This window comes from Acipenser ruthenus, chromosome 5 (genome assembly GCF_902713425.1).
Source record: "Acipenser ruthenus chromosome 5, fAciRut3.2 maternal haplotype, whole genome shotgun sequence".
Taxonomy (NCBI): Eukaryota; Metazoa; Chordata; class Actinopteri; order Acipenseriformes; family Acipenseridae; genus Acipenser; species Acipenser ruthenus.
This window is the reverse complement of record NC_081193.1, coordinates 45356612-45417559: the sequence shown is the minus strand read 5'-3', so window position 1 is coordinate 45417559 and position 60948 is coordinate 45356612. Positions and strand designations below refer to the sequence as shown.

The following is a 60948-nucleotide window of genomic DNA, read 5'->3' as shown; positions in this document are numbered from 1 at the left end:
TCTGGTGTGAGAGTAAGAGTTTTTAGCTTTTAATCTAGTGAACAAATATGGATTGTTGGCTCAATACTAGTACATTACTAGCAAAGGGCGATCAAGACGAAATACAGTCAGAGATTAAAAATGCCAAAAATGTCTTGCGTCTGAAGCTCTCTCCAATTTCCCTGCCATCATCAGTGATTTGTGTGGTAACAAGCAGGGACATCCACCACACTGATACTAGGCAAGCGTTTTATTGTTATTTTTTAATTAGCATCAGTACTGTACATTTTAGTCACCAAGGATTTAAAAATGCCAATAATATTTTTTCGTAATGAGGTCAGCTGTAGAGATGCATGGATAATGAAGCTTTCTTTGCCTTCTTTTCTGTAATTTTATTATCAATAAAAATACATGATTGCCATTTGCTATCACAGAATAGTCCTTTGTCATTTCTGAGTGATTGAGGCTAGCATGGAGGCTTTGTTGATTTGAATTAATTAATATTTACAATAAAATGATGTTGATATTTCCAACAATTAGAAACCTGTTTGAGGGACTATTTTTATCCAAAAGTAAATATAATATATATTTTTCTGTTAATACTCATAATAATATGTTATTGTACAGACCTTTTTTCTGTTTTCTATCTCAGATGGAGGTACGCGGTGGTCTACATTTTTTGGAAAGGGGTATGCAGCTTAAAAAGATTGAAAACCCCTGTTCTAATGTGATCTGGTACAATGAATATCCTCTACTCAGTGATACACCAGCATCACTGTGACACATTTCCCAATATTTCCCCCAAAAGTGACAGTGAGTATTACAGAGACACCTTGGTTGTATCTACAGCTTTACAGTTTTATTTTTTGTTCTTCAGAAACAAAAAGGTCTGTAAACTCTGTTGGCATATTTAAAACAAACAAAAATAAGAAATGGTGGTTGGTTCTGAATCAAACATATTGACCCCCTCACTGAAGAAAATGGCCCCCTAAAATTTTGTGAGGGGGCCACATTGACTCTCAGTCTAAGTCCTGGAGCAAACACTGATTGATAGTTTCTATCTCTGTACTATATGTATGGTTGAATGACTCATAATAGGGTCTTGCAAAACCCTATGGGTGGGCAATAAGACTGAAGCAATGCTGATAAAAAGATACTTGTACCATAAGAGACTGCGTCAACTGTGTTAGTGAACGTATTATAAATCAGAATGAAATTGCATTTTACTGTTACTCTGTAAAAAAAAATGACTTGTGGCAAGATGTACCAGTTTCTTTGGGAAGGGCTGATGAGTTTACAACAAGTTGTATAGCTGTATAATTCACTGGAAGATGGTTTAACTGTGCTGTTATTTACATATCAATTTTTTCTGTTAAGAAACTGTTACCTACAATCAAAGCTCAGAAATGTCAAGTGGAATTTCTATGAATTTATATTCTGACCAATAAAATAGTCTTGCATGATAGCTTGATCTAGTAGAAGAAAATACCCCTCTCTCCAAACTGAAAGAAACTGCTATAGTGGGTTCTAAATGGTGATCTGATCTCAAATGAGAGTTTGAGGTAATACCAGAGTACTGTATCTAGCAGAACACTTCACATTGCGGCTGTCTTGTCAAATATAAATTTGATTGCATAATGTTAAGTTACCTTAGGATGGAATAGGCTTCATGTAAAATACAGCATTACTGTTGTGACATGCCCATGTTATTTGTGTGCCTATTTTGAAGGCAGGCAGATAAAGAACATTATTAAACATCTACCAACATTAATATACTTTTTCTAACTAAATTTAGAACTTTAGATTTACAGTAACAGAAAGCCCATCCCTTTCAATGTAGTTTATAACTATTCTTCCATTAGACTGATGCATCATAAAAGTCATGGTTTATTAAGGTATAGTTTGTTTTTAATTGTTCTGAAGTTTTCAAAGAAAATGATCAAGTACAAGCAACCAGGACATGTTAACAGAAATCCAGCAGGCGTTGCTAAATCCAAGAAAGCTTAACTTCAGCCTTTGTACAGCCTACACATCATTATTTTTGTCATGTTCAAAACATGTAATGCAATGCTTCATATTTAATTATAACAATACCAAATATATATTTTCATGCTGTTAGGATATAGTTAGAGTTTTAAAGAACCCCCTTCAGTGTTTACAAGGAACACATTACATTTGCTTTATCCTGTGTTGTCCATATCGCAGCAATATATTTTTCAACATAATCATGATTATTTTGTTACTGTTATTTTGATATCATAAGTAAATCAACTAGGGCCTTATTTTCCTTTTAGCTTTTGGGAATGATTGCTAGAAGAATATATTTTTTTCTTCTAAACATCGCAGTATATCTACTATTGTTGCAGGAGGGAGCATAATCTGGACACATTGCAATCCTTATAAGATAAATTCTCTTTCTCCTGGCGACCACTACTGAGTAAATGTTAAGAAACATTCCCCAGCTAATTTATGACCCATATGTGATAAAAAAATGTCAAAGTTGGCGGTAGGTTTAAAAAATATAATACTGTGATGCGGAAAACACGGGACACTGCAGGTACAAAAGAATGACCGGAATTGAAGAATTTATATAAACTCATTTCCAACTTGGAAAATCATTGGAAAAGACACTAGGGAACATTGAAAATGTTTTTATCTGTTCAAAGAAAGTCCTTTGTATGTTGGGGCCTATTCAATTGATCCAAATGGGAGCAGATCTAAATACTGTCCTCCTTTAAATCACAAAAAAATATGTCAATATTTGAACAGACCCTGTTATTATTCCATATGTCCACAATGTTTTAGCAAGCCAAATACTCCCTTAGTCAATTTCATCTAGAGTTTGTTTTGTTATAGAAAACATGGAGTTAGTTTGGCCAGTGTTTTAAAGTAGTACTATTATACATCTGCTTTTAAATGTTGCTTTGCAAAGAAATGTCATCATCTAGGTCTTTCCAGCTCCAAATTGGTTCTTCAAAAACGAGTGTGGTCTCATAGCAGGTTAGCATCCTCCGTTGGATTCACTGTGCCCATACATTTGGAATAAGCTAAGTAACACATTCTTAGTCCTGTCCTCCTGTAAGCTTATGGAAAAGTTCTTCATCTAAAGTTTCATTTTGATCCTTGGATCGGGTTGACAGGAAAATGTACCCTCCAATGTACTCATGGACGATCTTACAGTCGCAACTCAGGCAGGCAAATGCGACTGACACATTCTGATCAAACTCAATTGCAACCTGAAAAATATCCCCACATCCCCCCAAAAATATACATTCAATAGCATGTCTTATTGTTAAGTGTTTTTGTATATTCTGCCTGGAATTAGTGATTCACGTGGATTGTCTTTTATGAATTTTATTTCTATGTTTAAATTATAATTTACTTTGGTTTACGTATACAAAGTAGTCTGTTTTTTGCAGTACAATACAGCAATAATAAACACTACAAATCCTCTTTATCATTAATCAATAATCTTACTGTACCTGACGAATCTCCCAGTTTACATTCCATTGCTTCATGTTCGAGAACCGCCAGGTTATTATTGGAAGACAAGTACTCATATCTATCCTTATTAATCTGTTGTAGGAAATCCCCAACAGTTCATCTTTCTTGCATCCTCGAAACCTGTGAAGTATGCATGACATAAAACATATATATATATATATTTGTTCATTGGTAATGGTGAAATAAATTACTGACTACTCTCTGCTGTGGGATATAATGGAGAACAGTTATGTAAGTAGGCTCTGATGTCCATATGTATGTTAAACTTTTGAGTTTTGCATATATCTACAGAACCCCTTGTCCAATTGTGATTAAACTTGCTGAGGCAATTCTTACAGTGCATTGATAGTATTAGAAAATGGGGGTAAATATACAAATGTGTGTCTCTGTTAGTGTAAGTCACACATTTATTTAATTTATATAAGGAACTAGTTGTCAAATTGTGATTAAACTGGCTACAATAAGGACATTTTCTTTCACAAGCTATTGAGTGTATCATAATTAACCGATTACAAGGTTTCAAGATGTAAATGTAACATACAGCCAGACACATGAAATGTTTGGAAAAGCAAGGTAATGCTTTGATCTGCAAAGGATTCTTCAGCTACAATATTCTAATATTGTCCCAGGAGGCTGTGTGGTCCAGTGGTTAAAGAAAAGGGCTTGTAACCAGGAGGTCCCCGGTTCAACGTAGTTGTAAGTGACTCCGCAGCTGATGCATAGTTCACACACCCTAGTCTCTAAGTCGCCTTGGATAAAGGCGTCTGCTAAATAAACAAATTATATTAAATAAACAAATTATATTATATTTAAAAAAAAATTCTATAAGGGTTCTGAAAAAAATAAATCTGAAATCATGTTCAATAAGCATACAAAAAGAAGAAACTGAGAAGTGTGTTTTGTGATTCAGTGTTTAAAGTTACGGATGAACCACAGAAAGTAGAATTACTGTACCTTACAATATAGTATTTGATGCCAAACTCAGGTAGTGACTGCCATGCTTGTATAAAGCGCATCTTGGCTTCCACAAGAGACATTTGTGAGACATTCTGATGTGCTTCCAGGATACGTGCTGTTAGCTGGTTGAAACACAAAGAATGTTGTGTTGATTTATAGGTATGAAAACACTCATAACACAGCATGTTTTTAATTCAGAGAAAGATGGAAAAAATTGTATTTTAATGTACAGAATACATTTAAACTACTACTATTACATTATCTGAATGATCTTCTACAATGGTGGTTGTAAACTATAGATATTATCAAATGTACATCTGGGAACATTTATTGAAATTCCATCACTTGTTCTCCAATAATATATCTACTATATCTGCGATCAGCTGGGATTCAACACTTTGGGCCCTATTTTGAAGCAAGTACTATATAAAGGCTGCAAAAATTGACCATATGAATGATCCTGCTCAGAAAACTTTGATCAAACACTTTTTGTTAAATTTATAGTTATCTATTTATGAAGTAATACAATCTAGCTAGAACTTTTCAGCATCAGCCAAATTACATCAGATCCCTTCTTCAGCATTACCAACTCCACGTCTTTCATATCAATTAAATGGGGCCAAATGTTTTTAAAGCTGTAACAAGCCTGAAGACTGATTAGACAGAGCAGAATTGCATTCTTACCCATCAAGTGTCTAGAATAGAGTTGATTCATAGAATTAAAAGGAAGATCAGAGGGTGATGTCATCAAAAAATGCACAATTCATAAGTAAAATACCTAACGTATAGTTCTACCTGTTTATTTTTGTACTTTTTCACATATCTGGGAGACACAAAGCAATCGGAGTTCATTTCCATGGCTTCTAGATTGGGAGCAGCTTGTGCTTGAGTTGAGTTTAGGTCCTTCATTTTCAGGAAAGACTGAATGTTGCGGACTTCAGTTCGGTAGGAGCTGTAGGCCATGGTTTTCCCTTTGGAAGCCAGCATGCATGCAGCCATCCATTTGGCGTACTGATTCTCCTTCAGAAACAAACCACAATTTGTTTAAATGCAATATCATTGTAATGTTATTATTTATTATTATTATTTATTTCTTAGCAGTCGCCCTTATCCAGGGCGACATACAATTGTTATAAGACATCACATTATTTTTTACATACAATTACCCATTTATACAGTTGGGTTTTTACTGGAGCAATCTAGGTAAAGTACCTTGCTCAATGTTACAGCAGCAGTGTCCCCCACCTGGGATTGAACCCACAACCCTCAGGTCAAGAGTCCAGAGCCCTAACCACTACTCCACACTGCTGCCATTATCCAATTCAATCATGTTGTGCTGACTGAATAAAAAGGTGGAATTCAGTTATAGCTATAACTAGGCAAAATAGCATGTTTTTGTATTACAATAGCATGTAATGATAATACTTGTGATTTGCAGAAAGCAACAACAGTTTCTGAATATAATGACTTTCTGACATTATTTTTGCCTACAATACTGTTAGCTATAACATTAAACACAACATTATTAAGATACTTTAATCTACAGCCATAGTATTCATGCTTGAAAATAATTTACTAAAAATGTCAAAGATTTCAGAATATACACATGTATTCCTTAAACAATTGGTGATAGTTTGTGCATTTTCCTATTTTCACCAACCCACTAAAATGGACGATAAAAATGGATAGCTCTGATTGTTTGCTATGTATTCTATAAGCGAGTCTTCAATAAGATTAAGCGTTAGAATATTTATTTAAGGAAACAACAGGTGGTGCTTCTGACATATAAAAAGAAGATATAGCTGCAAAAGGAGGCAGAGGGGAAGGAGGAGGAGAAAAAGAAACTGCAGGACAGTAAGATAGAGGTAAGTCCCAGCTTTTAAATGATTGGGGAAACCAATGAGGGTATAGGGTATGTTGTCTTCCCTCTAGAAAAGCATGTTAGTTTATCGTTAAACTAAATCCATAACGCATACTGAAAAAGAAGACTATTGATATATATATATTTTTTTAATGGTCTTACATTTTCACATCGCAGGTAGACTTCATTCATGCCATCAGCTACAGGAATTAAGAGTTTGATTCCAAATTTTTTACTTGAGACATTAACATCAGGTACAACTTCACAACCTGTAGGATATTCAAGAAAAACACTGGTCAGCAAAATGACATCCCTCTGTTTCATGTATTCATTATATCCTGTTCATAAAATGTGTTAAAAAACCCATTGATGGTAGCATACACATACCAAGGATGTAAAAACACAAAAGGAATCAGTACCATAAGACATCCACAGCATGCAGAATAGAATTGCTTTACAAACTTCCATGTTTTATGAAATCCACACAAGTGGTTCTCAACATAGTTTCAATAACTCAGCCAATCAGTTGCCAGTCATGACAAGTAAGTTATCATGATGACATACATTTGATTCCTAAAGACCTCTCTCACGTAAACAATACCAAGGTGCTGTGCTTGAAACATTCAGTGGGAAGTTGACAGTCAATCGAAATACATTAAACACCAGCAAGAACCCATGACAGCAGGTCCAGGTGCTCAATATTGCCCTCAGGACAGTTACAGTACTCATTCCTTCCTCATACATACAGAATCAACAGCACTTTTTGTTAACACATACCAATGTTTCCTTGCTTAATATTTAAAACACTATTTTTTAAATGCAGACTGTACAAAACTTTTCCATGCTATTACTAGCAGAAAAAAACAACATTCACAATAACATATTTGAAGCACATTCTGTCAAAAGGCAAGCTAGGACAAGTTACAGTACACCTTTATTAAAGAAATAAAATTGAAATAACTAAATTTGTTTTGCTTTGCAGGGCTGTGCAAGTAGATTCTACATATGGCTTTATCATTAATTTACATCTGCAATAATGTTTAACATAAAACAAAAAAAGCAAATCCTACTTAGAGCCCAATTTTAATACACCTTTTACATATTCTAGGTATCAACAGGTCCCATGTCAATTTTATTATTTTTCATTTCTTTTGTAATGGACAGTTTTATGTGATGCACTGCCATTGAGAATTATGCCCCTTGTCTCAGTTGGGGCGTGTCGGAGTTCCAGGAACAAAATCAAACATTCTTTATTGGTGCAATCGATTTTGCTTGAAAATAACCACTAGTTGCTTAAACAGTTGATGTGTTTCATAAATCTGGCCCAGTATTTTCCAGTGGGATGAAATGACAAATACAATTATATGAAATAAGGCACTATGTAACTACAGACATACCTCTTAGGTGCATCTGTTCAATGGGCTCTGCTCGAGCACATTCCATATTCTTGTAGTAAGATATGGAGGTGTCTTTAAAAACAAACCAGTACTCTTTATATGCTCGCAGGGTCAGCTTTTTGGGCCTAAAATTAACAAAACAATTTACAATATACTCAAAGAGAAAGTGTTATGCTCAACACAAAGATAAGGAGGAAATTAAGAAATAAAATACAAAATCCAATATAGCTATATTCACATTTTATACGTATTTCCAAGATTACATTTTGCTTTAAAAGCATGGATTAAAACCACAGGGGCAAAAATATAAAACAAAACACTGATTGCTGAAAGCAACCATGTATTGGTTAATTTAATAAACCCTTATGTAACAATTTCATTTTCTTTGTTGCCTCTTCAGTGCAGATGTTAAGAAAACAAAAGATATGTATATTGGTGTGTGCCTATTCATTTTTGTTTAAATCATCTAAGGACAATTACAGAAAAAAGTTTCTAAATAGAATATCCAATAAGTGTTTTTTTTTCTCTCTTTCATCTGTACTGCCTAAAGAAATAACAAAAAGATAAATAATGAGAAGTCATTATTGAACAACTATTTCCCTGCACATGGCTTGCACCTTTAATAGGTATCATTTCATTTTCTATAAACTTTGAATTTCAGACTGAAGAGTTGTGGATTAGGAGAACAAAATAATTCTGATTGTCTGTTATTGGATACTTAAATGGGGAATATAGTAGTGTATGCTTCTGTATACCAGTGAGAGGTGAAAAAGTATGTTTTAAAATATTGCTATTCTTTCATTGGTATATGATTTTTTTTATCAGCCTAAATATACATACACATTAATAATGGTATTATTAGACATTTATTGTGAGTTATACAGTAGCTATTTCCTTTTGCCTATGATCTTACAAGAACAGGTATACAATTATAGAAATTATAAATCATTTAGGTTTTAAATTGTAAAATAAACTCACTAGGACATCCTAAACTCACCTGAAAAGCTTCAAATAATCAGCAAGCTTTGGTATATCAGTGATGTCCTCCTAAAGTGAACAAGAAAAAACGTACCTTTAGAAATTACATTTAGAAAGCAGTCGGTTGTCATTTCAATGGACTATAGTATACAAATATTGACTGGAACTTATAATGAATATTGCTCAGAGTTTCAGACGTAAGAGAATCATAGAACAGAACTGTGTACTAACTGTAAAGATCTTATGTCAAAACATGTGGTCTGATATGGTCACAGGTTAATGTAATGTAGCAGTTAAAATAAATGTCAGGAACTTTACCAAGGGAATTAAACTCCTACAAGCCCCCTTCATGCGGATGATTAATTAATTACTTTGGGAGTATAACAATTAAGAAAACTCATCCTGAAATAGTGTGTGTGAAGAGAAGAACAGCACAATAAAAACATTCCAACGCAGTAACTGCACTGCACATGTTTCTTTACCTCCTACATAAACACCTGGTCCATGCCATTTGGTTTCTGTTATTTGTACTTGTGTGCAGATACAATGTCATATAATGCACTAACTAATTTTTACTAGGCTGCAAGTTCTGGTCTAGTTCCCTGCGGTGAAGCTAACGGGTATCTATTGATTATGAATTATTCAGAAGTGAAAGCCAATGACATACCAAAATTCTGTCTGAATGTGTTCCATCAAGTGTCACTTCTAGATTAGCTAGGGCAGCTTCTACTTCATCTATGTCAGGCTCATTTGAAGAACTTTGTGGTTCAGAAGACTTGGACATCTTGCTTATATGGTACTGAAAAAGAAAAGAAATGTCTTGTTGTTCCTTACGTCAACTGCATATTACAGAATTTCTTCACATAAAAACAATACACTAACATTTGTCTTTAAAAACAGAAAATTGTCTGTGACATGCCTAATGGGCAGCTTTCTACAGCCGTCTTGTCATTCTCTACAATGTCAACTGGGTGTCCTATCATTACCATTAAAATAATAGCAAGGTAAACAGGCACAGTAAATTATAGCTGCAACCACATAAGCAGCAAATATATGTTTTTCTTTTCCCAAACAAGAAGAAAAGGGTTGTATTTGCACACTGAAAACATTTCTCAAAAGACTTGAAATCTGATAGCTGCCTATAGCTGGGATAATAAGGCCCTGACTACTCTATTATGTTCTTGTCAAGGCTTGTTCTGCCCCTACATAAAAACAAAACAAAACAAAAAAAATCTAGTTTTACAACTGAAGGTCAGGTACATACCTGCAGTGAGGCAAACATAAACATTTCTTCTTCTGTGCATTCGATTTCTTCCAAAAGTATTGCCCACCGTGCCTGTTCATAGAGTTGGTTTATTCTCACAGCATCGTACTGTTGAGCAAAGCAGGAATAAATGCATCAGAATATCAATAAAGTTTAATTATGCCTTAAAAATGAATTGATTCTCAAGGGTTTCAACAACTATTAGTGAAACTTTAAATATCAATAACCAAAAATATTCTTATATGATTATTAGCAATTAACTACTTCTAATAGTGTTCCAGTAAACAAAGTAAGACTACTGACAAGCCCTTTAATTAAATGTTTGCCTTGAGTAACAATGTCCAAAGGCAAAAATCATTGGTACTGTAAGACTATTTGTCAAATATACATTTTATTACCCAAGCCTAGAAAAATGTTATCTGTGATAAACATTTTTTTTAAATGCCAGATAGGGTAGCATTTTAAACTAAGATACACTCAATGTACTCACACAGTGTAGGGATACCATAAGCAGTGATATTTTGTGCCTCCTCACACTACCTTGAGCATGCATCAACCTTGCCCTGAGGAAATAGGTCAGTGTCCATGCCAGTTCAAACATGGCCTTCTTGAGACTGCTTGTAAAGGTAACCAGAGCCATTGCTTCAAACTATGTGGTGGTGTTGTGATATGGACAACAATCCCTCTCAGAGTTATGTGGAAACAACCACAAGTGATTATTTCACTTAACTTAAGGCCTTTTCCCAAGCTAGATTAAAACCCTGACTTCCAGTTGTAATGTAATCTGCATTATCCCACTGGGTCACTTTGCTCCTCTAAATATATTTGAACAGCATATTTATTCTTCCTACCTGGCTATGTGTGCTGCACCTGGTAAACAGTCTGTCAAGCACCTATTTTGTGAATTCAGATATGCAAGTCCTTGACATATTTCTAGCCACGAGGCTGTAAACAAACCCCACCCCACCCACCCTCCGACTACACATATCTTTTCAGCCACACAATGTGCATTCTCAAACTATTTTGTAATTTAGTCACACCAATGAAATGTGTCTTAGAGAGGTTAGAGGGTCATGTTTTCAATCTCTGGCCTGAGGTGAAAAACCATTGACCCCTTATACAGACTGGTTCCTGGTTTCCTGCCTTGACGGTATATAAAGCCTTTGAAAATGATGTGGGTGATGCCGAATTTGCACAAATCTGTCACCCTAAGCAATACAAAACAGTGTTTGCCACCAATTAGTGTAAATATACTAATAAACCTGAAATAAATAATTTAAAGAAAGGAATTCTTCTTTGCTAAAAAGTTTAAAAGAACACTCTGGGCCACTTACTTGTTCTGTTTGTACCAGGTGAAAAAACTTTGGGTTTAGGTAGAAGCAGTCAATTAACATTCCCCTTACTTACTAGTGTTATAATTAAGGCTTCTGATTTTCGGTTTTAACCGATAAAACACCCCCGATACAAAAAAAAATGAAATCGGTGGATAGCCAATAAACACCGGAAAAACTGTGGAAATGGATAATCAATTTACGGTGACTTTACCCTTTTCCCATTAAAAAAAATAAAACCTACTACAAAAATAATAATAAATACATTTCCCAGTGCTGCTGGGCAATGTCCTGCCTTCCTGACTTGTATCTATCATTGGCGGTGTTTACATGCAAGTTTTAATCGCGCTACTATAGTGCATTCATGACGTGTCACGCGCAAATGACGCATGATTGTGCTCGTTCCAAAAGTGCACGGCAAAAAAAGTGTGCGACTTAAGTGTCATTACACTTTGGCAAAGCACGGTAAAGTGCATGCTAATTGGCCTACTTAGTCCCATAGCAACAAACTCCACAGTCGTGCAAAATACTGAACGATAGACTTTCATGAAATAACATGATACATCCTCCACTTCCCCTATGTAAAAGAACGCTCTTCTCTGGGATACGGTCTTTCTGTCCTCCTCTGTAGCGTAAGATTTTCCTTATCCCAGTCTTACTAATACAAATCAGTTAAATATCCATCCATTATTATCAATCCGCTTCTCCTGATGAGGGTCGCGGCTAAATTATATATAAATTGCATATAGAGATGTTGATTTATACCATTATTTATTCATTTCAGTGTATTATGAACGATGCATGAGAACTACTAGATCGTTATGACCAGCATTATTATCATAATAATAATACTACGAATAATGTAGCTTTTTTCCTGCAGGATGTTTCAAGCTTCCACCCCTTCTGACAGCACGCAACACCAGGTCCGCTGGACGGATGAGGAAACTCGTTCCTCCTCCAAATTATTGAGGACCTGGGGGTTATGGATGAACTGGATCGACCTCACCAAAAGAAATGCCACCATTTTCACCAGTATTACCGGTGCTCTGGCTGAACTTGGTATAAATAGAACGCTCCTGCAGGTACGAGATAAATTCAAGAAACTGAAATATCTGTACCTGCAGGAAATGCACCGGTTAATGGGTGACCGGCCAGTGGCAGTGGCATCGGACCATTTGCTGGACTCCTCATCCTCCCAGACGTCCTGTGAAATACCAGCCCCATCAATACAATATGGTAACTGCGCCAGCCATCATTTACTTTTCTAAACTAAAATATGCTGCCGTGGTAAAGTTAGCTTGACATTTGATATTCGTTTGATATTCGACTCAAGCTAACCCGACATGAATGAAAATGGCTGTATCTCGCCAACCACAGAAGCTACAGTGCTCAAACCAACTTTAATTTAAAGGAGACCAGTTGTGAATTGTTTCACAGTCTCTGTTTTACATGTGAATCCTAAGAATAATTTCTGGAAAATAATAACATACCGTATATACGCACACTTAACTTCAGACGAGTGTAAAAAGGGCTTTATCTCCCTAACCACAGAAGCTACAGCGTTCAAACCAACTTTAATGTAAAGAAGACTAATTGTGGATTGTTCCACAAGCTCTCCTTTACATCTCAATCAAACAAATTGTGAAAAACAATAACATACCGCATATACGCACACAGCCTACCTGACGCGTAAAATGGCTTTATCTCCTCAACCACAGCAGCTACCGTGCTCAAACCAACTTTAATTTAAAGGAGGCCAAATGTGAATTGTTTCACAGTCTCTGTTTTTACCTGTGAAACCTAAGAATAATTTGTGAAATACAATAATATAATCGCATATACACACCACCGTCCCAGCGTCAATTAAAAGTGCTTGAAATCCCCAACCACAGCAGCTAGCGTTTTCAAAACAACTTTAAGGAGTACCAATTGTGAATTGTTTCACAGTTTCTGTTTTACATGTGAATCCTAATAATAATTTGTGAAAAAACAAATGGTTGGAGATATCAAGCCATTTTACACATGTCAGGCTAAGTGTGTGCGCATATGCGATATGTTTTGTTTTTCACATATTATTCTTATGATTCACATGTAAAACAAAAGCTGTGAAGCAATTCACAACTGTTTAAATTAAAGTTGGTTTGAATGCTGTAGCTGCTGATCCTGGAGCATCGTCTGATGCGCCTGGAGTACAGAAGGATGTACCTGATTGCACGTACCGCTGCCAGGCAGGATCGGCAATACAGCCACCTCTTGGAAAGGCTGGACCACGCTGATAAACAGCACCAAGAGATGGTTGTGTTGCACGCCAAATTTCTGCGCACAATAACAAGAGAACTGCAGGTGCCTACCCCAGCTCCTGCTGAAAGCCTAAAGCCTCATGTAAACCCCTATGCATTATTTGAACGATATCCTTTATCGCGCAGCATCGCTTTTCAGCGCGTTTGGTGATATTTAAATAAACCCTTTCATTATTTTATTGTTAATGAAGTCGTTTGCATTTGGACGACTAAATTCTCTCTCTAAATTAAACTCTCATGTAAACGTGGAAGCAGAACTGTCATGACCATAAAAGCGCAAGAGATCTGTTGTCACGCTTTTTAGTTTTTGCTTGTAAACTGCCCCAACTACTGAGTGAAAGCACATTCCTACATTTCTATTGGAGACTCCGCTTGTGAGATTTAAAACGAGACTACAATCAGGATGGAGGCTTGTTAGCGGGATTTAAAGCTGTATTACAGTTAAGATATGGAGGATTTAAAATGGAATTGTGTCGAAATGTAAAGAAATGCCTACACACAAAAACCCCAGAAGAATGTGCCCGTGGCCATAGGGATTTCGTTGTGGAAGACAGCAATGGAAAGAAGGTACAACGTAAGTGTGCAACTAAGTACTGTTGAGTTGCTATACATATTTTGACAGAAAAAAAAAAACGCTCAAGCATTTTGGAAAGTAACCGAAAACACTAATTTCATACAGTATATCAAAAACAAAAGCCCCGAAAAAAATGATATACATAAAACTCGAAAATAGCTAAAAAATAAGCACAGAAAAATACTATTAATAAAAACTGAAAAACAGAAGCCCTAGTTATAATATTTTCTTTTTTTTTTTTTTAAGCTTTGTCAACAACAAAATGGAAGCATATTTTGACCAGGTGCAATTCACACTTGTTGGAATGTAGATGTATTACCAATGGAGTTATATGTAAGATTTTCTAATGTAGACTCTGCGTGTTTGGGAGGTGCCAGTATTATAAGTTAGGTATTTACTTTTGGGTTCAAGTCAAAGAAACTGAAGTACTTGAAGCGCAACAAAAGTTTATCCTCCTCCTGAAAGCCTTGTTCCATGAGTGAGCGGGATGAATCTAACCATCTACAAATAGAAAATGATAAAAAAAAAGAAAATAATTAATATAAGAAATACACCCAACTGTTTGTAATAAGGCTGTAATTTTTATGAAGGCTGCACCATTACACTGTATAAACTACTTAACTTTGCTCTCTTGGGTTTACAGTGTCACCTGAACCCCAAAATAAACGTACTTAAGTCAGTCAGTGACTGCAATCTTTATGGCACATAGCAACTGTAATATAATAAGGCAGTGAACTCCTGCAGTTTATACAACTAGTAATATTACTAAATGTTTACATATTTATTTATTAGCAGTATTAGTAACAGTAAGTAAAGAGTTCATGAGAAAGAAAAAACACCCAATTAAATCTCCCAATTAACCCCTGCAACAAGCAATCTTACCCTGCATTTATTGTCGCTTTGTCAACTAATGATAGTGGCTGGTACAGCTTTGCTAGTTTTTCAGGTGGGCAGTTTGGCTGGCTGACAGCCAGGATATTACAGTTCTGTTCTGTTAGTAGACTGTCACTGAACCACATTATGGTAGAAGACACTGGAGTTCCGTTGACTGGATCGTATATAGGTGTCATGGTTTTACTGTACAGCCCAGGGCTTGCTAGTAAGGAAACAAAAAGACACTCCCAGTCAGTTGTAGGTCATATTTGAGATGTTTGAGGTGTTTGAAATGTTTATAGCCACAGAGTAGAAAGGATGTCTTACAGCACAGTGTACATCAACTTAACTTTCTGCAGCTTCTTATTCTCCATGGAGGTAACAAATCCAATTACTAAACAGGCCCAAACTTTTCTTGAGATCTCAGTTGGTAACAATTGATGGTTCATGAATTCACTTGGTTCATCTGTCTAACATTGTTGCAGGAATACTTAGAATGACCTAATTGCTTTGTACATGTGCAGTATTACAAGCACTGGCTTCAGCAACTAAAAATATTCACATGTATCTTATCCCTTTATGAAAACAGTAACTAAAACCAACACTAATTGTAAAGGATTATGTGGGAATTGGATTACTGTAGTTATATAATTGTCTCTGTGCCACTTTAACAGTAACACCAATGTCTACAGAGTGAGCACAAAACTTAATGAAAAAATACTGAGACAATACACACCTGTGAAAATCAAGCAGACATACCTTTATTTTGAACAGACATATTGCCATTCATTTTGCAGTGGATTTATCATGCCATTTGTATAATGAATGTCATTCCTTCAGGTGTTTTCCACAAAAGTAGTGTATAGTGCAGTGTGCACCAGGAATGGAGACCTCTGCACCTCAAGTAAAGGTATTCATTTTAAACGATTTACAGAGCAGCTAGATGTTAGTCTTGTAAATGAAAAACAGGTTTACAGTGAAAGTCCCTAATACAGTAGACCTCCTATGCAACATTAACATTTTCCTCTATCTTTCTGATTTAAAGTTGCTTTTTGATCAACATCTCTTCATTTATTGTTGAATGCAAAGCACCGTATGTATGCATTAAAAATGTAAACATGTTGTCGTTTTGGTTTGTACTGTGGAAGGTTACTTCAAATTAGCAATGTTACTGATTGGTTTAACGATGCAAACAGTGCTGGACAAACCCATTGTAGGGTAGCAGGCTTCTAATATAGACCTTTGCTAACTGTCAAAAGCCATCCAATTGATCTAATAGCGCTGTCTATGGCTCATGCACGCCTGTGTGAATGACGAACAGTAGAGAAGGTAAACACTAAAAAAGGGAAACACCTTTTGTACAACACATTTAAATGGACATTTTGACTAATAAAATCTGATTTACCTGCAGATCCCGGGGTGACTGCAGTGTTGTCCAAATTTAAAATGTCTTCAATGATTGGATTGTTGCTTTTTTCTTTTTTCTTCTTTTTCTGTGGTTCATCTAGTGGCTTCAGTAAGGAGACCTCCTCTGACCTTCTGATATCTGGAATTCATACAGACATTTTCTCAAGATCTGTCCATAGCATAGTATATACATATACACATATTTGTTTTTAGGTATTTAAATAATGATGCAATATACTTTATGTACAGATGTTAAACTCTTCATAAAGTTTTGGAAGCTTAACCTTTTATTCCAGCTTAATGATCTGACTCATTACTATTATCTCAAGTATCTGGTCATTGCATTCATAGCTGGCTGCCTATACAGATGTGAAATCACATGTGGAAGCAATCTTAAGCAGTCTGAAGGCTGAAATTCAGGAATGCATGTAGGGTTCCGGACTATACAAGCCGTGAGGGTCAATCTCTTGTTGCACACCTATGCCTGCCTGTTGTATATGCTGGAGAAAGGAAAGGGAGACCAATGCACTAATGACCTGAGATCTTGGTCATCTACTGGACATTCACATTTTCAAAAAAAGACAGTGGAATCTATAGTAATTATGGGTGTCAGGGCTAAGTACTGTATTACAGAACACTGATCAGATCTAAGGACTATTCTTGTGAAAGGCAAATAAAGAACATTGGAACATAGATATATTTATATAACACTAATTGGTCAACATTTATATCATGAATTTTTATGTCAGAACAGAAAGTGATTTTCCTGAGGATTTCTTGCAATAACAAGTAAACTGCCTACTGTAACATTCTGAATACCAGTATATTCACTTTTCACACATCATGTAGATTGGAACAAATTCACCTGGTTTTCACCTGGTAGTATTATACTTTGACATGGATGTTTTAACATGTTCTGAGCTGTCTCCTATGACTGGCAAATTTACCAAGCAGACAATTACAAATAATTGTAGTTATAAAGCATATTACAAACAGTGAGGGCCTATAATAAAAGGTAATCCCCAAACCAAAACAATATTCCCTGTAATCAGCCCTTCGTTTATCTGCCCAGAAAATGCAGACATCAACAGGGACTGTTAATAAACTGTTTATTCTATCCTCAAAAACATTTGTGGACAGAGATGATAAAACCTAATTAATTAAAACTTAAAATTTTAATTAGGTTTTATCTTTTTTTTTTTTTTTTTACAAGCCATAGTAAAAAATAATTAGGTTTTCATTTCTAAAAAGAGTAATGTAAACTCAGTTCTGACTGGGCCTATTCATAATTTTAGATTGGGGGTTTAAGATGGACTCTATCATGAATTTATGTTGTTACTGTAGTTCATATCGCACAAACAAATTGTGCCATATTTCTCAAAATAATCAGTTTGGAGATATGGCCACAGAGGAGTTCACTTAATTTTATTAGACATTTAGACATTTCTGTAATTTGCTGTAGATTATATAAAGTTTAATATTCATGAAATGTTTGTTGGTTTCTTTCACAACAACATATTTATTAAAACAGATTAAAATATATTCTTTAAACAATTCAAAGTTAAAGCTTTATTCACAGAACCCTATAAATCGGAAGACAAACATTTTGAAAAATTTATTTTTCAATGTGAAACCAAATGAACACACTGAAAATGACATTTGTTGTGTCTATTAATATATCTATCTAAACAGTTTAAATGTTTGAAAATATTATAAACTTTCAGATGATTTGCTTTTGTCAGCAAATAAAGTAAAACTGCTCAATGTATTGAGCTTGAATGTCACCTGGTTTCCATACAACACAAAGATTTTTCAGTTACAAAAAGTTAATATTTGGCGTTACTTATTATTTTATTATTTATTTCTTAGCAGACGCCCTTATCCAGGGCGACTTACAATTGTTACAAGATATCACATTATTTTACATAAAAATATCCATTTATACAGTTGGGTTTTTACTGGAGCAATCTAGGTAAAGTACCTTGCTCAAGGGTACAGCAGCAGTGTCCCCTACCAGGGATTAAACCCATGACCCTCCGGTCAATAGTCCAGAGCCCTAACCTCTACTCCACACTGCTGCCCACTGCTACTTATGCTGAGAATGCACTCAGCAGACCGGAGGCACTTTAATCCAGAAACTATTATTTGTTTCACTGTAACTACAAGCACCAACTTGCCTTGCTGGCATAGGAAATTATACAGGACTGCAGCTGTGTTCTCCACCTCTGAAAGAAGACATAATAATCTACTACCTAGTTGTCTGTACATATACTGATCAGTAGTGATTGCAGTTGCAGTACAGATGTTCCTACAACTTGGGCACCTTCTGTCGTAAATGGACAGTGAACATTTAAAAAAAGTAAGAACTCCTAAGCCGCGGTTACATCATTTCATAATCGCATACTGTGTCTGACGCATTATCCCCCTCACATGCACATCAAATAACACATCACAACTAAATCAATAGCTGTGATAAATCAATAGCCTAACTGTGCTGGTTAATAACTATAACTTCACTCTAAGTAATATTTTGGATACTGTTGCACCTATTAAAATAAAACAAGTGGTTTCAAAAAAGATTCTCACCATGGTTCAATGATACAACACGTATTTTTAAGCAAACATGTCGTAAATATGAACAAAAATGGAAAAGCACCAAACTACAGGTTTTCTATCTTGCTTGGAAAGACAGTGTGTTGAACTATAAGGCTGCGCTGTCCTCAGCTTGATCAACCTATTACTCAGCCCTTTTAGAAACAAATAAAGATAACCCTCGATTTCTCTTTGATACAATAGCTAAACTAACAAACAAGCAGAAGGAGCCTTTATTAAGTACACGATTACCAACATGCAGCAGTGATTTTATGAATCATTTTAATAGGAAAATTAGTAATAAAAGAAACCAGATTTCGGATAGTGCACCCAGCTTAGAGCATTCATCCTCAAACATTCAAAATATCACTTCCTCAGGTCCTGCTGCTCTAGGCCAGTCTTTTGTAGCCTTTTCTCTGATTAACCAGTCAGATTTAACAAAATCTACTACCTGTGTTTCAGATCATGTTCCCACAAGATTACTTGACGCATTCTCTATGATTGATACTACCGTTTTAAGTATTATTAACAATTCCCTCTCATCTGGTTTTGTTCCAAATTTGGTACAACCCCTGCTTAAAAACCTACTTAAGACCTAAACATTCTTAACAACTATAGGCCTATTTCCAATCTCCCCTTCTTATCTAAAGTTTTGTAGAGGGTGGTAGTGAACCAGCTTAACTCATTTCTTGCCATACATAATGTTTATGAGAAATTTCAGTCAGGTTTTAGCCCAGGTCATAGTACTGAAACTGCCCTTATAAGAGTGGTAAATGATGTGCTACTATCTTCAGATATGGGCTTCCCCTCAGTTCTTATTCTTTTAGATTTAAGTGCAGTGTTTGACAATATTGATCGTTTAATACTGATTGAACGTATTGAGAACATCATAGGACTGTCTGGAAGTGTTCTGTCTTGGTTTAAATCCTATCACTCAAATAGGTTACAATATGTTAAAATTGGGGACAACTCCTCTCTTCTGTCTGAAGTCACGTGGTGTCCCGCAGGGCTCTGTTCTAGGACCGATCTTGTTTTCTTTATATATGCTACACTTGGGCAATATTGTTCGCAGACATGTTGTAAACTTTCACTTCTATGCCGATGACATTCAAATATACCTCTCTCTGAAACCAGGGGACATTGCAGCCGTAAATATTCTGACTACATGCCTCGCTGACATTAAGCTATGGATGTCAAAAAATGTCCTATTATTAAACTCAGATAAAACAGGTAATGTTGCAAGGTTAAAAAAAAAACTACTAAGACCAACCTTTGTGCATCTACTGGAAACATCTTCCCTTGTGCACTGAAGGCTGAAATTAGAAACTTGGGTGTACTTTTTGGCCAGGTCTTTCTTTCAAACCTCATATTAGGAGAGTAACCAAGTGTCTTTCTTTCATCTTAGAAATATTTCCAAAATAAGACGTTCTCTTTCACTACAAGACTCAGAGAGACTGATGCATGCCTTTGTAACATCTATTATTGATTATTGTAATTGTCTATTCTCTGGCATTCCAAGTCAAGTTTTATCCTGTTTGCAACTTGTACAAAATGCTGCTGCTAGGATTTTAACTAAAACAAGAAAGTATGACCATATTACACAAGTATTGGCAGCCCTATACTGGCTTCCAGTTCAGTTTCGGGCTGATTTTAAGCTTCTGCTCATAACCTACAAAGCTTTACATGATCTGGCTCCCTCTTACCTGAATGACCTTCTAATTCCATATGTTCCTAGGCGGCCTCTCTGATCCCAGGATGCCAGGCTGCTCACTATTGCCAAAATTTTAAAAACTAGTATTGGTGGCAGAGCTTTCAGTTACAGGGCCCCTAAATTATGGAATGATTTGCCCATTTCTGTAAGAGAAGCACCAACGGTTGCAGCTTTTATAATCTATCTTAAAAATGATTGTTTTCTTTTATTGTCTATGGTTTTATTGTTTCGCTGATCTTGTTTTTATTTATATGTTTTATCTACTTATTTATGCATTTAATTTCATTGCATTCTTATTGTTTTATTGATCTTGTTTTTATTTACTTCTGTTTTATTTCTTTATTTATGCATTTACTTTCCTGCTCATGTATTTTCATTTACTTTGATTATTGTATTTCCTGTTTGTATTTTCTGTTTTAGCCATGTAAAGCGCTTTGAGGCATTGCTTTTGTGAAAGGCGCTATATTAAATAAAGGTTGATTGATTGATTGATAACCATTTAAATGCATACATACATATACTTTATTCTGAGTGATACAAGCTCTAACACCATACTGAACATGCCAAATATGGAAATAAAATGTCCATTTAGTTCATAGCGCTGTGAGCACCATCCAAGTCCCTAGATTCAAAGAATACAGAGATACAATATCTTGGTAGCTTTTTATGGAATTATTTCTCATAGCTCTGCATACACTGAATGGCCAACCCCTTTAATAAAAGCTACATTTCTTTTGTTTAAAAATATAAGCTGTGAATGGCCTTGGATTTTTTGATAACAAACTGCTGTAAGGCCTCACTCCCTTCAGTTAGCTGAGAGATCAGACTCCTCTCTTACCTGCTGTCCATCTCAAGACACAAGGAGGAGGGCTTCTATCTACTATGACCTTAAGACTATGGAACTTAAATCCTTAAATAACTTAAATACATGATGCAGACTCTGAAGTAAAAATCATGCAGTTTTTTTGTCTGATTTCCTATTAGTGTTTTAAATTATTTCATCAGTGTTCTTATGTTGCAAAATCACAAGTGCATCTGTAAACTGTTAAACATTTACATTTGTCACTGTATTGCAATATTTGATATATTCTATATTGATATATAAAGACTTACTCAGAGTTTTGCAGATTTCAGTGACAGCCTTGAAAACCTTAGCAGAGAAGCTGACCTTCAGTCTGACAGTCTTCATGTTTGGCAGCTGTAGCCGCAGAGCTTTGTGCTGAGGTGTGTAGAGAAGATTAGCATCAGCCTGCACTCCATATTTGTCCAGTGTCCAGTGGGTCTTCAACAGCCAACAGTTCTTCTGTTCCCACCAAAGAGCGTAATCTGACCAGTCTTGAGGAATCTCTACAAGTAAAAAAACGAAACCAATTTTTGTATAAAACCTTGTAGATTTATTTATTTTAAATGGTTGCAATTAGTATATTCTAGGTTAATATAAACAGTATGATTACAGCAACGTGTAGGACCAAAATAGTATGCTCATTGTCCACTACAAGAGCAACTTAGTATTTAACCTAATCGTGTCTAAACTCCAAGCACATCTGGTACACTAGAATGTTACTATAAACCTTTCCCATGCAACTAGTCTGTATATAATAGCACAGTTGTTCTATCTGGTACTTCTTACTGGTATATTTTTTATGGCACTACATAACTAGAATTTTTTGAATGATGAATACATGTGATTAGTATGAATACAAAACTCATACCCCTAAAATATCCCATCATGAATAATGATTGTAAAATAATACATATCATTCAAAGTAACCCACCAGGACCATCATATATACAGTATTGCAACCTGCATATTGTAATATGTATCCAATTGCAACTGCTGTGCATCTTTTCACCCTACAGAAAGACTACATTGCTTAGGTTACAAATCAGTTTTAACATGTAATTCAAGGTCTGTGGTAATATAGTATAAATCATCTTCATTAAAAGAAGAAACTGACACATTTTTTGTCTACTTTGTGAATTTCTGTAAATTATTCCCTCATCTGTTTCATCTGTGTGAGGTTCAGCCGTGTCTGTCTACTAAACAGAGTGAGAATACAAAGAAAACTGCTACCAAAAAGATAGTGATAGCAATCTTATATAATTATCACTGTTTTCTATTAGTTTCCAGTTCAATCACTTACATTTTTCAAGTAATACAATGTACTTTGTGTAAAAACAAAATTTCTTTACAAGCGTGATATCAGTGTGTTAGAAAACATTACAGTGCTCATATAATGATAGAAGGCATGAGGCATCAGTATGACCTTTATAATCTAACAGTTGCATAATCAAATCTTTACAAAACTATTTTGTTTGAAAAGAAGTAAATGATGTACAATGAGGTATCCTAATGAATAACCACTGACTCAGAATAATTTAGATTTAGCCTGTGTCACATCCAACATTTTCACAACACAAAGGGTGTGTTAAATCAGGACAAAATAAGTAAAGGTTCCCTTTCAATTCGAAGACAACCAACAACAATACTTTTGGGATATGCCTGCCACAGGTCAGGTATTTACTGAGCATTTTATGTCAGAGCTGCTGATAGGCCCCTCCAGGGAGTGACGTCCTCGGTCCCACCTACCGAGAGATTAAGTAGTCACTCCACAGAGATCACGTTCTCTTTTGCTTCTCACAGTCAGGTAGGTATGGTAAGTATAAACTAACCTCTCCAGTTGTGTGATTGATTCTTTGAGTTTTTCTGCTAATTCCCCTGCAATTTATTGGTGGAAGTCGGCTTGCCACTTCCCCGGAATCGGAAACTTGGCTTCTGAGGACTGAGCTGAAACACTGCGTAACTGCACTCCATTTTAAAAATCTTTCTTTACTTTCAACAGTCTACATCATTTGGTGACTGTAGTCTGCTTTCTTAACCTACAGCATCTGCTGTTTGTTTTTTCCTCTGATTTTTGCAGCTAAAATAATAATAATAATAATAATAATAATAATAATATAAACAAAGCAAGAAAAGAGAGACGCTTCCTCCACCGGGGCCCGGCTCTGCCGCACTCGCTGTTAAGTCGACACGGCTGGGCTGACTTGGCCCGCCCACTCAGTGTGTGCGCCGCCCCCCCCCAAAACAAATGTTATATACCCTACCCTTCAGCATCTGCTGTGTGTGTTTGTTTTTCTTTGTTTTCCACTTTTTTTATTATTTTATTGTGTCGTGTCACTGACAAAATATGCGCTGCTTTGGCTGATTTGCCTCCTGACAATCACACAAGCAAATTGTTTTGAATGCGTCACCTTTTGTTAAAGATACCAATTTAAAATAAATTACTCAGTAAAGCCCCCCCCCCCCCCCCCAAAACACACACTATAATTTGTAAATGAGAGAACTGTCAGAATTATTTTGTATCACTTCAGATGTACGCAATAACACAAACTGAGAAATAGAATGTCGGAATTTGTTACTCTTTTTATTCTTTGTTCAGTAATTATTTTCTCCCATTTTAAAAGTGGGCTTTTGATTGGCTGATGTGGCGCCACTAGTCTCCTCAAGTCTCCACTGGTGTGCACCATGCCATTCCAAGCAATACAGTGGCTCTGTGTTCCCTCAGCTTAAAAATTAAGTTAACAAACTGAATGTTTAAGTGTCTTTTTCTTAATAAGAGCGTCCACATATTTTATATTATATATATATATTTTATATTATATATATATATATATATATATATATATATATATATATATATATATATATAGTGCCTTGAAAAAGTCTTCACACCCTTGAACATTTTTCACATTCTACTGCCTAAAAAATACAATTCAAAATGCATTAAAGTAGAAGTTTGTTTCACTGATCTACACAACATCATCTACACTTTCAACGTGAATGAACAATTATAGAAATATTCAAAAAGTAATTAAAAATAAAAAACCAAAAAGTCTTGATTGCACTTTTTTGCTGCGAGAGGAGGTGCGGCTTTCTCCGGGAGACAAGATGCTTCAGCTTCGGTTCAGGACCGCTGCGGCAGCCGGACCTGGGGCGAGCCCAATCCCTCTTCCCCTCACTCGACCCGCTCTCCTTCTCCTACTTGGTTTGCTTGTCTGTCACTTTGAACTGAACTCCTGACCACCGTTTAGCCAGGCTATTTATAGTTTAAAAACTGCTAATTAAAATGATCCAAGTGGGAATGTTACATTTTTTTTTTTAATATAACGTTGTTTACATGGTGCTTTATGCATGGTTAATTCACGGAAAGTTACATTTTTGCTTCACTATATGTGCATTATAGAGAGGGAGTTATTTTATTTTGTATTTTAGTCAGATGTGTGTTGTTATGTGTCCCGCGCCGCCCCCCCCCCACCCTCTCCCCCGTTTATAACGCTCTTCGGGTATAACGCTCATATTGTGTGTCCCCCGAGGCCATATTCTTTCCATTTTTTAAAGGATTTAACAGTGCTCCGGGGGATGTTCAAAGTTTGGGATATTTTGTTATAACCCAACCCTGATTGGTGCTTCTCCAGAACTTTATCCCGGACTTGTTTTGATAACGCCTTGGTCTTCATGATGCTGTTTGTTTAGATATGCTCTCTAACAAACTGGGGCCTTCCAGAAACAGGTGTATTTAATCTGAGATCATGTGACACTTTAATTGCACACAGGTGGACTCCATTCAACTAATTATGTGACTTCTGAAGGCAACTGGTTGCACCAGAGCTTATTTAGGGGTGTCACAGCAAAGGGGGTGAATACTTATGCAATCAAGACTTTTCAGTTTTTTATTTGTAAATAATTTTGAAAAATATGTAGATTTTTTTTCCCCACTTCGACATTATGGATTATTTTGTGTAGATCAGTGACAAAAAATCCTAATTAAATCTATTTTAATTCCAGGTTGTAACACTACAAAATGTGGAAAAGTCCAAGGGGGGTGAATACTTATGCAAGGGTGAATACTTATGCAAGGCATAAGTGCAGCAGTGTGGAGTAGTGGTTAGGGCTCTGGACTCTTGACCGGAGGGTTGTGGGTTCAATCCCCAGTGGGGGACACTGCTGTTGTACCCTTGAGCAAGGTACTTTACCTTGATTACTCCAGTAAAAACCCAACTGTATAAATGGGTAATTGTATGTAAAAATAATGTGATATCTGTATAATGTGAAATAATGTATAATGTGATATGTTGTAACAATTGTAAGTCGCCCTGGATAAGGGCGTCTGCTAAGAAATAAATAATAATAATAATGCAAGGCACTGTAGTAATACCTAATTAATTCTACGTCAGACAAACCCATCAAGTTAACGCTGGTCATTAAAATTGTATTCAGTTACTCAGCTCTATCATTCCTGATGCAGGATGGTGAAAAATAATATAAATGTCAGCTCACTCATCAGATTACTCAAGATCTTAAAGCTGTATTTTCTTATACAGTAGGTTTTAAGAGATGTCCAGAGACATAATCCCCTATCTTTCCGCATTTGAGAGAACAACCAATAAGGTGTATTAGGTAGAATAGGCTACAGAATTAATGAATATTTTTAATGGGCAGAAACACAAAAGCAGTATGAATTGGATCTATCCCCATCTTCCTCCAGCACCACTGACTTGCTCTGACAAGAACAGACATTTTTCATTGGCTTGGATACATAGGTAAAAGTTTCAGCCTTGAAATCAATACAGAAACAGGATCAAATACAAGTATACATTGACCTGGTTGTTTAAGTCATGATCCTCATTGGTGGCTAATAAGAAATTATAAACCTCACAAATTGCCTCAGCAAGCCAGGAAAGCTAACTTTAGAATCTTGAAACCCACTTTTAACAGCAACTTAAAGAGGTTGTCGCAAAAACAATTTTTGTAACAAAATAATTCCAGAAACATTATTTGTTGTGAACTTCCATTCGCTATAATGTGCTGCTTTCAAAGAAACACATGCTACAGCAAACACGTATTTAAATTGTACCTAGCACTACACTAGTCTCTTACCAGTGTTCCTAATATAAACAGATCTGAAAATTGTACTACTTACTGCAGCTATGACCGGGGATGGTTGTTGCAGTTCACCAAAACATTTTCACATTGTATTTTTTTGTGCTATAATGTTTGATGTAACTCTATGACTTATATATTGAATTGTTTGAAATTCTGCCCCTTTAAGCTGAAACACAAGTCTCAGTAAATAAGCTATTGTTCTTAAATAAACTCTTAAATTCCTAATTCCCATTGAACTACTTTAACATTATGCTATTGTCATCATGTGATAACAGGACGATTACTCAAAAAAATAACTGATGCTTAATTAAGTTTTTCCAGCTCTCAGTACAAATGGGTCGAGAATCTGCATTATTTATAGCCCTGAGGCCCCGGTGTATGTTTAACTTATTTTTTATTGATACATGCAAAGCGAATAGATTATTACAGCATAGGCGCAATTATCCCTTAATTTCTGAGCTATTGAACAATTACGTTTCCTCTGCCAATTAACACTATACAAGAAATGCGCATCACATTGGTCTGGTTGTAAGATTTTTAAGACAAATTCTCCAAAATAAGTGAAAACATGGCTTACGGATTTGTTCGACTAATTTGAGCATCAGCCCCCCAATGTGGAGGTCTCCTGTGACTCTGATATTAAACTCCTTTGGTTCGCCTTCATACTGATGTTCCACTTGCACACACAGCTCCCAAGAAGTGGCTCCATATTCTGCAGTTGTAGTCATTTTGTAAGCAGAAAACCTGAGAAAATGAAATAATCATTTGAAAAAACAAACAAAAAAATGTTTACAAAAAATACTTGAAGTCAATAAAAATTAAACATTTGAAATAAACTGCAGCTGTGCATTACCATAGCCTGGGCATTTTTAAGCTAATCTTTGTGACACAAATGTATCATTATTCATCTACTGTTTGTTCCTTTATAACAAGCACATGCAGATTAGTCATAGAAATGTGGAAGTCAAAGTGATCTGCCAATATAAACAACACTGTTTTGTCTGCTTTGAACGCATGAGATCTACAGAGTCATATTTTTTAAACAACTGTACAGATATAAAATGAATAGACTTTACATGGATTTCATTTTAAACCTGGTATTTACAGGATTCCCTAGATTTATGGTTATGTCATGAAACACACTGTGAATTATGTAGCCTCAGGTGTTTCTCACAGTGACCAAACCAGTCTATAAGTTTACAATCCTACAGAAGCTTAATTCACAAAGCCTTGTACTCCAAAGTACCATAAGAAGGAACCATTTTTTTCTGAAAGAACACCAACTGAAAATGATATTGAAATTATATAAACACTAGAATTTAATTAAAACATACTAGGTATTCTATAGTTTATTTATATTTTTGCAACATTAATGGTTGTAACTGGAGTAAAAGGCTTTATGGATTTCAGACAAAGTTTCCTAACATAACAGACTAATTTAAAGGGTGGTTCAAAAGACAGTAGCTCAAAGATAACCCAGGCAAAAAGGTAGGTTTGTTTAGCAAATGTTGGATAAACTATTAGCTTGGCTATAAAAAGTTGGCTGAAAGTTGCCTTATATTCCATGGCCATGTTTCAGTAATGAAGCAGAAGGAAATCGGGAACATTATTACAGTAATGATATTCCTTATATTCAGTATACTGCACTAGAGATGGGACAGATGTACTTTTGAATAAACTTTACCCCTATACAAGATGCATTACATAAAAGTTACATTTATTGTTGCAGAATCTTACATATCACGTATGATAAAGTTCGCTTTGTTACAGGCAGTAATGTATAAATATTGTGCTTGGTATGGATAGGCTAAAACTGAAAACACAGTTTCATTACATTCTAAACTAAACTGCCGAGGGGTGTATATGTCTGCTCTGCGAGTTACTACACGTGAAGAGGTGTAGGTAGGATCAGATCACATACACTACAAAGAGAAATCCGAAAGTAATTTCTGGAGTAAAATTCAACATTTAACACTGACGCTGGTACAGCACTGCAAATTTAACTTAATAATAAGTGAAACAAATGTTATGAGCACAGCATAACAAAATGTAATCTTTAGAGATTACAGCAAGTAAACGGACATGTTAACCAATGTACATTCATAAAAACATTATAGTTATTAAATAGAAAAGGCCACTGAAAATGCTTTACAACGTAATGATATTAACAAGATAATGGTAAATAATGTACACACAGGATACCAAAAAAATGCCTATATATATATATATATATATATATATATATATATATATATATTAAAACGAATGATGTTTTGCAAGACTTACCTGAGAAGTATCTATCTCTCTCTCTCTCTCTCTCTGCTTGTCGTGTATGTGACTAAGTGAACCACAAGCTTTTCAGACACAGTCAGAGTACCCGCCCAGTCTGTCTCTGAAGCACATAGGAGCTTGATACACGTAAAGCAGGTAAATGTACATGTTCCAAAGCACTACACTTTTTATTATAGAAAGGCTTGGTAAACAAAAGCAAATCCATAATTTCGTCCAATTTTACAGTGACTCGAACTGTAACATATTGCCAATAAAGTGGAAAAAGTTTATGCAGACATTTTCTAAAAATAAAATGCTTCTACAAAACATAACATATTATTATTATTATTATTATTATTATTATTATTATTATTATTAATAATAACTTGTTATTTCTGTCAAATTTAACAGTTTCCAGAATTCAAATGGTACTTCAACAGTACAGTATCATTCCATTTTGTGGTTTACACTGCTATTTCCAAACCAAAACCAAATAATTTTTGGTTTCTGTGACGTCATAAACTAGAGCAAAATAACACATTACTTATTCAAGTAATTTAGGTTTCTTCTGGTGTATTATTGTTTATATAATTTATATTAGTGATCAAGTTTGTGTCTGTCATTGTCCCCCTGGACCAAATAAAAAAAAAACAAGACAGACTGATGACACATGTGGGCTTTCCCAGGGAACAATAAAATAATAAATACTGATAAGCATAATCACACATATCCTATTAGACATGGTGAATCCATACTGAGCTTGTGTGTGTTTCAATTGTGTGTGGATTTTCCCCATGTTAATTGTATTGGGTCCTATGTTTCTTTTAGAAGGGCATACTTCAAGACAGCAACAACACCTTTTCTGTTACATTCAAACAAAGGCATACCAAATAAAAATTAACCATTTGAATACTAAAATACTATGAGCCCTATTTTGAAGCAAAGGCAAAGGAATGAAATTGTTTCTAACAAGAAACTACACTGAGCAATAACTGAATTATTCCTTCAACTAAGTTGTTTCTCAATAGCTTGTTACTGATAGATGTGCCCTAGTCTTTGTACTTTGGGCCCAGTTGTGTGGTGAAGAAGGGTACCCCCTGGGGATGCTAAATGTAGGCTTCAATTATTATTATTATTTATTTCTTAGCCGACACCCTTATCCAGGGCGACTTACAATCATTACAAGATTTCACATTATTTTTACATACAATTACCCATTTATACAGCTGGGTTTTTACTGGAGCAATCTAGGTAAAAGTACCTTGCTCAAGAGTACAGCAGCAATGTCCGCCACCTGGGATTGAACCCACAACCCTCCGGTCAAGAATCCAGAGCCCTAACCACTACTCCACTTCAATGTCTAGGCTATAAGGGGGAAGGACAGCCATATTGAATCCATAACAGTGTATCTGCAGTAACCCTGAAAAGCACAGGAGCACTCAGCTTGCTGTGTGTATCCCTAGATGGGATGTTTCTTTTTTAAAGACACTCTAAGGCCATGTTTCCATTAGAATGGAACAATACCCTCCTGTGTTTTCACTATACTTGTATATAGTATCATTGGCATTGCTTTCTTATCTACCTGTTGTAACACAACCTTACTACTTTTGGTTCGCTGCCCCTTTAAAAGTATAGACCCAGGACACAGAAATGGATTTTCAAAAGCGCCAACGTGCTATTTTTAATAAACAAGCAAACAAACAAAAACAAAATAAACACCTAGCTCTGATGAGCACTAACTAAACTTTGCACAGGTCCCTGACTAACACGCAGGACGGCTAAGCCATTTACCTGACAAATAAAACACAAAAACAATTCACAAATGCACAAACAAACACTTTGCGGTACTACGTTTGCAAAGCGTGATTACCTTTTAAATACCTTTTTCTCTCTATGGCGCATGACCGGGCTCTTCCTTTGTCAGTAGCCCCAAACAGACTGGCTGCTTTCTTTAAATATCCTGCACCTGGCTCTAATTTACAATGATAGCCACATGCAGGGGATAATTACCAATCAAACAATTAAACAAATTAAATTAAACAAATGAAGGCTTTTCAGCCTGTGACCTTCTGGGAGATGTAGTCCTTTTTTTCCCCCCAGGACTACACTCACATTGTATAAACACTTCCTTATGATCTTAAAACACAAACATTTAAATCTTCAAATGCAGGCCTATACCGCATTGGTCTCCAATGACTGCTCCTAGAAACATCAGTTTCTTCCTTTTGCAATAGTTCTTTTTTTTTGGACTTGTTTCTACTGTACTGCATGCCTACATTTGATAGTTTGGATTTATTTCTGCATTTAGGACACATTCATTAGAATGAGTTTGTAAAGCAATTTACAGGCTTTATAGTTAAAGTCACTTCTGTAGGAAAGTGTGCCTGTATTTCTAGAAATTGTGATGGAATATCTTCAACATAATCAGACACATGATCTGAAATAGCAATCCTGGCATGATCTTATCTAATAATTAACAGCATATCAAAATTATAGAGTACTGCTACCCTTTAAAAGGTTTGCCATGCTAAATTTCCACTGTAGATTTTCCACCTTACAACCATAATACATGGTTTACCATACCACCATAATATAGTGTGTTTTACTACACTTTGATACGCTATAAAATATATAATACATGTGACCCTATAATGAGTACTTTTACTTGTAAATGTCTTGAAAGTTGCCTTCATTTACAAAGGATTTTAGTCAACGAAAATATTTCAGTTTGGTTTAATTTATTTGTGGCTAATTCAATCTAACCGTCTAGGGGCGCCACCTTGAGGCAGAATTAAGCTGTTTCTTTTAGACAGAAAAATTGGGGAGTGGTGGGAAAAAAATGTCATATCCCAATATTAAATGTTGATAGTCTATCAAGTTTTACCACTAAATCTCTCAATTTACTTTGAATAAGGCTGCTTATTGTATCAACATTTTTAAAGTCATTTCAATGCCATATGGTTTTTTTGTTTTTTTTTACCTTTCCCTGTAATTGTTGTTTAGTATCCTTAGTTTTGTTAACATACAATAGCACCCAAATGCACACAATAAAGTTACCAAACCAGAAAAAAAAGAATGCTAACTTTTAATTATAGGCTTGTAAACAGACATTTATTTTAGCTAGCTGATTTGAATAATAATTAAGAGGAATTCAATGTCTAACCAGTAGATGGCGACTTTTCAAAGGTTTCAAAAAACAGTAAATCTTAGGATTTTGAGAAGGATTCCGAGCACAGAGCTAATAAATATTTCTGAGATATTACAATAGAGTAAATACAGGGAGTGGTATTCAGATATATTTAAATCTTATGTTGAGAAACCAATATAATTATTTGTGCAAGTGCAAAATTAAAACTAGCATAAAATGTACCAGTGAGAAATATCTTTAAATAGGAGCAATGTAAGTGCAAACTATTGCTTTGCAACCACTGAAGCAGTAAGGTGTATGAGGGTCTTTTATTTATATCTATAAGTGTTTGGACATGTGATCAGTTTGTGTATGAAAAACAGAAAATCTGATACAAATAACAAAAGAATAGTAATTATTGGCTGGTTTCACAGACCTCCATTAGCACTAGTCTTGGATTACTTTACCTAAAATAACATTAGTTAGCCTAAGACTGGTGATAATCAGGGTCTGTAAAATCAGCCATCAGTGCAAAAAAGAAAAGATTTGAAAACATGACTCATCTTAGCGTACACTGAAAAAAGCACCGGCCGAAATGTTTGTCTACTTGACTTTGTTTCTTAGTAGTTTTACCTTAGAATACTGATCGGACATTTTGAACTTGTGACTGACATATCATGTAAAGTCTTTATGGTAACCTGAACTAAGCAGCCATTTGCTCTTACATTCCAGTGAACCCCATAAAGAGCTGTTGTTTTCCAATAAAGAAACACCTTGAATAAGCAGCCACAAATAAACTAGTCTGAAATGTGTGAATGGTTCAATTCAGGTTTCACTGTACTGTATATGCATACACAATTATGCTATATGACCTAAATTAGTTTCCCCTTTTCATCACCATGTACTGTATTATTCACTACAATTGAACTTTTTTGTATTTGAACATGGTTTTGCTTCTTAGAATCTGATAAAAATAATAATCGGAGATTGTTGGCTCTATTAATTTAGGAACGATTTGATAGTTCAGTATGTACAAGTATAAATATATGATTCAGTTTCTGCCTTAGACCATTTCCCTTAATCAAGGGTTGGGATTACAGTCCATCAACCAACCATATCTAAAAACAAGGCTTACTGCTTTATTGTTTAAAACATACAAACATTGATATGGAAATATATATACATGGTCCTTTATGTAAAGACCTCTTTACAGTAAGTAACATTACAAATAATTCCACTCCTATTTAATTGTTTAGTGTAACAGGAATGCATTGTTTGGTGTGTTACTGAAATACCTATGCCTAAAGCAAAACAGAAGTGCAATAATTAATTGCTTAATAATTTAGCACACAATAATGTTAGAACCTCATCTCCACCCTACATGTCACAACCACATTAACACGCACACAGTCACGTCTGACTACACCCCCTGGATAATTTCTAACCAAGACAGCAATCACTATTTCAAAATGCAATGAGTAATCCCATGTTTCATTCGTAATTCATTTGAGACAGCGACTAATGAAATCATTCTCCATTACTTATTTCTGAAGAATGTTATGTTTGTTTTTATTTATGTACCTATGCTACATAGTAAAAAAAGCTACTTGGTATGGGGGGTGGTGTGAAATATCTATTCTTCTTATTCTTGAAATATCTATTCTTCATATTCTTCTTCCTGTTTAGGTTCACTTTAGGAACCATACAATTCCCAAGCCCATGTGGTAGTAACAACTCGAACAATTCTTCACATAATTGAGATAAAAACACAACCAGGTCTCATTCCAAAATGCCCATGTTGACACATGTGGGTTCGACTCATTCTTCAAAATGTGTTGCTGTGCTTGACGGGATGATTTAATTCACATTTATTTCAATTACTCTCAGGTTTACTAATGTCGGTTTAAAAAACATACAGTTACCTCACATTAAGAAACAGGCTTACCTTAAACACTCAGTTTGCAATATTTTTATTTTTGTAAAATCTATAGGCTAAGGGTAGCTATGCTGATCTACTGCTATGTTTAGCCTATTACCATAATAATTTAAATGCATAAAACATATATCAGTATGGTGTTGCCAGATATTTATTTTGTGGAACTCTTCTACACTTATTACAAGGATTGACCAGCATCTTGAAATGTAATCACAAACATAAAGCCCTAATTTATAAACTTAAAACTGTTGTAATGTCTTGCCTTTATAGTCCTTGAAGGAAGCATTAACAGTGAGATAGCACAAGAATCTACCCAAAACTGGAAGTTAAAACGAGTCAATATCTACTGTATCTATATATCTGAAATCAATTTCATAAAAGCCCTCACAGACTAATGATGATATCTCGCCTGCAACCTCCCTCCAAAGCAGACCAGTATGATGTCTGCTTTTGCAGTAGGTAGGATGTTGTGCTTTCTTAAAAGACAACAGGTGGTAAAGTGGTAGAACAGCCACTTAAAAACCCATTGTACAGGGTTCAATTTCAGGCTTGCTCTTGAGATTTTTGAACCACATACTACAAACACTGTGGCTTTACAGAATGGGCAGAAGGCTACCAGTTATCTGTTAATCTCCAAGTACAGCTGTTACACCCGTGTATAACCATCAAACTATACTCTACAACTCTATTGGATGTAAGAAATAGAGCAGTAAGAAATATCATTTAGAACAAATCTGGTATTTCTTACATCCAGAGTGTTACAGTGGGACAGGTTAATGGTTACACCAAAGCATCCTAAACCCTGTCTAACTGAGCTCTCAATTACTTAACTAAATCCTTAATTGAACTAATAGCTTAATTGGACCCTTTTAATTGTTTAAAGATCTTAAACAGTTGGAGATATCAAGTTAAAAGTTATAAGTGACTTAATCTGCAACTTTTTACAAGCTGAGAACAATGAAAAAGGTAAAATTAAGCAAATTATGAGTTCAATTAAAGGTTTAGTTAAGTAATTGAGAGGTCAGTTGGAATGAAAACTAGAAGACACTGGGGTTCTGAGATGCTTTAAACATCTTTTTAGAAAGCCAACAGTATGTGATGACTGAAAAAGAAAATGCTGTACAAAGGGATTTCAAAGAAGAAGAGGAATTGATTCGTTATTTGTGATATTTCATACTGTAACAAGCTGGGAAATCCAATTGGTTTTTTTTTATACAATGCTGTAGTTCCCTTCCTACATTACAGGTAAGAGTACCACATCTTAGCCTTATGCTTCTGTTGTTAGCTGGGGTCAGGTAGTACCAGAAGTGAATGGGGAGAGAAAACAAAATGCTTTTTATACCATCGTATGTTCTGTGTTGCACCGGTATTAACAGGTTTTCAACTCTATTCCTGAAAGCAATTTACAGGGGACAAAAAAGATATTGCTCATTATCGTTAGTTGTTGATTTTTAATCACCTCAGCCGGGACCTTTGGTATTCTGGTATTCCAGATCTTTATAGTCATTGTAAAAGAACACATGGAGGTTTTGTCATTATTTGCAGCTGTAGCAAGCAATCAGCAAGCAATGCTCTTTGTACAGTAGCAGGTAACACTGTATTATCTTGGCCATGATTTCTGTCCCAGTAGAGACAGCAGAGGGCAGCATTGTGTAACATCTCTGTTTGCCTTTCTTTACATATTTTCCCACCAGCTAGTTAATGATTATCATATTGTTTTTATTTACTAAACCTTAACTGTTAGCTTGTGGTGAATTCTTGCAGAGTGACTTTATTATTAACATAAAAATTGTTCATGAAGGAAAAGATTTAACAAGTTACTTAATGAATGCCACATACTAAGAGTTTAAAGCAAATTATGTACCATAAAAAAATCTTGCTACATTCAGCCCATAAACTTGGAAAAGGTAGCTATTGCACAACACGTCCAACACCTGGCATGAGAAACTGAAATCCAATTTTAGTAGCAGAAATCTGATGTCATCTTATTTAGTGTCCACTGTCAAAGTAATTTAAAACTCCATCATGCCTATTGTCTTTCATGAATGCTGAAAGCATGGCAACTTTTTCAATACCCCCTGGCCATAGACACCTGTTTCTGAAAGAAAAGAAAAGAAACCTTCACAAATGAGCTGCCAGTCAACCTCACCACATTCCAGTGTTAAATGTGTCCTTTAGTTCCTGAGCACAATCACACCCGTTTGCAAACCAATCAGGATATTCTTTTCAGTATTAGTTTGTGCGTATTTTACACAATGTAGTATACTGTGGCTACCTCTAATCAAGTTGGGATTGTATTTCTCTCACAGTCTTTGCTGTGTCAGGCCTGCAAGTGAGCAAAGTCATTAAATCTAGATAAAAAAAAAACAGACTAAAGGCTTATATTGTACTAAGCTATGATAAACAAGAACATTTATTTATTACAACCTTGGGGGAAAAAAAACTTTGTTTTTAGTATTCATTTGAGAATTAATGATAACTTTCACTTTTTAAAATAACAATTTAACTAGTTGGTTGCATTTCTGAATATCATATCCTTTGCAATATCAATATTTCTTTGTCATGGCTGTTCTTGTATATACTTATTTAATCTGGCTCTGATAGAGTATAGACTTCGTTTGTAAAGCATGTCTGACAGATACGTAGCAATCTTCAAGCAATTTAACTAGTTCTTCTGTGGGCACATTTTAAGACTGGAGAAATATCTTTCTGTCTGCAGCAATCCTTAAAAATGTTAGCAGCCCAACTGAATTGCCTTTTTGTGCTTTTCGTTTTTTGTCTTGCTTTGCAACTGGGCAACCTCTTCATTTGATACGGTAGTAAATCATTTACCATTGCTTTGCTGCTTACCTTTTCAATCTGTTGAGTGTTTTGTGTTCAATTTCTTTAATTTCTTCTTAATTTTCTGGTGTTAAATCCAGACCTGCGTAATTGTATTTGTAATTGTATAATTGATCAATTACATTTCAGTTACACACCGCTCCAAGCTTAATCATTCATAGTTCCATGTTGTGTTTTACATTGACATTCAACCACTTTTAGTGACACCATTTGTTTGAATAAATGTTACATACAATACAATACAAATGTATTTTTATATAGCACCCTTCACGCCAAGGCATCTCAGAGCGCTGCACAAAGTTAAAAACAAAACAAAATAGTTCATGTGTACAATACACTCCAGTTACAACCAATTATTTAAAAGCACATTCAACAAAGTATGTTTTCAATTTAGATTTAAAAGAATCCAGTGTTTCAACCTGCCTAATGGTAATCAGAATAGAATACCACTACCAAGGAGCATAACAGCAAAAAGCTCCGGCTCCAACTGTTTTAAGATGACTTTTTGGAACAATTAAAAGTTATTTATTGTCTGATCTCAAAGAATGACTAGGAACAGCTGTGTTCTGAACAAGCTGAAGACTTCTGAGTTTAGTGGCAGGTATACCAACAAACAAAACATTGCAATAATCAAGACGAGAAGTTATAAATGCATGTATCTGAATCCCTCACATCCAATACAGGTTTTAATTTGGCAACATTTCTCAAATGATAAAAAGCTATTCTGATAACAGAATTAATATGGAAATCAAAAGAAAGCTCAGGGTCCAGAGTAACACCCAGGTTCTTCGCTCTAGTGGAAGCCATCACAATTAATACTGATTGGATTACATTTCGTTAGACCCATTTTAGAACCAATTAACAAAACCTTAGTTTTGTCTGTGTTTATTTTCAACCAGTTTGTGGCCATCCATGATTAGATCGCAGTTAAACATTCTGTAAGTGTATTTTTTGCCATATCTGCCTGCGTAGGAAATGATGCATAGATTTGTGTATCATCAGTATAAACATGAAAGTCAAGATTGTATTTTCTAACAATGTCCCCAAGAGGTAACACGTACACTGAACAGAGCCCAAAACAGAGCCCTGAGGAATGCCAAACTGTACAGTGGTATGCTTCTGTATTTGTACCTGTGATTACTGCTTGGTAGAACTGCAGCATAATTGTACATTTAATTGAACAAAATAGCATTGTCATTTTAATTGCAGTTACAGCAAACAATTATGCTGTAATTATAATTATAATTAACCCAGGTTTGGTTAGAGCATTCATGTCATCAAAATCCAAATTTAAATCAAAGTTTATGGTCTGCATTTTTTTTTTTTATATTGATGTGGAAATTTATGCTCAGTATGTATAATTGATCTGTCTCTATTGAACATTTTGTGGTTTAAACTTTTTAAATGCTTTATCGCTGACACTCTTGAGAGCGAGATATAGACTCAGTATTATTTTAAGTGTAGTTGCTCCTGATAAGTTCCAATAGGGATGTGACTTAAATGTCCTTTTGAAGTAACCTCTAACAAGCAATTGTAGAGGAGATGTCATGCTGAAGTGCTGCTAGACAGAGTATGCCCAGGTAACCCTCTGGCAGGATTTAACCTTGTGACCCACTGGCCAAGAGGTCAACATGCTTTCAAATGAACCACCCTTTATAATCTTTTCAATAAGAACAATTTTTGTTTGTTCTGTGATGGTCATAGATAGAAACTGTTTCTAAGACTGCCTAAAACCTTTCTAAAACTTTTTAATTGCCTTACAGTGTTGGACATGAATATTTGCGGCTTCACCTTGCATTATAATGTTTTATTTTTTTTTTACCAAAATAGTCACAGATGTTATTCCCTAAATTTTGAATTGTGTGAAGAAGTCTAGTAGACAGATTCAGTAGTGTGTAGCTCACTGTTGCTTCCTGTCCCGAAGTTTATTCTCTTAAATGGAAGTTTGATTCTCTACCTGCTGTTATCCAGTGGTGGAAATCACTTTGGGAACCGGGCTTAATGGAAAGAAATACTTTCGCTTTTCAATTAGATTTTTTCCCCCCCAAATTATTTTGTTCCCGTTTTTCTTCCCAAGCCACATGTCTCTTTACAAAAAAGTCACCAAGCTGCCGGTCCCTGGAGGGACAAAGGCCAGCCCTGCAGGTGGCTGCTTGAGCTCAGCAGGCACCTAGCCAGTATCACCACTGTTGCATGGTGAGGTGACTCATTCCCTGCCAATTTTGCTTCAGTAACCCACAGGAGCGGGTATCTAAAAATACTGGCCTGAGCCATCATTTACTTTCCACCATGGGGTGATAACGTCTGACTATCAATATTTCCTATACATGCAAAACTTTTATATTATTTTGTATTTTACTAAAGAATGATGGTCATTTATAAAATTGATCTATTAAAACACACTTCTATACAAATTAAAAAGGGGGGAGGGTAAAACTATTGTTTCTTTTTTTCACTTCACGTTTTTCTTTTTTCTTTTTTTCTAAATTTACCCAATTTTTCTCCCAATTTGAAATAGCCAATTGTATTATTTTAGGCTCAGCTCACCTCTACCACCCCCGTGCTGACTTGGGAGCGGCGAAAATGAACACACGCTGTCCTCCAAACGTGTGCCGTCATCTGACCGCTTTTTTTCACTCTGCAGGCCCGCCATGCAGCCACCTCAGAGCTACGCGGTACTTGGTGCACTCGGTGAGCATGGGGGTTAAATGTGCATGGCGTTAGTACCTTGGTGCACGTAGCGCGTCGCTCAGTGTGAACGGCACTCGCTGTGCCCACGGTGCGTAGTGCGCACGGTGTTAGCACCTCGGTGCGCATACCGCCCTTGGTGCGGGTGAAGCTCGCGGTACACTTGACGCTCACTGCACTCAGTGCACGCGGAGCTCGGTGTAAGGGAGCACGGTACACACTTGGTGCACGCGGTGCTTATTGCACTAAGGGCACATGGTGTTCGGTGCGAGAGGCGTCCACCACCTCGACTTGCTTCGAAGGTCAAGGCTCTTGGTACGTCCTCAGTACTCGGTGCACTCGGTGCATGTGGGGCAGCAGTGTGGAGTAGTGGTTAGGGCTCTGGACTCTTGACCGGAGGGTTGTGGGTTCAATCCCAGGTCGGGACACTGCTGCTGTACCCTTTGGCAAGGTACTTTACCTAGATTGCTCCAGTAAAAACCCAACTGTATAAATGGGTAATTGTATGTAAAAAAAAAACATGATATCTTGTAACAATTGTAAGTCGCCCTGGATAAGGGCGTCTGCTAAGAAATAAATAATAATAATAATAATGTGATACTCCAGCGTAATGATGGGCTTGGCCGGGGTCCATGTTTGCACATCCTGCAGGGCTAATATCCCCCAGGAATACAGGAATACCCTGTGTGTGCGATGCTTGGGCATCCAACACGCCACATTGGCCCTTGGAAGTGAGGTGGCCTTGACATCTGTGCGGCTTTTCAGCCCTGGGTGTGCCAGAAGCAGCAGGGAAAGGGCCACAGAGACGAGTTCCACGGCCCCTGTAGTCGGACCGTCGGCGACCCTTGGAGCCCCAGATCCCCTCCTCCTCAGGCTATCCCAGAGCCCCTCGCAAGGCATCCCCTGCACGCAGACTCCGGTGGCGACCTCTCGTAGCCGCTCCCCATCTCCGCAAGCGAGATGGGTTAAGCACTCTTGACAAGCCAGGGACATAATGGACCTCAAGGCTCAGATGGCCCAGGTCCTGGAGCTCCTGTCGAGACAGCAGGTACCTGCGGTTCCGGCAACAGCCCCGGCTCCGCCGTTGCCCAAAGTACCGTACCATCCCTCCCCCAGGGGAGATCAGGGTGAACAGGAAGAGTCGTCCCAGCTGGCAGAGGAGGATGTGCATTCTCTAGCAGCCTCCTGGGGTGAGACCTCCTTCCCCTCTGAGATGGAGGTAGGAGGGGAGCCCGAGCTCTCGGCTGAGGCGGAATCTAGCTCCGAGGTGGCCTCGGAAGCTGGAGTACCACCACTATCGAGCTCGACATCAGCACTGATGGGACGCGCTGCAACGTTCTTGCAGGTCCCCTGGATGACAGCGGCCAAACCATGCTAGTCTGTGTTCCGGATGCATGCTGTGGCTTCTAGCCCACAGCCTTTCCCAGCCTTCCCAGACTTCATAGAGGAGGTACACTTCTTCTGGGATCGTCCGGCCTTGGCGCCAAGTGTGCTGAAGCAAGCCTTGAAGCTTGCCCCTTTGGAAGGCGCAGAGAAACTGGGCCTGGCGGGATTTCCCCCAGTAGACTCCACCATCGTGGCCTTGGTCAAGGCCCTGCCGGTGGGGGGATTGCCAAAGACCCTGTGTGCCTGAACCCGCAATGCAGGGTTACAGAGACACACCTCAGCAGAGGCACAGGTAACCCTCCTGGCAAACAGGTGGGTATACTGACGGCCTACATGGACGGCATACTGTGAAAGGCTTTGCTCCCGGAGCCGGTGGTTACCGAATTCCGCCTCTCAGGCACGCTGCTCCAGATCTCCAGTCTTCAAGGGCAAGCCCTGGGCTGGAACCTGGCAAGTCTTAAAGTGGTTCACAGACAACTGTGGCTGTCGCAAGTGAGGGTCCCTGATCCTGCAGCGATCCCACTGAGAACGCGAGGCGTCTCAGCAAGTGGCTCTGCTACTCCTTCCCCACTCTCCGGTGTGGGGCAGGCCGAACCGTTGGCAAGCTCCTCCGGCGCGGACTATCACAACAATGGTTCCGGTTCCCACAGCTCCGCTGGGTGACCTGAGGTGCCGCCTACAGGCCACAGCAGCAGCGAGCAACCGGCCCCTCCCGCAAGGCAAGGGGAACGCAAGATGTGACGAATCCACCCAGCAGTGTTCCAGGAGGCGATTCCAGGGCCGCCGCCCTAGTCAGCCGCCTCAGATGGCCCTACCCCAATCTCAGCAGCCCCAGCAGGGGCCCTGGCTTGCGGCCTCAGACCTGCCCCTTTTCTGCACACCAGCTGTATTACATCCATCTCGTAGACCCCACCTCCCACACAGAGGGGTTCTACTCAAGGTATTTTCTGGTGCCCAAGAAGGATGGCGGCCTTCGCCCCATCCTAGAACTGAGGTTCCTCAATGGGTTCTTGAAAGAAAGGAGGTTCCAGATGATGACTCATCCGTCACATTCTCCAGTCCGGCTGGTAACCTAACAATTTATTTAACCAAGTGTAGTACCACATATCATGTTTTAAAAGTAATACACATATTTGCTAAAACATAGATTTCTTTAATTCATTTGAGATCTAGATAGTGAATGGATGTGCATGATGTGGAACATTTATGGAATAATTGTGTTAGTTATGATCACTTTAAGACATTTTGTATCTTTATAGTTTGTAAAGGGTGTGTAGATAACTTAAATCAATTGAAAACACTGCCTGTAAATTATGGTCATTCCACCCCATACACTTTACCATGCTTTTACTATTGAAAGCTTTTACAAGGGATATGCTGGTACAGTTCACTTTGATTAGAAATTAAAGCAAGTACTGTACTTGTTTGCCATACATGACCTCAGTGGAATTAAACTGTTTGTTTAACAAAAGGTTATTCAGACTTTCAAAACACATTTATTTTAAATTACAACTTGAGGAAACTATGTAAAAACGGGAGGATTGTTTACAAAACTGGAACAGCTGCAATATTTTTTTTATCTATAAAATGCAATCACGCATTCAAATACTGACATGCATGTTTGTTATGGATATTAGCAGAAATGTAATCAAAGACACAATACCACAATGATTTAAAGTAATAAACACAGGTAATCCTTTTATGTACCACAGTACTATAGCAATACCAGTGTGCTACCATGTGCCACATTTGTTGTAAATCTATTACTGGCAATGCTGTGGTCTTCTAATGGTTAGACTATCAAGTTCTTCAGGCTAATGCACAATACAAGTGGTAGCCAAATGGCCTTTGTCAGACCTTCTGCAAGGGCTGCTATTTTGGGATAGTGTTTTGCTCTTTTTGATCCCACCCATAATACATTAAAGGTATTACAAAAAGACACATTATATGACATTAAAAGAGACCATATATGGATAGCCATTTTTCACTTGATGCTTACACAGTAATAACCACAGCTCCAGCCTATTATAAAGTTATTTCCTTTTCAAGGGTTGAGTGTGGTATGCAATGTTTGTACCACTGAGTTTACCAGCATAAACGGAAGTCCTAATAGCTGTTCCTTCAAGTTTATGTTCCAGTGTTCTCTTGTCTGGCATCTGATAAGATATCTGGTTCAAGAACATAATCACTGTTGATGTAATTAAGTGACTTCCAGTGCAGCGATGTTGGTTCTACAAATAGAAAGCTGTTGCGTGTCTGTTTTGTGTATGGGAAAGTAAATATTTGGAATTCAAGCTTTATTCAAAGTTCAAATGAATAAAACACGTAATACTACTCACATTCTACAGATTTTTGTAGTCACACATTTATTTTCTAGTACAATAACCCTGATATTTTGGGTTGATTATTTTTAACAAACCATGACAGGGCTGTGTAAGATTAAACAGGTATTTATAGTTTCAGATGTGTGCTTATATAAATTTGTCAGATTTTTAAATTCAAAACATCTGTAGTTTAAAAGGAAACAAAGCCAGAGACTAAACTTCAGAACCATTAACATCAGCCTGGTGCTCTTACATCGTATTCTACAATAAACCAGAATGAGCCCTTTATCCCCATAAGTATATTATTAATTCTTTTTGGCAAGCCACAATGCAAAATATTCACTTTTATGGACTTGGCTACTTCTTTAACAAGATTCAATAACTGCTTCCTAAAATGTTGAGTTTTTATATGAAATACATAGATTGAGCTCCCAAATCGCTCCAAAGTAAACTGAAGGGGCCAAGAATGATTAGTTCTTGGTAAATGAAGGATGCCAGTTGCCAACAATAAAATCTGGGTATCATTTTATAACACTATTTTATAATTAGAGACATGAGTGAGGCTTCCTGCTATTGTTTTAAAAGGTGTCACAATACATTTGTATCATATACTGCATGAAATAAGGCAAAGGTCCAACATACTGCAAACTTTATAAGCCACTATAATTTGTATGCGAGTAACAATGACAAAAAAAATCTTTCTGAGCCATTTGCCTATTTAAAACTGTTACCCCATAAATATCCCATTGATTCAGTTGTTTACACCTGTATAACACCAACAGCCAACAGAAACAATATTAATAAAGCTGTAATAAATTACAATTTTGGTATGGCTATTTAAAACCATTTGTACGGGATTCTACCTGGCCATATTTTATTAGATAAAGGGAGAACATATTTTAATGGACAGTATGCAAGATGTATATCAAAGCAAGAGTTGTTGATTGAATCCAATCTAATTTACATATTTCTTAACAAACATGATCATTGCTGTGGGTTCAGCCTCACATTTCCATTTATCAGATGTTTTATCTTACAGTACATTCAGTACACTACATACATTATTTAAAATCAAATATTATTTTTTATGCCTGTGACAAGGAGAGCCCTGTCACTGGTTCCTGCAGCTGAGACGCGTTTCTGGGCAACCAATTGGGCGGTTGGACTCACCCAGCGCTGAGCGGATCGGAAGATCCATATTGGCTGGGGGGCTTGCCCGGGGATGCTGCGCGGAGATCAAAAAGCGTCTGCACCACAGTTCAAAGCTGCTGCATGGCCATTGCTACACAGATGGGTGCTGAGCAAAAGTGTGTGTTTGTTTACATCAAGGAGGAGAGCGTCCTCGCTGCAGGAACTACTAAACAAAACCCTTCCACTCCAAGACGGTGCTCATGAAGGCATTGCCCAGCCGAGACCATTTGAAAAGGCCATGTGAAGAGGCAGGAATCTCTGTGAGAATGCCGGGATTCCAGGAGCCCAGAAGTAGGTCAGTTTAGGAGATGTTGATCCGAAACAGTATAAAAGGGTTTATGTAGAGTAGTAGGTTCTTGGAGCGGGACGTTCCTTTTAGTGGGACTAGCGCTCATCATTTTGTGTAGCAAACTTTTATTTTTAGCTTTGTTTTGTTTAGTTTTCTTTATTAAATGTGACACTAGGGCTACCATTGCTGGTACCGCAGTGTCAGCACTTGCATTTATTAAATCTGCGCACCTGTGAGGCATGTCAACACCCAATGCTCTGTGTCTGCCTCACGATTATCCATTGACGACCCACACACGTAACACATCCCCCTGTTACAATGCCTTTGCATTTATTCCCAAAGTAATGGGGGCTATATGTGTTGACAAAATATCCATATAAGTCCTTATTAGCAATACTGGAGGATAGCTAAGAGAGGACTGTGAATAAATGTATATAGGTTGGATGTATTCATTTTACAGATAATTATATTTACATTTCACACTCACAAACTGTGATCACACACTTATGTTTGTTTTTTTCAGTGAAGTGACTGTAGCATTTATTGCTATGTTAACAAAGAAACACACACTATAAACATTCATAAAACGTTTTAAAACATGGCATTTTATAAAAGTAATTCAACCCTTTAATAAATATTGAAAACAAGAGAGAATAGCTTGTAAATTACATCTAAAGCAACGGTCATATCATCTTTCAGTAAGGAATTTAAAATATCAAAAGTTCTACAATCGAATGTTTCCGGCTCTAGAATTTGATTAGTTCAATGTTAGTGTTCTTTTCAAAAAGGAAAAGGTAGATCATGTGTCCTCATCCCAGTGGTGGTACTCAACCATTAATCAGAAATAGGGAAAAAGTGTAGTGTCATTGGAGTTGAGGCCCGGCTGTCTCTCCACCCCCTAAAAAGAAAAATTGATTTCCATCTCTTCAAGTCTTATGGCTTGCCACTGACAAAGTTCAGACATTGTTCAATGTTTGTTCAATAGTGCTTAATGGCTTGGTGACACAAATTTTAGACGCCGTGATATTCAAATAAAAATCAGAAATACAGAGCAGACAATAACAGCCACCTTACACTGATTATGACAGATAAAGGTATCAGCATTGTGTAGTAGTACAAGCAAATATACACAACAGTAACACACAACCTGATCGAGTCATATTGAACTGATGTATGTGGAAATATTTTAAATACCTGCTCTGGTAGAATGTGTGCCTCCAGAAGTATTCACAGCGCTTCTACACATAAATCGATTCTTTAAAAAAAAGGTACATTTCCAACCTAGACATAAACTGTTCTACACAGTGGGAGCCCAATACACTATCTCCATCTGTCCCATTCAAATACTTACAGCAACAGCAAAACAGCAACTTAAAGTTTAGTTGCATTTTCACAACGTATCAAGATGCATTTGTGGCCCACTTTAAAGCTAAAATTGCTCATGACAAATATTCTTTATTTTTCATAATTATTTAGTAACGTGCCCTTGGAGACACATTTTCTCATTAACATGTTATTTGTCTGATTCATAAAGTAGGGCTACTGATTTTCCATTCTTGGGAATAGCAAATTCAACTTTTCACCACTTTTTTATCAACGTATTAATAATTAAACATGACATATGAACATAAATATAATGTTGAGTTAAAATAAGTAAATTAATAAATATTGCCACAAACATTTTTTTTTTATTATTAAAACCAAGATTTTCAATAAGACTCTGGGGAAGGATTTTCAAAAGGTTGTAAATGATAACTCCAGTGTTAATCAACAAATCTGTATGTAGCACTGATTTTGGCATTTTCAAGTGGTCTTTATGCCTATCTCGTTATTAAATAATCATGCCAATATAAATCCTGCATAAAAAAATAATTCTCAAGCTGAATGCAGTAGGGATTCAAAGAAATGCATGCACATGGATTATGGGTGGTTAACATGTAGAAAACAGAAAGTACTGATTAAAGGAGAAACCTCAAAATGGAGCGAGGTAACCAGTGGAGTACCACAGGAATCAGCATTAGCTCCTCTGCTCTTCCAAATCTACATTAATGACTTAGATTCTGGTATAGTAAGCAAGTTGCAGCAGCAAAGGTCATTCAAAATTATCTAGACAGCATTCAGAACTGGGCAGACACATGGCAAATCACATTAATAAAGAAATGTGTAAGGTACTGCATGCAGGCAATACAAATGTCCATTATAAATACCATATGGGAGATACTGAAATTGAAGAAGGAATCTATGAAAAAGATCTAGGAGTTTATGTTGACTCAGAAATGTCTTTATCTAGGCAATGTGGGGAAGCTATGAAAAAAAAGGCCAACAAAATGCTCGGATATGGTGAAAAGTGTTGAATTTAAAGGGAAGTAATGCTAAAACTTTACAATGCATTAGTAAGACCTCATCTAGAATATTGTGTTCAGTTCTGATTACCTCGTTATTCATGCTCTAGAAAGAGTGCAAAGATTTTTGTCTTGCTCCTAATTGTATTATTACTTGTACTGTGATTCTTGAAATGTATTTTTGTTTACGACTGTAAGTCGCCCTGGATAAGGGCGTCTGCTAAGAAATAAATAAGAATAATAAAAGAAGAGCGACCATATTTATTCCGGGTTTAAAAGGCAAGTCATATCGGACAGGCTAAAAGAATTGAATCTATTCAGTCTTGAACAAAGAAGACTACACGGCGATCTGATTTAAGCATTCAAAATTCTAAAACGTATTGACAATGTTGACCCAGGGGACTTTTTCGACCTGAAAAAAGAAACAAGGACACAAATGGAGATTAGATATAGGGGCATTCAGACCAGAAAATAGGAGACACTTTTTTACACAGAGAATTGTGGGAGTCTGGAACCAACTCCCCAGTAATGTTGTTGAAGCTGACACCCTGGGATCCTTCAAGAAGTTACTTGATGAGATTCTGGGATCAAAAAGCTACTAACAACCAAATGAGCAAGATGAGCCTTGTCCTACATGTGTGTAGGCTATCATAACTAGGAATACGACACCGTCATGTGTGACTTACTGAGGAATAATAAAGTATGGATTCCCAAAAACCTGGTTTGTCTGTGTTCTGTGACCTGACTCGGACCTGCTGCCGAACCTCCAGCTGATGAGTTCTGCTCCTGTTAATTCATTACATTGGCACCCGAACAGCTGTACCTCTACCTCAGAAAAAAATCAGAGGTAGAAATCAGAAATCTCCAGACTAAGACTGTTCAAGACTAAGGTTTTTTTTTTTTTTTTTTTTAATTCTCACTAACGCATTAGTACAGCAAGTCATTTCGCAGTTAATTAAGCAGAAACCCAGTGTAAGTGAATATAAACATTTTTTTCTCCTCGCTGTTGATTTTTGTCTTTTCATTTTTGGGACACCGATAAATTACAGCATTTTTGTGACTGGTGATAATTAAGTGAACGGTTGTTATTGTTTTTTTTCTGTTGCGTCTCAAAATGGATGGACATTGTTTTTCTGATACGCGATACTAGAGACTGTTCCAGAACTAAGGCTCGCATTTTTGTGCCATTTTTTTTTCAGCTCAGCTGCAAAGCTACTGCAGAGCTAGTTGCATGCTCGTGATTGGTTGAGCTGTGTTTTTTTTTCGAAAGAGAAAGGAATGATATAAATTAATTGGGACAATCTACCTAGCAACAGAGGGAACTACGGTTAAAAAAAACCCTGTTTTTGTTTTGCTGTTTTTTTTTTTCTCTCCCTTATCACTGCTATGCTGGAGTTTGTTGAAACTGCTTGTTGCTGAAAATAAAAAGTATATTCAAAAGACTTGTTGCTTCACCCTTCTGTGAATTCAGTTGAGGTTCCGGAAGTAAATGACTGCCATTCTATAGCACCATGGAACACTCCTTTGTGTGTCTCCGTGCAGGTTAAACATATTTGCCTGCGGGCCACCTTGGATACTGGTGCTTCAGTCTCTACTATCCACCCATCAGTCTGATGTGGTCTGGACGCAAGCAAGGTGAAACCTTGTACCACACCTCCTTTAGATTTAGCAGACTCTGCTCCATGCTCACCAGAAGGACTTCACATTCAAAAGAAAATGCTTTTATCACCATTTTGTGATTATTTCCAAACTGACTTCACCTTTCATACTTGGGATGGATTTTATGATAAGAGCCTCAGTGAGCATCCATGTTCCAACAAGAGAAGGTGTAGAAGACATGCTGGATGAGACTCATTAGAAGGACTGGTTATCGCTTCCCTACAGATGCAAGAACCATCACTGGACTCCAAAATTGCTACAGCAAATATTCCTGGTCACCAAAAGAGGGAACTTCAAAACCTTCTCCTGGAATTCTGTTTGAAGGTCACACTAACCCTGTGGAACACACGATTGAGATGACCTCAGACACTCCAGTTAACCTACACTGTACAGAACATTTCCATCAAAAAGAAAGATTATTGAGGAGCAGATCACCAAAATGCTTGAGGATGGAGTTATTGAGCCTGCCTCTGGCCCATGGGCATCACCAATTGTAATCGTAAAGAAATCAGACGGAGAGCCCCGTTTCTGCATCGCAAGCTCAATAATATCACCATCAGGGATTCATTCCCACTACCAAGAAGTGATGAGACTCTCGACTTCCTAGCCAGAGGAAAATTAATCTCAACTTTTGATTTATCAAAGGGCTACTGGCAGATAGCTGTTGCAGAATCATCCCACCCCAAAAGTGCTTTTGTTTCACATTGTGGACTGTATCAGTTTCACACGCTACCATTTGGCCTCAGCAACGCATCTATCCCGGGCCAATAAAACCTAAGAATTCTTTCCTGTGTTTTTTCTGTACCTAAATGTCCCCCCTAAGACATGACCATGAGCTAAGTCTAATACTGTGCATCTAAATAGTTGTGGCACTAGCTGTTCAACTATATCTACCACTCTCTTTTCTACCCACTACAACAAATCATTTTTAAAAGTAAAATATGGGAAGGAGAGAGGGACCTCAGGATGAATAGGCATTCCATTTATCACCTTTATATCAGCTCTAGCAGTCGTTAATGTGGGGTCAGTTACCTGGGCCGTTCCAAAATTCTCAGAGCTTATAATTTAAATCTGGCAGGTCTATCTCCCCTTCTGGGTCAGCTATTATTATTATTATTATTATTATTTATTAGCAGACGCCCTTATCCAGGGCGACTAACAATTGTTACAAGATTTCACATTATTTTTTACATACAATTACCCATTTATACAGTTGGGTTTTTACTGGAGCAATCTAGGTAAAGTACCTTGCTCAAGGGTATAGCAGCAGTGTCCCCCATCTGGGATTGAACCCACAACCCTCCAGTCAAGAGTCCAGAGCCCTAACCATTACTACACACTGCTGCCCAGTTACATCAGACAAGTCTAGGATGTGCTGATCTTGCTTATCTCCTACCATTACTGCAACAGGCTGAAAACTTTCTTTTGCTACACCCTGGTCCCCATTAAACAAATCAAGATCATTAAAAGGAAACAAGGTTCCTAGCTCAACCCTCGTTAATTCACTCCTAGCTACTGAAATGGTTCCAGGCCTGTCCAATCTGCCCTTCTTTTCCCATAACTCTAAGACGTTAGTGAAGTCCTGCCCCACTATTACATCATACGGCAAAGTGGACACCATGCCTACCCGGCAGCTCACAAACCCAGCGTTGGTCTCAAAGTGAACCTTGGCAGTGGGGTATTGACGTGTCTCCTTGTATGCATGTAATACTGACTTTTTGGGACTATTCAATAGAGTTGGCTCTGCTAAATGTGCAGAAACCAGAGGAACCATGCCTCCCAAATCAAGTAAAGCCTTAACCTTATTTCCTTCTACTGTTATGGAACACATATGTTTACATTCAGTTTGAATCCCCGTTAAAACTGAGACGAAAGTACAAGAAAATAAAATGTTACTCTCCCCTACATTATACTGCATGGGTTTGTCATTTAGTGGACAATTGGCGGCTATAAGCCCTGTCTCTTGACACTTAAATAATTTGGTAAATTACTTCCCCAGTGTCCCCAAGTCCCTTCACAGCACAGTCTTACTAAATCTGCCAGGGCTTCTGGTCTTTGGGTTCCGGGGCCACTCCAGTCTGGTGGGGCGTAACAGCTCTCCTGTCGCCAGATATCGTTCCACCATGGTAACCAATTGGTTGGCATTGGAGGGGTCTCCCTGGCCGACAAATCACAACGGTAGTGGCAATCCTCTCAGGAAGCGATCCATCACCAAGTGCTTGATGACCTCGGCAGCAGAGTGTACCTCAGGCTGCAGCCATTTCCGGGCGAGGTGGACCAGGTCGAACATTTGGGATCAGGGTGCTTTTTCCGATCGGTAGACCCAGGTGAAATCTTTGGGCGTGGATTGCACTTGTGACTCCCAGCTGGGACATGATCTCTGCCTTCAATTTGGGATAGTCAGTTGCCTGGTCCTGTTTCAAATCAAGTAGGCTTTCTGAGAATCACCACTTAAAAATGGTGCCAGCGGATCAGCCCAATGTGCAGGTGGCCAGCCCTCTCTCTCGGTGGTGCGCTCAAACATCATCAGGTAGGCCTCAACATAATTTTTTGTATATAATGATTTTCCACGTAGGGGCTGCTAATTTTTAAGTAGTATCTACGTAGTGGCTGGTCATTTTACAGTAGTACCTACGTAGGGGCTGGTCATTTTACAGTCATGCAGTGTAATTACAAGAGTAGCCAATCATCTTTGGGATAACATCTTTAATTTCAGACATGAAATACGCTTTTAAAAAATCAAGAATAAGGAAAATTGCAATTCATGGCGGTGAGAGATTTTCTTCTACGGTGCAAATAAGGTTTGCTTAGTGCTGCCGACTTCTTGAGACAGATTTGACCGTGACACGGTTCAGTTTGTATTAACAATGTACACAATCAGTTTTTTTATTTTCAAATTATATTTATTTCAGATTTACACTAAAATATTGAGTTACCATAGCTCATATTAGATTCAATGTCAGATCTTTCAACACTTGTTTAAAATTACATATTAGTTACAGTAGGATTATCACTGAATTAAACCGATTTCTAAGGCTCTGAAACCACCGGTTGATGCTCATCTCGGAGGGTCCGGGTCTATCCATCTTTCAGTAGACTTTACCCAATGCCAAGTCCATATACTGCCATGAATTGGGCAGGTATGGCAGATGTAAGGTGACTTTTAATTGGATAATTTATTTAACATACTATATTCTTTAAATTCATTGGTTCTTTTTCAGTGATCTAACTGGTCAACTTAGTAAGCATAATAATTAGAATTACTACACGTACTAAAATCAAATTAGAATGTGTACTAAATATTTGAAACATGCACTAAATAATGCGTTTTTGACCCGGATGGCCTTCCATAGCATGCGAATGTGCATCCCCTGCCAGTCATGTCATCAAGTATTCACACGCACTGAAGACTTTTTGGCTTAAATAAGGTAATTAGTGTTTTTTTAAGTAATATCTAGCTGAATGGTATAATCAAAAAATATTTTATTGCACTCAAGTGAAAAGCATTAGCTGCATGATCTTTGTGTTACTGTTTGTGGTTTGCACTATGTAAAGTGTCTACACTGCAAAGTTTTTCTGGAAGAAGTTTATTTATTTATTTATTTATTAATTTTGACAGAATAAGGGCTGTTTATTGTTTTTAGGGTGTGTGGATAATAATGCTTATTTAGAAGTGTGTAATTTAAATACAAAAATTATATTTATGGCGCACGCAACTAATTATTATTTTAATTAGATTTATAAACCAACCAGGATATAAGAAGTTATACCTGATTTAAATGAAAAAACCCAATTCCTTAAATTAAAAAATATATATACAGTATATATTGTTTTTTCTTCCATCAGTGGAACACTCACTAGGAAAGCTGGAAAACACTGAAGTGTTCACCATATCCACATCATAAGCAATGGATGTAAACCAAAAACTAATGGGAAGCAAAATATATAACTTACGTTGAATAAGTGTTAAATTAATGTATATATAATACCAAATTATCCATAATTAGCTTGTTAAATTAATGACAGAATTTATGAACCAAACTTACCTGAGATTGCACCAATGCCCCCAATAGACCCAGATGTGAAAGTGTCCTGAATCACTACTGTGGTGGTACATGTTTTAGAGGAGGGGATAAAAGACTACATTCCCCAGAATGCCAGGTGAGGAGCCAGAGAGGAACACTTGGCTCCAATAGAGTTAATGAGCCCCTGCATAAAAAGGGTGGAAACGCTGCAGTCAGTGCTGTGTGCTAGGCTGTGAAGCTACATGTGCTGGGGAGACCTATGGAGTCAGAAACAAAAGGTACTATGTGTGTGCGTTCTTGTGTTTGGTTGCTGGTAAATGGCATAGCTGTCCAGAGTGTTAGTTAGGGCCTTTCAAGAAGCGTTTAGTTAGTACTCCATTCAGGAGTTAGGCTTTTGTTTGTTTTTTGTTTATTGTAAATAAACATGCGCAACAGCACTAAAATCCAGTTTCTGTGTCAGGGTCAAGTATTTTTAAAGGGTGAAACAAGCCATAGTCGAGAACTTTGCCAATATATATTAATGGGTACCAGTCAGCAATGATGACTAAATGAATCAAAACACCAGTTATGTTAAATTATATTTGGCAGCTTTTAAAGAAGTTGTTACAATGAACTCCTCACACTGGAAAGTTAGCTGTAGTATGATTAATTATAATTAGAATGGTACAATAGCTGACTGTCACGGGTGGAGTGGCCAGGGGTAACCATAGTAAACCTGCTTTTAGAATTTGTAACGACTACGGCACCTTGGGTTTGGCAAGGACAAGGACCTTGATGACAGAGTAGATAATAATTTCACCTATGCAGGTTCTTTTTATCCCAGGTTCCAATATACATGCACTGGATGCTTGGATAGGTAAAAACAATTTTTATTGTTTCTCAATAGGGTTAAAATAGAATACTAAACCACACAGCAACAAGTTTAGAAAAACGAGATAGGGAAAGCCACAAAAAAATAAAAACCACACCAGGCAGTCCCCTCCTGTTGGTAGTTCTCTTAAAAAAAAAAAAAAAAAAAAAAAAAAAAAGGAAAGGTTACTGTCCAAAATGGCGGATAAGCCAAAAAGTTCATAGCGGAAAAGCCAAAAAGGAATCAGTCTCTGATAGCTCCGGGGAGTCCCAAGGGACCCCTCTCCCCGACAACCGCTTCACTCACAGCCCGAAACTGCCGCGGACCTCACCACGCCCACCGCCTGGACCTCCAACCACTGACCGGCCAACACCTTCAATGAACCTGGAATGGAGCAGGGTAAAGAAAATGGCCGTCAGGAAACATACACTCGGGTATGTAGAATTACCACCTCTACCCAGGGGTTCTGGTTACTTCCCCTTAACTTTTAAACCCTGCGTGTCTCCTTTCTCTCTCGCCACCATTCCTGGAACCCCGACATGGCACGCTGGAAACACTTCTCGTCCTCCCTGCTCCTCCCTTTTTATAATCGGCCCATGACTATCATTGGCTGGACTGGCAGGTAAGGCGGGACTTCCTATTAACTGTGGGGAAAGTGCTTAACCCAAATGTCAGTCACAGTGCACAGGCGAATTAGCAGCAGTTAAAAAACAAGATTCCCTAATAAAACACACAACAAATACAGGCAGTTAAAAACCATAACTTGTGACAACTATGATGACTGAAACATACAATGTGGTCTAAATTTAACATTTTCTGAACATATTAAAATACACCGCAAATGTATATTCCCCATTATAAATATCCACATTTGGTTTATTTTGTGGTTACTGATATGACCAACACTTGTCTTTTTGTGGTAAAAAAATATGTACACTTGTACTGGTTGCCTTTCAGTTCTCAAGGCAGCCCTTTTGTTAAGGAATAGAATTGTTATGTTTTTGTTCTGTTAGGAGCCATCCTCAATAAAGTTGAGATTCTGACAGTTGTCGGTTTGACCAAGTTTAGATGATGGGCCTTTATTAACAAAGAATACATCTACAGGCACAGTACAAAGATTTGTAAAAATGCACAACATCCCTCTTAACCCTTTGCAGTCCATTTATTAAGTGCGTGTCAGGTGCGTAGGGTCCAATTTATTTTCACACGCGGAGTTCATTTTAGACGCGCTGTTTAAGTGTTTTTTTTCCACTCACTAGGCATCTCCACCCCCGCCCCACCCTTTTATTCGCTATAGCTTTCACATATGCCAAGAAATAAATAATAATAATAATAGTCGTACATACCGATTAATCATCTCCACCTCGTTTTGTCACCAAACGCCTCAATAATGCGATCCAAGTCATTATTTTATTACTATAACATCTGAAAAAAGCTCTGCAAATGTCCGTGATATTCTCTGAGCGCTGATGCAGTAACAGCCAGCTTGTTTCCTTATGGCCGCCATTATCTGATGCCAGGGGCAAGTATGACTATTCATGAGATACGCCCCTTTTTTTTTGGCTTGTCTCGGCTCCTGTCGCTTCCACTCAGCCATTAAATGGTTTTCTCAGCACTTTCCGGAGAAAAAACGACTAGAAACCTGTTTTTTGCATCTTTTTGATGTCTGACAGGGTCCAACATTGGACCGGAAAGGGAAAATTGCAATGTCGGACCAGGTCCGACATAGGACTGCAAAGGGTTAAGCAAAATCACTGCTTGGCAGAGGAAGAATTCCAAAGTGGTCCAAGGAGTATTCCAAGTCAAACTGTTGATACAAGGGACAAAGAGATGCTTGGAGAGGTGTATGTTGTGATAAAGTTGTGACATTTTGGAAAAATTCTCAAGCAGTGGTCCTCACTTGTGTCTCTCCATTTCAGTCAAACTGTTTTCTTAATTCTGTTAAGCAGTCTTGAGTCTTGTTCCAACCTTTTATTCTTTAGTTAAACCCATTAAATGATAAATGACCTGTTTGGAATGGACTGAAAGTATTCTGTGGTCCTTGAAAACTGAAACTTCATGCAATACTGTTTTCTTTCACAACTCCAAGTAAAATTCCCTTATCACTCCTGCTATAGGTCAAACAAGCCTATGGAAAGCATGGGAGTGGAAGAGCCCATAGATTGGTACACAGACTTGGCCATTGTGCTTTAAAGGAACGGATTAGTGAGAATCTGCAATGACAAAAGAGTTGACTAGTTCAGTATGCAAAGCATCAACTTCCATCATGCCATTTTGAATATATTGCTTTGTAATTTAGAATACTGTGGTGAGTGAAGCACAAACAGTGAGTTTAAGGAATAAGGCAGTGTTCCTGGGACATGCCATTTCTGATAGAGGCGTACAACCAGACCTTGATAAGGTAACAACTACAATATGAATACAGCGAACTCTCCTATTCCTCAAAGTGATTTTAAATTTAATTTAAATATAATTTAGGACAGAAATGCTTTATCTACATACGAGGGCACACTTTTTCAGATTAATTAATTTGCAAATAATAATAATAACTTTAATTTTAAATATAGCACCTTTCACACCGCTGCACAATAAAATGTCAACAAATTTTATAAGCTCTGTACACTTAAATATAAACAAGATAAAAGCCTGACCATGTAGGGCCTTGTATGTCAGCAGCAGAATCTTGAAAGTGACACAGGAACAGACAGGTAGCCAGTGCAAACGTGCTAGAGGAACGCACCCATCGTTTAGGAGGCACTGTGTTTATAACATGTTCATGTTATAATGCAGTTATATACAGGGTAAAACAAAAACGTATTTAATTTACTAAGTTATAATACCACGTTGTGACTCCCCAGTTTTTTTTAAGGTACATACACAACCGTCTAAGTACATTTAGCTTTTGTATAGTTAGTTGACATTTCCGGTTGGTTGGCTATGTTACTTGATGTGAAACATTTCTCGCCTGCGCACACAGCTGGTTGAGCTCGAGCGCAGTAGAATGTTCGGCTAGGCGCTCGGCTTCAGAGGAATTGCAGGTTTTAAATGAAACGGTCCAGTCTGTCCGAGGTAGCGATAGAGAAGACACTCCTGAACCCTGCCGATTGTCATCCCGGCTATTCCCCATCGCTCTCTACCACCTGCCCTGGTTTGGCTAACCATCTGTCCTTCAGTCTACCCGGACTCATTCAGGTACACCACTAGTTATTTATGATATCACCCTTGGGTTCTTTTTTATACTTAAATAGTATTAATAAAGGTATTTTGGACTCTGTATAATTATTCTATATCTTCTTTCACTTTCAGCTACAATATATCAACCATTTTCAGAAATGAATGAGTAACAGATGAAGTCAGAAATTCTGAGAGACAGAAATTTAAAAATTGTTCAGAAATTGTAAGAAAAACAACTGCAAACTATGAAAGGAATTGGAAATAAATGATCAATCATGAATTGCAATTATTTAACTAATTCATGTTTTTTTGTGATAATTTCAATGTTACTGCTTGTTAATTGATTACATACTGTATATATGATTCTGTAATTTTAGTGTTTTTGTTACCTTGTTAATGTATTAATGTATTAAATATACATGTGAACAGTTTGTGACATTTTAAATGATATAATTAAAAAATATTGTTTTCTTAATTAATTCAAGAAAATTCTAATGAACTTATATTTAATAAACCCTACAATATATACTATAGTGCACACTGTAGTGTGTGTGTGTATATATGTGTGTGTGTGTATATATATATATATATATATATATATATATATATATATATATATATATATATATATATATATATATAAATGACAGTTCTAGTAGGTACCATGTATCTACTAAAGTATAGTGCAGTTCACGCAATATACTATAGTTACTACAGTATATACTACAGTATAGTACTACTGTATATACTATAGTACAACAGTACTACGATGGGTACTACAGAATTCTATAGATTCCGTAGAAATACCATAGGTACACACTATAGTTCAAACTGTAGTAAATACTACAATACATTGTATAGATTTTTTTTTTTTAAATGTTTTATGTGGAGAAGTAGCAGGGGTAGTAGTTGTCAGTGTAAACTTATAGTTTCTATCTTGTGACTAAAATATGAAGCAAACTCCTCACAGAGATCAGGCTTGGGTTCAAAGGTGGTGGGGGTGTTAGATGTAATCTTATCAAAAGTACTGAGGACACGTAGATCATAATGATGATGGGGTAGTAACTAAGTTTTGCTAATTTTAGCTCTGAACTGTACTTTCAGATGCGATATCCCTGTGTACCGTAAGACCCATGTCCCTCCACCTACGCTCAAGCGGGCGTCCAGCTGATTTTAAATCCCTAAATGTTGTGGTATACCAAGGGGAAGAGCAATCCTGTCAAATTAAATCGAGTGCTAACTGGAGCAACTAATAATACCATTGATCAAGTTAGAATTATAAAGAGCAACTGCATCATTGACATTGGTGGGATCAGCCTGATCATTAGAAAGGTCAGAGAGCCTCAGCTAAGACAGATAGAATAAGCTTGTTTTTAGGGCGATAGTAAATATACTTTTTATCCCTGGGTGGAGAAGGAGAGGACAGTTTCAGATCAACAGTAAGCAAAAAGTGATAGGCGATTGTAGTATCTGTAATACAGAGATTGAATAATTCCAAGCCCAAGGTATGCCCATGCATATGCGTGGGGAAAGAAACAGACTGGGAGAGTCCCATACACTCCAGAAGAAACAGTAAATCTTGAGCCATAAGGGAAGAGGGAGAATCAACATGAATATTGAAACCCCCTTGTAATGAAAACTTTACCTGCACCAGTACAGAATAGAGAAGTAAAATCAGAAAAGTCACAAATAAAAGATAGGTTGTGCTTCAGGGGATGCTATATAATAGAAAGAGTCAAAGAAAAAGTGAGGTGTAAGGTGCGCAAACGAAGCTACACCTGCCCACATACTCATCGTGGTGGAGCTGGCTAAATGTAATTTAGCTGTGGATCTTCCTTTTAACCATGCAGATTTGTATGCTATATCAGGCTCCACCCAGACCCTCAGGATAACTTTTTTTGCCGCAGTCAACCCTGCAAAAAAAATCTGTTTAGAGTGAATAGTAAGATTGAGCGATGAGTCATCTGCCAAGAGAAGCGCCTCAGGGCACAGAAACATCATATCTCGAATTTTGGGACATTCCCAGAACACATGCACATAGGTGCACGTATGAAAAAGGGGGTCATCTACAATTCTCATTTGGAACCTTCTATACGAAGTTGCATAGACTCTGTGTACAAATTTAAAATGTATAAATTGGTGAGCCAGGTTCTTAGAGGACATACAAATATTCTCCCAGATATGTTCCCAAGAAGGAGCAAAATTATGAGAGTGCAATTCCCTTGTCCATATACTATTAATCTATGTTATGAGAAACAAAATGATTATACAGTAAGGATACTAACCCCTTGTTAGGGTTAATCTGGGAAAAGATTTTAGTGACAGGGTGAGAGGGCAAAGCAGTGTCCCATGGAACACCATACACCTTAAGGGCTGAGCAAAGCCTGAGGTACAGAAAAAAAGAAAAGCCGGGGAGCTGGTAGGTTTCCTGAAGGTCTTGGAATGTATACAGACCATGACAGCCAAACACATCATGCAGAATATGAATATTTTTGTTAGACCAGGGAGGGTATACAAAGGGTTGAGAGTCAGTTAACAGAACAAATTATTTTCAGATAGGGGATGTAACTTTATATTTATACCAAGAAAGTTATTAGCCTTTGTCCAGACATCCAATGTATCGGCAATGATATGACCCATATCCAGAAAAACAAAGCATTGCTTAAGGCCAGAGAAGGGGAGATCTTGTAATCTGTGAGGCTTTGTACGTTGACCTCTATAGGCTGCCAAGAGTCCAGCGAATTTGGATCAAACCATGACTTAAATATTCTCAACTGGAACGACCAATAATAAAACTTAAAATTTAGTAAAGCTAGACCACCATCTGTCTTTAAACGCTGTAAAGTGGTAAGTTTTATTCTTAGGCGTTTGTTATTCCAAATGAATTTAGAGCACACTGAATTAATCTCTTCTATATATTTTGGGGGAAGAGCCAATGGAATCATAGAGAACAGAGAATGTATATGAGGGAGAACATTCATCTTTATGGCCAATATTCTACCCTGCAAAGTAAACGGTAGTGGGGCTCATCTAGTTAAGTCAGCTTTTACTTTAATCAATACATTAGTAAAATTATCTTTATGAACCCTTTGGAAATTAGTATAAATTTTGACACCCAAATAAGTGAAACCTGAAGTCTGAAGCTGTAGGGGGATTGGAAGTCGTTCCAGAGGCTTCATAGCAGCACATTTTAAATGCATAAGTACAGTTTTAGACCAGTTGATTTTGCAACCACAGATAGCACCAAATTGTTCAAACAGTTCAAGAACATGGGTGATCAAATTTGATAAATCAGAGAGAAATAGCAATGTGTTATCAGCATATAAAGAGATGTGATGTTTGGAGTTTTGTACCTCTATCAGGGTAATATTATTGCTCTAACTACCTGTGCAAAAGGTTCCAAAGAACAGGCAAATAGCAGCTGGTAGAAAGGGCATCCCTGCCTCACCCCTGCCCAGGGTGAACTGAGAAGACATAATCAAGCCTGTTTGAACACCCACATTTCTGAGGTGCTCAGATCCACTCCCTGCAACTACTGTCAGGCGCTCCCTGTGGTAAATGTGACTACTAGTGTCTGTGTGCGTTAGCTGGGGTTTAACACAGGGTGTAAGGGTGTGTTGGATTTAGAAAATCGACCCTTAAAATGCTTAGAGATTAAAGTAGTGCATATCTTTCTATGTTTGAAAGAGGAAATATTTGTAAATTATCATTGACAGTAGGGTTGAAAGGGAGGGATTATTTCATGAGAGAAGGAAAATGGCTGTAACATATCCGTACCCTTTACACTTCAAGATGTTTAATAGAACCCAGCAGAAAATATGTTAAAAGTATTCAAAATATCTTACATGTTTTTTTTTATAATTATGTTCTGCCCTTTATCTTTACTGTCTTACAGTAAGAAATCAGAAAACAAACAGAAAGAATGTAAACCTTTTGATATCTTCAGTGATCAGTCTCACTTGGTTGCCTTTACATAATGATTACAATTAATCCTTTAAAGTAAACAGGGTCAGCAGCTGCCCAATGGTTCTCAGTGACAGCTAACTTCAAGCAAACTTCAAGTAGATCAAGCAAAGCTCTGATGTTGACTGATTTTAAAAGTAATGGCTGGAATAGATTAGTTAGCAGCACTTATGAAATGTTCCTCTGTTTACCAACACACAGAATATGTTT

The 60948-nt window shown here is 37.1% G+C and overlaps 1 protein-coding gene across 2 annotated transcripts; it reads right to left on the bottom strand.

Moving 5' to 3' along the window:
• Positions 1-291: 291 nt before the first annotated feature.
• On the bottom strand, positions 292-30861 carry LOC117402683 (fermitin family homolog 1-like). Of its 2 annotated transcripts, XM_034004063.3 has the most exons (16): positions 30825-30861; positions 28959-29080; positions 27250-27416; positions 21842-22075; positions 16424-16564; positions 15028-15241; positions 14544-14646; positions 9941-10048; positions 9344-9475; positions 8696-8745; positions 7699-7823; positions 6464-6570; positions 5236-5460; positions 4438-4562; positions 3462-3603; positions 293-3215 (listed from the first exon to the last, which is right to left on the bottom strand). In XM_034004063.3, the coding sequence occupies exons 3-16, from the start codon at positions 27398-27400 to the stop codon at positions 3042-3044; spliced, it is 2031 nt and encodes a 676-aa protein (XP_033859954.3). In that variant the 5' UTR covers positions 27401-27416; positions 28959-29080; positions 30825-30861; the 3' UTR covers positions 293-3041. The 2 variants fall into 2 exon arrangements, with proteins under 2 accessions (XP_058880251.1, XP_033859954.3); XM_059024268.1 differs by lacking the exon at positions 28959-29080 and having other exon boundaries at positions 292-3215; positions 30814-30857.
• Between the last annotated feature and the right edge of the window lie 30087 nt (positions 30862-60948).

Bases quoted from the DNA above. Each gene is read 5' to 3' on its own strand.
- LOC117402683 (XM_059024268.1), bottom strand. From the start codon at position 30,845: ATGCGCCATAGAGAGAAAAAGGTATTTAAAAG. The intron at 27,417-30,813 runs GTAATCACGCTT...TCATTTTCTCAG, and splicing joins GAGAAAAAGGTATTTAAAAG to GTTTTCTGCTTACAAAATGA. The intron at 3,604-4,437 runs GTACAGTAATTC...CATACTTCACAG, and splicing joins ATCAAATACTATATTGTAAG to GTTTCGAGGATGCAAGAAAG.